The 72,089-nt window shown below is 43.3% G+C and overlaps 1 protein-coding gene across 1 annotated transcript; it reads left to right on the forward strand.

The window, feature by feature from the left end:
* Positions 1-32,026: 32,026 nt before the first annotated feature.
* On the forward strand, positions 32,027-49,389 carry Rnf103 (ring finger protein 103). Its single transcript, XM_028860225.2, has 4 exons — positions 32,027-32,354; positions 34,062-34,201; positions 42,861-42,976; positions 47,035-49,389. Exons 1-4 carry the CDS (start codon positions 32,129-32,131, stop codon positions 48,602-48,604), a joined length of 2,052 nt encoding a protein of 683 aa, XP_028716058.1. The 5' UTR covers positions 32,027-32,128; the 3' UTR covers positions 48,605-49,389.
* Positions 49,390-72,089: the final 22,700 nt, after the last annotated feature.

Consider the following 72,089-nt stretch of genomic DNA (forward strand, 5'->3'; position numbering starts at 1 on the left):
GACATCACCACCCCAGGACTCGCTGGATTCCCAGCAAGTGTACTTCTTTCCCCATTTAGTCTTGAGTTCTTCTTTTCTAAATAGATGCTTAGGACTCCTCCTAGATCTAAGGCTATCCTTTAAACAGCATGATTAGAATGGAATTCACTGCCCCCCATAGCTGCCCCTCTCTGACTCCCTTGGTTACCAACCCCCTCATCATTCCAGGTATATCCAGGGTCAAAACTCTGGAGTCATCCAGGTATGGTGGCACACACCTATAATCCTAGCATTCAAGAAGCAGAGGCAAAAGGAGTGCAAATTCAGGGGTAGCCTGGGCTACACAGTGAGCCCCTGTCTCAAAACCAAAAACTAACAAAATGATCTAGAGTCCATTTTATTTGTTCGTTCATTCATTTGTTTGTTTGTTCTCTCTGTCTTTTCCGACACCACCAAGCTGGTTTCCTCAGCCATCTGATTGCCTTCTAAAAATCTCTTCTATCCACTTTCCTTCTAACCCCCAAGAGGCCCCAACTCAGCCTTTTTGGATCATTTGTCTGATGATAGATACCCCCATTGCTCTAGTTTTTCTTCCTGCCTCATGCTGCCAACTGCATTCTTTGTCAGACAGATCTGAGAGGTTACCTGATGGGAAAACAGAGCTCCATTTCTCCTCTAGGTTGGAGACAGAGGGACCTCCCCCCCCCCATCTTCCTATCCTTGACAGCCAGGGGGTGTCCACTGCAAGGTTGGTAACATTTTGGAAGGCCCAGGAAGATGGGAGAAGCTGCAGCTGGGGGTCTGGTGCAATGCCTTGCTGTTCAGAGTGTGGTCTGCAGACCAGCACCACCCTGGAACTGGAGTCGGGCTCCACGTCTTAGCAATACCTTTGTGTGCCGGAAAATACTGGAAGGGATGACCTCTCATGCACTATGCTGCACACTTCTAGTCCCATGTGTCACCTAGCACTCTAGCAGGAGTGGCAGCTGTCAGCTACGGCCATGTCTCTCCCACAGTTATACACTGCAGTACCCCTTTCCCTCCGTGGCCTCCCTCGTTTCTCATGCCTTTGTCTCCCTGCCAGCGCCTCTTCTGGTGAAACCAAGTGTTGTGCCAGTTCTGATAAATGGTGGCCGGAGTGAATGTGGTTTATTTTGAAATACAAACAAATGAAACTTTTTTTTTTCTTGCACTTCAGTGTTGCAGAGAAAGTTCTTCTGCCTTCCCTGAAGATTTCTATCAGTGTGATGTTTACATTCCACAGTGGCTTTCTGCTACGGAGAAGCCAAGGGGCAAACCTCAGGGCACGGCACTCCCGTGGCACTCCAGTCCTGCTGACCACCGAATCCTCGAATTCCTGCCCCACAGAGATGGAGCTGTAAGCTGAGATTAACCCTTTCCTCCTCAGACTGCTCTTGGTCGTGCAAGGGAGAGCTAACCAGGACAGGCTCAACCATTCAAACGGTTAAGCACGGACATTGATTTAGTATAAGCATGCAGAGCTTTCTGAAATTTGTATATGTCTTATTTAACTTTCTATTGTTGTGATAAACACCGTAACCCAAAGCAACTTATGGAGGAAAGGGTGTGTTTCAGCTTATGGTTTATAGTTCATCATGGAGAGGAGTCAGGACAGGCACTAAAGCTGAGACCCTGGAGGCAGTAACCGAAGTAGAGGCCAGGGAGGGACGGTGCTGACTGGCTTGCTCAGCCTGCTTTCTTGAACAACCCATGCCGCCTGCCCAGGGATGGTACCAACCATAACAGGCTGGGCTCTTCCCCATCAATCATTAATCAAGACAATTGCCCTTACCATGGCCAATATGAAGGAGACATTTTCTCCGTTGAGAGTCCCTCCCCCAGATGTGTCTAGGCCTGGGTCAAGTTGACAATGACCAGCCAGAACAGCAGATGTATGGCATGCGGTGCATTCCCCTTCCTAATGGAAATGGTCTGTGTCCATTCTCTGTTGTTCTGTGGTTTCCATCCTCTGACTGGAGTATTTTTCTGTCTTTATCACTAATGCCTTCCATCAATAATTCCCAGGCGTCTACACTCATTGCAAATATCTCTCCCTGAAGCATTTCCCTAGTGTAGTTAAAGAATGCTCTTAGAATTAGCCACTGAAAGTGTCTCATTTTCCTTTGGCATAACCAAACACATAGTCTAGAGAGAAGGGAGAAGAAAGGAAAAAAATGTTGTTATTTCATAACAGCAATACAAGCAAGCAATATAACAAAGTAACATGTTTGGAGGCAGGAAGATAATGCAGTGGTTAAGAGCACTCCCTTAAGCAAGTATGAGGACCCAAGTTCAAATCCCCACTACCTACATAAAAAGCAAGGCATGGCTGAAGATGCCTGTAACCCTGCCATTGGGGGATGGAGACAAGCAGATTCTGAGAGCCCACTGGTCAGCCAGCCTAGCTCAAATGGCAAGCTTCCAGTTCAGGGAGAGACTCTGTCTTCGTTTTGGTTCGCAATTTCCAGCCTCTGGTAGGCTGGGCCCATGTTTCTGGCCTTTGTCACCAAGGTGCCAGGTTAAGACATTGTGGCAGGAAGGAGTGAGGGACTGGCAGCTCACATCGTGGCATCCAGGAAGCAGAGAGAGAGGATGCCTGAACGGACCGTTGAAGTGGATAGAGGCCTTCCCTTGACCTAAAGTCTCTGCTGAGCTGTTTCCTTTTCTTCCCAGAAGTATAAAGTTTAGTGAGCTGAAGTTTGTGTTTTCCATCATTTCCTGTCATTTGATACTAACCCAGGCTGAGCCCAAGTCTTCCTGGATTTCCACTTGTCTTCCGCTTGTGTGTTATAAGCGCTTCAAGAGCGACGGCTTTCCCAGCTTTGTCGCTAGAACGCCATGCACACATGCGTATCAACCTCACGACTCGGTGCTAACAAAGCATGAAGCCTCGGGACTGCTCCTCTTTCTCTGTTTCCTGCTCTGTTAGCTGGCCCAGGGTGTGCTTGTAACAAGGGCAATCTGTATATCACACAGATCGCATTCTCTAATTAATCAATAACCAGTTCGCATGATGAAAGCTTTTGCTAACAGCCTTCGGCAGTAGACACTCCCATCGAGCAGGGAGGATGCCTCCAAAACGTGTGGCCCCACGGTGCAAATACCAATGACCAATAGGGAAGAAAAGGTCCATCCAGTGAGGAAGTGTTCAGGTAAGAAGTCTGACAGTCTTGGCTGGTTTTATACACTCACCCCTGGTCTAGTCAATGTGGAGGACAGAGGAGGAGGATGGGTGTCCATCTCAGTCACTCCCCACCTGCTCCTTTGAGACAGGGTCTCTCCCTAGAGCTGTAGCTAGGTGGCCAGGGAGCCACAGTGATCCTCCTCTCTGGCCGCACAGCACATGCCTGGGTTTTTATGTGCACGATAGGAATTTGAAGTGTGGTCTTCATGCTTACTCAGAAAGTGCTCTTCCCCACACCTCATCTCTGTAGCTTGACTTCAAGTATCTGTGATCAGTGTTTGTGGCTGGTCTCCTTGTCCTCCCCTTCTTCAGCCCATGGAGCATGGCTGGTTTCTTCCAGGTAGCATGCCATATTCTCTGTCTCTCTCTCTCTGTCTCTCTCTCTCTGTCTCTCTCTCTCTGTCTCTCTCTCTCTCTCTCTCTCTGTCTCTCTCTCTCTGTCTCTCTCTCTCTGTCTCTCTCTCTCTGTCTCTCTCTCTCTGTCTCTCTCTCTCTGTCTCTCTCTCTCTGTCTCTCTCTCTCTCTCTGTCTCTCTCTCTCTGTCTCTCTCTCTCTGTCTCTCTCTCTCTGTCTCTCTCTCTGTCTCTCTCTCTGTCTCTCTCTCTCTCTCTCTCTCTCTCTCTCTGTCTCTCTCTCTGTCTCTCTCTCTTCTTCTCTCTGTCTCTCTGTCTCTCTCTCTCTGTCTCTCTCTCTCTCTCTCTCTCTCTCCCCTCCTCCTCTCTCTCTCTTCCCCTCCCCCCACCTCTCTCTCTGCTGGCTCTTCTTCCCTATCCCTATTAGCCCTATCCATACCTCCTCCTGGAATTTTTGCCTTGGCTCTTTTCTCTTCCCTGCTGTTTAGATTCTCCTTGGGCAGTTCCCACTGCCCACCACTTTATCACTCCATTTGTCAATATTTCTATGCTTTCTAACTCTAGGCTTTTCTTGAGAGGGCCAATCTGTTCTAGTTTCATAATATTCAACAATGCCCTTCTCTCGGGAATCTTAAACTCTTTCATACTTTGTATAAATTAGGTTCATACTTAACTGATTATAAAAGACAATTCATTACGCTAGTTAAAAACAGTGAGTGCAGCTGGGTGGTGGCGGTGCACGACTTTAACCCCAGCACTTGGGAGGCAGAGGCAGGCAGATCTCTGTGAGTTTGGGGCTAGCCTGGTCTACAGAGCAAGTTCCAGGACAGCCAGGGCTATACATAGAGAAACCATGTCTCCAAAAAACAAAAACTAGAAGCAAATCAACCAACCAAACAAGCAAAACACCTAACCAAACAACCTCCCCAAAACAACAACAAAAATGGTGAGTCCAAGGGGCAGGTGGATCTCTGTGGGTTCAAGGCCATCCTGATCTACAAAGCAAGCTGCGGGCCAGCTGGGGCTACAAAGTGAGATCCTGTCTCAACAAACAAACAAGAAACCAGAGAGTTGTTAGAGTCACAAGAAGTTCTGAGATGGTTGATGCAACGGTTAGTGTGGAAGACCCCATACCACCTTTCACCAGACTCCTTCCTAGTCTGTCCCTTCATGCCCTAAAACACATCAGGTGAATTGTAAAGGGCTTTATAAGCAGGAGCTGCAGTGATGTGCGCTGTACTGGTAATTTTCCTGTGTTGCTTTAATTTGTTGAGAGCAAACTCTGGGAGAAGGCGGCCCTCCCTTGTCTCCAAAGCTCCCTGCCCTAACTCTACAGCAAGAAGCAAGGAAAACAAGCAATCGCAGGTTCTGAAAACACCCAGTCATTGAGAAGAGCTAGAAAGCCAACAGTTTCTACCTGAGGTTACTATTTTTCTCCCATCGTATGCAAACGCCTACAGTGGGAACATAAGGCCAAGAGCTCAGCTTGGGGAGCTCATCCATGAAGAAGACAGAGAGGACCTTCTGCCCAAACCTCCCTCAACCAGGAACACCAGCTGACCACCTCCCCTTCCACAGTCAGTTTCCGCTGGTATTGTTGAGCCCTGATTTGGCGGTGTTAGCCTCCATCCTCATTCTCCGGTCGCCTCTGCTGATGCTGTGAGCACCTGAACTGATGATGTTTCACCGTCTGCCTGCTGCTTCCCTCAGCTGATGCTCACTATTTATTCTCTTACCTTCTGCTTGTCAACTTGCTCATTCAAAACCAAAACCAGCCATCACAGATCATTCTCTGGACCTCACAGAACAGTTGTTTCCATTTTAGACTTCTCCTCTGGAGCTCCCAGAGCCTTCTTTTCCACTGATTTTGACCCTTCAAGTCTCCTCCTGAGACTGTCATCCTCCATCTTTGGAATGACCCTTTGCTCCTTTAAAAAAAATGTATTGAGAAAAGCAATTTCACAAGACTAACAAAAATGGGTACACTATTGATTGCCTCCTATTTCCTTGAGAAGGCCTTTTGTTTCTTCTATTTTTATACAGAGGTGAATGCCTTCTGCTCCCCAGTTCCGTGAAAATCCATCTGCTTCACCCTGGTCACCATGAGCTGCACACCCTGACTCCAATTTAGATGTACAAAGCATCCCCATTTGCATTGCATGTGGCTACTCACAGAACGTGGGCACAGGACATCCATGTTCTTCATGCTCTCCCCTTATGGAGTATACTTTGAAGAAAAAGCATGCACACTGATGGTGAGGGTTGTATAACTTCTTTGACAGGTAATAGACTATACCAAAAATATTTAAAATGTCCCTGCCCTTTGGTTAAAAATATCTTTTAGAGAATTTCTAAGAAAATCATCAGTGCTGATGACTTGTAGGATCATGTAGTAGAATCAAGGATAGTTGGTAATGCCCATTGGAATTTCAAACACTGAAAATATCCATCTAAAAAATTAGAGGTCTGGTTGCATAGATCACACAGATGAATGGTATTACAGAAATGAAAAAGTAGAATACATTTCCAAGTGAAAAAATTTATAAAACTGTACGTATGTGTGCTATTGTCCCATATTTGTTTCTGTTTATTTTTCTTGTTTATGTACCCATCTGTTGAGTTATTGTGCATGCATGCATGTCTGTGTGCATTTTCACCTGTGTGACTGGGTACATGCATGACACAGAAGGTCCGTATAATGGCGCTCCTGGGGAGGCTAGACAACAGCCTTGGGTATCAACAGCCTTGGGTGTCGGTCCTCGCCTGCTCCATCCTTTGAGACAGGCTCTTCGTTGTTTGCTTCCGTGCCGGCCAGACTATCCGGCCCACAGGCTTCTGGGGATTCTCCTATTTCAGCCTCCCATCTTGTTTTAGGAGGACAGGGATTTCAGACACCTGCTGTTGTACTGAGCTTTATATGAGTTCTGGAGATTCAAACACAGGTCCTCACGCTTATCTGCCAAGTGATTTACCCACCGAGCCATCTCCCTAGCCCTTGTTTATCACATTAAATTATTATTTTTTTTATTATAAATCCGATGTTCTTAGAAACGTGCCTCTGTGTGTAATGTGCCTCTTTTCCTGACTGCTGTCAATCAAGCTTTTTCCCTTCAACAACTGTTTCTCAAACACTAAGACTGGATGAGCATCTTCCAAAGGGCCCTGGGTTGAAGACTGGTCCTAGGGTGATGCTATGGGGAGATGGTGGGTCCTTTAACAGACAGGCCAGCGGAAGGTCTTTAGGTCATTGGGGATGTGTCCTCAAAAGAGACTATGTCTCAAATAATAATGAAGTAAAGGAACAGAGGAAGACACCGACCTTGACCTCTAGTCTCTTGTCTTCCCAGGATGTTGTCTTCTGACCTCCACACACCTGCCACATGTGCGCCCACAAAATAAATATTAAAAAGGAGAGATGGATGGAAAGGGGAGGTGTGGGAGACATTTCCAGGAAGGTTCCATGGAACCGGGCTGCATTCAATATGGCCTTGGAGGAGAATGGAAAACTAGTGTTAATTTGATACTCAGAACTCCGTCTTTTCTAGGTAAGCGTTTGTAATAATCCCAGTGGTGTTTATTTTCCTGTGGTACAGGGTAATCAATTAAATTGTTTGGGAAAAGTGAAACTATTCCCAAACTAGCTGTCTGACTTCTTCCTTCCTCTACACTTTATCTCATCAGTGCCCTTAGCCTGGTGAGTGGTGCTGCCCACATTCAAGGTGGGTCCCCTGTGGGAGCCCACAAAGGTTTCCTAGTGAGATCTAGGCTTGCTTTACACAGCAGGGCTGCATTAGGGGATGACTTGACCACATGCATGGTCACCAGGTGCCTGGGATGGTCTGCACTTGGTTGTGCTGTGGGGAGGTCTTTTGCTCCACCTGTTGGCATTCCTTTAAAAGCCCTTTAGTAGAGACAGAAGGGGCTGGTGGGTTTTGACCCAGGCCCTCCCAAGGCTATCCTATGCTTCTAACTGTCTCTCTCTTCTATATTTCTATCTACATCTCCTCAAGAGTCCATGAGGTAAATAAATGTGGGAGCTGGCCCCCCAGAGTCCCACCACCACTTCCTATACCAATAGTCTCTAGAAATACCCCAGTGACACACCCACAAGTGAATTTGACTAATATAGGCAACTCTCAATCCAAACAATCTGATGACTAAGTTAATCACCACACTATTTGACGTCCAACCCAACCTTGGAAATAGACACAAATATTCCCTGTTTTACAGATAATGACCTGAGACCCAGATAAAACAACTTCTGCATTCCTGAAAGCAAAGCCTGAGACATATACTTCTGGGTAGGGCACTTATTTTTATTTTTTATTTTATTTTTTAGACGGAGTATCACTACATAGCCTGGCTAGCCTAGTTCATGGTGGCCTTGAACTCTCACACAGACTTCCCTCCCTCTGTCTCCCTGGTGTTAGCTTTAAAGACTTATATAACCATGCCTGGCTTGAGTAAGATTTTTAATTGAAAAACATAATACCAAGGGGACACAGGGCAGAAGAGACAGAGGGAGTAAGTGGGGAAGAAACACTACCACCAGGAGGCTGTGCACTGAGCTGAACCGCACTGTGGAGAACTGGTTACTTCATCTTATGCAACCTTCTGAACATAACTCATCTGTCTTGTTTCTATTGCTGTGAGAGACACCATGACCACAGCAACTCTTATAAAGGAAAGCATTTAATTGGGGTGGCTTTCAGTTTCAGAGGTTCAGTCCATTATCATCACAGAGGGAAGCATGGTGGCATGCAGGCAGACGTGATGCCAGGGAAGGAGCAGAGAGTTCTACATCTTGATCTGCAGGCAACAGGAAGTGAACTGAGACACTGGATGTAGTTTGAGCATAGGAGACCTCAAAACCCAGCTTCTCAGTGACACACTTCCTCCAACAAGGCCACACCTCCTAATAGTAGCACTCCCCATGAGCTTCTGGGGGAATTACATTCAAATGACCACACTGTCCAAGGATGGCAGAAGACATATTTATCCTTTAGCAACCTCAGCCCACACCCTGTACAGTGTGTTAAAGCATCGTACATTCATGCTGCAGGTGACAGCTGAATGGAATCCTATAGACTGCACAAAGCATGTCAAAAAAAAAAAAAAAGGCCCCAGCACAAAGCAAGGAGCTAGTTCAGATGCTGTCAGAATATCCCACACAGAAGTGTAGAACTTGTTTCCACCTCAGTCACAGGCAATGCTGAGAGCTTCTGAGGTGCTCAGGATGATATCACAAGCTGATATACGAACAGAGAGCTTGTGGGGGCCTGGGTCATGAATGCACATCCTTGTTAGGTTTTCATTTTTTGTTTTGTTTTGTTTTGTTTTAATGAAGTTGCATTTAATAGTTTGAGACATGCCCTGGAGAAGCACTAAACACAAGGGTATATTAGGGTACTCTAGAGAAACAGAACTGACCGAATGAATATATATATTAAAGGGGGGTTATTAGATCGCATACATGATACAGTCTAGGGAGTCCCACAATGGTTGCCTCACACGGGAGAATATGGGTACCCAGTAACTGCTCAGTCCATGAGGCCAGAAGCCTCAGTAGTCCCAGTCTGGCGCCAGAGGCCTGGAGGATTCCTGGGTAGCCATCAATCCTTAGTTCACACTGGAAGGCCAAAGTGACTGAGTTGTGATGTCTGTGAAGAGTAGCATCAGTTGCAGCTAGGTAGATGAATTTGCCAGCATGACAAGAAGGCAAGCAGGCAAAACCCAAAAGCTTTTCTTTCTCTGACTTTCTCTGTATCTGGGCTGGGTAGGGGAGAGGGACATCGCTGCCCATATTTCGGGTGGCTCTTCCCATATCATTGAAAACAACCAAGAACATCCCTTACTGGCACGCTGAAAGACGGTCTGTTAGTCGATTCTAGATCTGGTTAAGTTGACAACCAAGATAACCATCATGAAGGGATGAGCTCCTCAGCCCCAGAGGTGGTCCAGGGGGAGAGGGGCTGCCAGAGGGAAGAATCACAGGAGAGCAGACCTGGATCAAAGGGAATGCTGTGAGGATGGGCCCCGGGAACACTACCTGTGGAAACAGCAGGGCCAGCCCCAGGCACAGGGCAGGAAGGCTGACACCAAGCCACAGCCACCGTGGGTCCCTCCTTCTTGTCTACCTCTCTCAGCTTGTGCTGCCTGGTTTTGAACCCCTCTGTCTGTGGTAGCAGCAGAAAGCCCATCTCCATGCTTGACGTGGTGACTCTGCCTTTTCCTGTTCTCAGCAAAGCAAGCCCCGGCTGGTTCCTGGGGTCATGGTCGTGGCACCAGGTCTCATCTGTCCCTTTTGTGTCTAGGTGTCTATGACTCTTAAAGCTGCTAAGGAGAATAAGTAGGAGGGGCAAGTTGGGCAGCAGTAGTGGGGTAACTTGAACCATTTTGTCAACTGGGCTGCATTTTGCAGCTCCTGGGCGTTATCTCCTCCTCCTCCTCCTCCTCCTCCTCCTCCTCCTCCTCCTCCTCCTTCAGGATCTTGTACATAGGCAAGCACCTTACACTAAGCAACATTACACACACACACACACACACACCACAATAGTTCAGACTAGCCTTTAATTCACAGTCCTCCTGCCTGCCACATACCAAGTGCTGGGGTGACAGACGTGTGCCCCCAAACATTACATCTTAAGTCAGGGCAGTAGGACCCGCAAGACTCACAGAAATCTGCCACAGAGCCCACAGTCACACGGAAGAGGATCAGATGCCTGCATCTACGAAGATATTTGGGGCTGGGGGTTGGAAGACACATCGACATAGTTGGGGGGCTCCTTTGTTAACACTTTTCATCTTGGTAGTGTGGTACGTTTATGCTGTGTCTTATGTGTGTATCCACTCCCCATTCACTTTTCCTCCTTACCAGGTCCCGAAGAAACTCAGGACAAATCGCTAACTGCGGTGCCTATCAACATGCCCGAGTGGACACTGGCGGCCAGGTTCGCTCAGAGTCTGTGGCTCCTCCGGGCACTTCTCACCCCTGCACACTCCCCTAAACTTCTCCAGCCCAGGGGCTTCGGCTTCCCTTCCTCCAGCTTCTGATTCCTGTAAAACCTGTCATCTCTGCGTGTGTTCTTTGTCCTTTTGGGTCCCTTGGCTCTCTCTTTTGGTTCCTCTCCTTTGCTCCCCCTCTGTTCTCTTCTTTTGCTCTCCCCCTCTCTCTCCTCTCTTGACCAGTTCAGTCTGCTGGCCAAGGTCAGTCGACTACTTTTCCTTCCTGCTCTGGACTCTTCCAGATGCCTCTGGCCATACTCTCCTTCATATCTACAATACAAACCTTCTCCCCAACCTCACCTTGGAGCGGCCATGTCCTCGTGTATCCATCTCCCACTCCTGCGGATGCCCTTCTTTTTCCCAACCACCCCTTCCTTCCTAGTATATTACTATTATTATTATTATTATTATTATTATTACTATGTGTGGTGTGTGGGAGTGGAAGGAAGCATGCCACAGTTTGCAGGTGGAGACCAGAGGACAATTTTCGTAGTTATTTCTCTCCTTCAATCTTTATATTGATTCCAGGGATCAAACTCTGACCACTAGGCCTTCATGACAAACATGGAGCCATCTTGTCGTCCTTCACATTTGGGGGGTGGGGGGCTTTGTGAAGGCATTCCAACCACTGTGAGTTCATAATTACAACAGCTGTGCCTAGAAGACAGCATTTCGCCGGACTCCTCTCCATTTTATAATCTTTCCCGCTCTCTTCCTCAGTGTTTGCTGGCCCTTGGGGCGGGTGATAGAGATGTGGAGGACTGAACACCCACCACCGTGTATGCACAGCACTTCAGCCAGCCAGGAGTCTTTTTATCAATTACCTACTCAGAGAGAAGCTTCTCCAAGCAGATGCTTTCCCCACCCTCAGGGCTAGCCATGGGGTGAACACTATTTAGAAAGCAGTTCGCTTCCACGTCCATTTAGCAAAACATCAGTAGCACATCCTTCCCTATGGATCTCCCCTGCCACACCTACCCACTCTCAGCTGACGGATCCCACTTTGACCCTCTCTAAGCTGCCCAAGGCCCCATGGCACCTTCTTCAATTTTTCACCAATTAGCCCATCATTTTCCTCTTCCTTCCCCAGCATGTTGTTTTAATTTTTTTTATTGTTTCTGAAAACATGAGTTTTGAGTACAGACAGATCTTGTTTCAATCCTGCTTCTGTGACTTACAATTCTGGGACACTGGCAGGTCACTTGCCTGAGCCATGGTGTGTGAGCAGGCCTTGTTCTCAAGCTTACAAACAGCCCCAGGACATTTTGGCTGTCACAGTCCTATCAAAACACAGCTTATTCTTGGTTTGTGGAACTGGTTTCACTGAGCATCAGGATATTTCTGGGTGAATAATTCAGAACCATCGAGCCATTGAGCCAGGTGTTATTCCAGATGTAGATCAGTGAAGTTTCAGGTGACAGCCCTGCTTGTTAGGGGTTGACATTCTAGCTATGCTCTATCAGACAATTCACACACAGTAAGTGAATTAATTGAAGCTGATAAATTCTGTGGAAAAAAAATAATAAATTGGGACATTGTATTAGAAAGTGGCCTGGGAAAGAGGTAGCACAAGGAAAAAATTACCTTACGCCAGAGAGAGGGAAAGGTATCTAGAGGAGGTGACGACAGGGCGGAGTATGAAAGATGAAAGTGAGCTGCTGTGTGTATCAGCTACCTACTGTCATGTAACAAATCATCCCGCAGTGTGCAGTGTTAAAATAGCAAGCATTCACAATCCCCGTCTTCTGGTTCCATTCCTGTTGCTGAAACAAATACCCTGACCAAAAGAGAGTCTGAGGAGAAAGGGTTCATTTGGCTCACAATTCCAGATTATAGTCCATTATGTGGGGAAGTCAAGGCAGGAACTCAAGCGGCTAGTCAAATGACATCCCTAGTCAAGAGCAGAGAGAGAATTAACACTGTTTTTCTTGCTTCATCTAGCTTTCTCCTCTCTTCCATGGTTCAGGACACCCTGCCTAGGGAATGGTGCTACCCACAATGGATTGATTGAGTCCTCTTGTGTCAATCACCAACTAAGACAGTCCCTCAAGGTCATGCCCACAGGCTAACAAGATGTAGACGGTTCCTCCTAAAGGTATTTTCCTATGAGATTCTAGGTGGTATCAAGTTGACAAAAATCAATCTGCTCCCCTACTGTTTCTGGGGGGTGTAATCAGGCATGGCTGAATTGGGTGCTTCCACATTGAGTCTCTCAGGACACTGAATCCCAGGTTTTAGCCAAATGTGTGGTCAATGTAAGAAGGAAGAGTAGGTGAAGGAGGATGAGCTTTCATGCTCACCCTGGTGGCTGCTAGTCGGAGCTCAGCTCCTTGCCACATGGGCTTCTGCCCCTTCTCAAAGGAAGCTAGCAAGAGAGTGGGCACAGTGATACATGTCTATAAGCCCACCTCAGGAGGCTGAAAGCAGGAGGACCACAAGTTCAAGGCCAGACAGGCTATGCAGTGAGACCACGTTTCAAAATGAAAATGCTGGTGAGGAGGTGAGGAGGGACAGGAAGGAAGCCTTACACGTTGTTGGTGGGAATGTAGACTAGTACAACTGCTATGGGAAACACTATAGAAGTTCCTTTAAAACACACACACACACACACACACACACACACACACACACACCAAACAAAAATAAACAAACAAACAACAAAAGAACCCCAAACCTAAAACTAGATCCAGCTGTACTTTTCCTGGAATCTACTGAAAGAAATCGAAGCGCACACACAATAGAGGTAGCTACACATCTGCAGCGCTATTCACAGTAGCTAAGCTATGGAATCACCTATGTCTCCATTAAGGGGTGAATGGATAAAGAAACACATACATATATCATATTTTCATGTACAAAATGAAGAATTCTTCAGCCATAAAGAAAAACGAAGTCAGCTGGGCAGTGGTGGTGCACGTCTTTAATCCCAGCACTCAGCACTCAGGAGGCAGAGGCAGGCGGATCTCTTTGAGTTTGAGGCCAGCATGGTCTACAGAGTGAGTTCTGGGTCAGCCAGGGATACACAGAGAGTACCTGTCTCGAAAAACAAAACAAAACAAAACAAAACAACATATTATGGATAATGGCAACCAGGTTCCTCTCTGTCAGAGGAGTCACAAAAATGGAAATGGGAATATGCAATTAACAGTGTTGATCTGGCATTGAAGGTTTCAGAGTGGACCTTTGCTTTCTATTTTATTTCTGTTTATTTATTCATTTATTTGTTTTCTCAAAACAGGGTCTCTTTTTGTAGCCCTGGCTGTAGCGAGTCTCTGTCCTACCAGCCAGCTCCCAAATCATAACATGGAGACTTCTTATTAATTATGAAAGCTCAACTGATAGCTTAGGCTTGTTTCTTTTTTTTTCTTTTTTTTTTTTGGTTTTTTGAGACAGGGTTTCTCTGTGTAGCTTTGCACCTTTCCTGGAACTCACTTGGTAGTCCAGGCTGGCCTCGAACTCACAGAGATCTGCCTGCCTCTGCCTCCCGAGTGCTGGGATTAAAGGCGTGCGCCACCACCGCCCAGCTTCACCTCTTAATGGGTAACAAAATTGTTTCTATTTTTCAGCCATCAAGCCTTCATGTAGTTATGAATTAATGTGAGTAAATGTCTAGAAGTGGATCGGTGGCTCATATGGCTCACTGGTGGCTCGCTGCACGTTTAAACTGCCAAGTTATCTTCCAAGTTGGTTGGATCATCTATGTTGTCAAAGACGTTCACAGGTATCCTGCTTCCTCCCTATCCTCACCACATTTGGGTGTCCAGTCTTTCCAATTTCATTTTCATTATTCTAGTAGACATGCAGTGTCCTCTCATCCAGGGTTAAATGTGTGATTCATGGTGGTGAGTATTTTTGATATGTCTACTTGCCATCCATGTATTTAAAATAGTTTAAATCTTTTAAAATTTTTATTATTTGAAATTATGTGTGCATGTCTATGTGAAGGTATGTGCACATGAATGCAGATACCACAGAGGTCAGAGGAGCTGGATCCCCTGGAGCTAGGGTTATAGATAGTTGTGAGCTACTCGAAATGGGTGATGGGAATCCAACTCCAATCTTCTAGAAGAGCAGTTCATGTTTTTAACCACTGAGCCATATCTTAGCCTCTGTTTAAAACTTTTGATTAGCTTTTTATCATTTTGTTAGCTGAGTGTTGAGCTTTGAGGGCATATATTCTAGATTATCAGATATATGTTTTGCAAATATTTTCTCCTTTGATGTGTCTTGTCTCTCATGAACTAAAGACTGTCTTTTAGCGCCTGTGAGGTAATACTTGATGGGCAAGGCAGATGACCCAAGCTTGATCTCTAGACCTCGTGTAAGGGGGAGGAGGAGGACCAGCTCCATGCCCTCTGGCCTCTGTGTGTGCAGTGCCAGAGACACTGTGGGCACAACCATGCAGCCTGATAACAAAACTGCTTTAAAGAGTTAATGAATTTCAGATTCATTTTAATTTTTAATGAATATAAGTTTTTTGTTTTTTTTTTTTTGGTTTTTCGAGACAGGGTTTCTCTGTGTAGCTTTGCGCCTTTCCTGGAGCTCACTTGGTAGCCCAGGCTGGCCTCGAACTCACAGAGATCCGCCTGGCTCTGCCTCCCGAGTGCTGGGATTAAAGGCGTGCGCCACCACCGCCCGGCGAATATAAGTTTTTAATGTTGATAAAATTAAAATTAATCAATTTATTCTTTTAAAGATTGTGCTTTGGTGACATCTAAGAGATATTTGCCCAAGGAACACCAATTTTTGCCTGTGTTGTCTTCTAAAGGTTTTCTGGATACGTGTCTTCTAGGGTTCTGAGATTTTAAAATTTAAACTTAGTTCTAAGCTGCCTGAAGTTCCATTACTTGGGAAGCAGAGGCAGGAAGATAGCCTAGGCTACATAGTGAGTTCCAGGCCAGCCAAGGCTACACAGTAAGACTATCTTAAGAAAACCAAAAGTTCTTGTTTCTACAGCTTCTCTTTCAGGATTTATACGTAGATGATCGTGTCATCCACAAATGAAAACACTTCCCCCTTCTCTTTCTCTTTTTCATGTTATCCCACCCTTGATCTCTTTGACAGTTCCCTCCATGATTTTATTTTCTCTCTGAAATTGTATTCATCAGCCTTTCTGGGTCTTTCTCTTTTACCATGTGCTTGATTAAAATGAAGTGGTTTTTTTTATTTCTCCAGATTAACATTAACAGCCTTAGAGTGTGTGTGTGTGTGTGTGTGTGTGTGTGTGTGTGTGTGTGTGTGTGTGTTTAAAGACTTTCGTAGGTTCTCTTTCAATGATACAGTTGCATTTGTATTCAATTGCACCTAAAATATTGGTTCTCAACCTGTGGGTCATGACCCCTGGTGTCAAGACACAGACATTTACGTTATGATTCAGAATAATAGCAAAATCTCAGTTATGAAGTAGCAACAAAAATGGTCTTATGTTTTGGGGTCCCTATGACATGAGGAACTGTATTAAAGGGTGGTAGCATTAGGAAGGTTGAGAACCACTGACCTAAAACATGTTAGCCGGATTGACACTCAGAGGAAAGGGGAGCTGGCTCTAAGCCTCAGCCAGAGGAAGGCGTTGCCATCCTGTGGCTGTGCCAGCTCTGATGGAGTGAGGGTGCCAACTAGACAACCACCCTGAACTTCAGTGTGTTTATGGTGGACAGCAGAAAAAGCAGGAGTTGGCTTGTCTAGGTAGGAGGTCTCTGTAGCAGAGCAGTCTTGGGTTGTAATCATCCTAGAGGAGGAAGCTGCAGTTGTTAATTTTTGTCCAAACTGGTCAATCCATGGTAAACACGAGTACTTGAACACACTGCCAGCATTCACACTCAGACCAGAGGAAGACTTTGCCATCTTTCTGAACCTCACCCAAAGGAAGGCTTGCCACTTCCGTGGGTCTGAGAAATTGGTCCTTAACATGGTCCTGCCCATATCAACAGTACACAATCACTAAGGATTTCTGCTCTTTACCCATCCACTCAGGGCTTCCTCAGCTACTCACGCCTGTTCCTACAGAGACTGGCTTCAATGTTCTAGAAAAACAACTTGCTATCAGTACCATGACATTGGACAGTCAGTGAGGTCATTGCTACAGGGCAAGGACAGGAGAGACACTTCTCATGGTCACAGCAAATATGGACCTCAAGGAGGCATGCTGAGACAGCTGGATTGTTTCTCACAGTAACAATAAACAGTAATGGGTAGCTACTTGCCTAAGGGCTCAGTCTAAACTCTTCTTTTTCATTGAAATCAATTGTATGTATAATTATACACAGTCTAATGGTAAGCTTTCAAATATAAATCAGCTAGTTAGGGAGGCACATGCCTGAAATCTCAGCACATGGGAGGTAGAGGCAAAAGATTGTTAAGTCAGAGGCCAGTCTGGGCTAAAAGGTTTGTTTCGTTTAATTATTGGAGAGCTTCCCTCAGAAAGTGGGCTGATGGGAGAATCAGGTGTGTGGGTTATAGGGGTTGATGTGTATCTTTTGCCTGGTACCATTTCACGGAGAGGTTTTCTTGGCAAAGATCTCTCAGGGCAACCTGTTGAGAGGAAGTTTTTCTACACAAAGGGCTCCCATTCTCCTATTTTTAGTATTTGTTATTAATTAAATTAACATTTATGACTGTGGAATATTTCTTTTCACTGTGTGAATATATGTCACTGTGATTGGTTTAATAAACAAGCTGACTGGCCAATAGCTGGACAGTATGAGTTTAGGTGGGAGAGCCAGAGAATGCTTGGAGAAAGAAGGGCAGAGTCAGGAGTTGCAAGCAGACAGGGAGAAGCAAGATGGGCATGCTAGGCTGAGAAAAGATACCAAGCCACATGGCAAAGTGTTGATAAGAATATGGGTTAATTTAAATGTAAGAGTTAGCTAGTAACAAGCCTGAGCTATGGGCTGGTCATTTGTAATTAATATTAAGCCTCTAGGTCAGTTACTTGGGAACTGGTGGGTGGGACAGAAACTTCTGTCTGCATATTACTGCCCTAGTAGCTTCTCCTGTTGCTGTGGTAAACACTATGGCAAAAAGTAACTTGGGGAAGAAATGGTTTATTTGACTTAAAGGTTATAGTCCATCATTAAGGGAGGCCAAAGAAGACCCTGGAGGCAGGAGCTTACCTGCCTAGGTAAGGTAAGCAGATACCTTAGAGGAATGCTGCTTACTGGCTTGCTCAGTTTGCTCTCTTACATAACCTACGACTACTTGCTCAGGGTGGCAACACTCACAATGGGCTGGACCCCTCCACATCAATTATTAATCAAGAAAATTTTCCATAAACATATTCACAGACCAACCTGATGGAGGCAGTTCCTCAATGGAGGTTTCTTCTTCTCATGTGACTTGAGTTGTGCCAAATTGGCAAAAAAAATTACCAGCACAATTACTCAGAGGGGAATATAGCTTGGTGATAGAGCACTTGCTTAACACATGGTGACTCTATGGGTTTCATAACCAGCACCACACACACACACACACACACACACACACACACACACACACACCAGAAATGAAAAATACTAAATATGCTAGTACTATACTAAATATATTAAGAATACTAAATATCTAACTATATGCTAAATACAGACTTAAAATTGTTCCCTTGCCCATGTCAAATCTTTGCTGCCAGACATAAGATCATAACATCCAGATGTAGAATCTAAGTAGAACTCAGATCTCTGTCTGCCCCTTTTCTTATCCCCCCAGAACACAAAATCACATTGGTGTTATTTCATTTTATCTTATGTTTTGAGACATGGTCTCTCCATGTAGCCAAGCTGGCCTCAGATTCCCAGGAGCACTCCCACCCCTGCTTCTAGGGATGGAATTATGTCTACGCACTGACAGGAACAGTGGGGCTTCTTTGTTTTCTATTTGCCAGCTACCATTCTCAGGGTGCTCAAACCCCATCCTTCCACCACTGACTCTTTGGAACTGATTGTGTCTTAAACACAAAGTGAATTCTGATAATAGGAAATAAAACAATTCCTCCACAAAAACAAACAAAAACTGTATGGGCTGTCGAGTTGGGTCAGCAGGTAAAGGTGCTTTCCACCAAGGCTGATGACCTGAGTTTGATGCCCAGGACCCACATGGTAGAAGCACGGAAGTTCTTGCAAGTTGCTCTCTGGTCTCCACATGGGCATCATGGCACACATGTCTACACACAATAATTAAATAGAAATGTAATGATTTTTTTGTTTTGTTTTTTGTTTTTTGAGACAGAGTTTCTCTGTGAAGTAATTGGGAGTTATTGGAGAGCTTCCCTCAGAAAGTGGGCTGATAGGAGAATCAGGTGAGTGGGTTATAGGGGTTGATGTGTATCCTGGCTGTCCTGAACTCACTCTGTAGACCAGTCTGGCCTTGAACTCACAGAGATCGCCTGACTCTGCCTCCCAAGTGTTGGGATTAAAGGTGTGCGCCACCTCCACCAGGTAAAATGTAATGATTTTTAATGACTTAAAAAAAAAAAATAGCCGCAGAAGCTGAGAACAAACCTCAGAGTCCCGGAGCCTCATTCTTTAACCACAGGTCTGGTACAGTGCAGGAGTTTAGGGCTGATGTGAGCACACTCCCTTTCCTGGCCACCCAGTCTGAACGGCGTGCACATTCTTCTACTAGTCTCCCACTGGCCGCCATTCAGTTACGTACTCAACCTAACAGCAAGAAAGGGCACAAACTATGGTCTGTCTAGGCTTCTAGGAAGAGAAAATGACTCAGTTCACTACTTAGTTGATGCCACAAAACTCAAGTAAAGTTCAGAATTTGGGAGCACAACACTCTGAAAGCCCAATGTGGAGTGTAAGGATGCAAACTAGAGGTTTGCTCAAAGTCCTGTGAACTGATTCTATGAATGCCGGCCTTAGCTTGGCTTGTTTCTCGCCAGCTTTTCTAACTTAAATTATCCCATTTCTCTTTAACTATGTTTTGCCTCTGGGCTTTTACCTCTCTTGCTTTCCTTTTTACTCCATGGCTGGCTGTGTGGCTGTGTGGCTGTGTGGCTGTGTGGCTGTGTGGCTGTGGGGCTGTGGGGCTGTGGGGCTGGCCCCTGGCATCCTTCTCTCCTCCTCCTTTTCTCACTCCTTTCTTGCTTTTTCTCAAGCCTAGATTTCTCCTCCTATTTATCCTCTCTGCCTGGAAGCCCTGCCTATCCCTCTCCTGCCTAGCTATTGGCCATTCAGCTCTTTATTAGACCAATCAGGTGTTTTAGGCAGCCAAAGTATCATTTCACAGAGTTAAGCAAATGCAACATAAAAGAATGCAACACATTTTTTGCATCATTAAACAAATATTCCACAGCATAAACAAATGTAACACATCTTAAAATAATATTCCACAACATTTCTTCTTTTTGTCTAAATAAAAATGAAAGGTTTTAACTTTAACATAGTAAAACTATATACAACAAAAACATTTATCAAATAAGAATTACATTTACAATGTTCAGTCTATGTATATTTAACAAATTCTGAGAAAATAATCCATTATCTATCTTATCTTAATGATTCCAAAGTTTTGTGCCTAATTTACTTTCTATCATAACTAAGGAAAACTATAACTCTAACTATTTAGTTTTTAACTCCATCAAAGACCCCAGAAGGATATACTATTACCTAACAGCGGAGACATCTGGCTGCCTGGACAGTCACCCAAAGTTCTTTTGCAATGTTGGAACATCCATTTTTGGCCTACAGGCCTAGAATATCTGGCAGACATTTCAAGGAAGCTGGAAATTTGAAAGACTGTCCTGCCTTGTCTTGGCAAAGTTCAGCAGTCTTTTTCCTGTGTTCTGCTGGTCCAGAGTCTCTTAGGTGACTTAGAACTTGTCAAATTGACAATGTTAACTGCTTGGGGCTTTGTGCAGTCAGGCACTTGCCTTCTTCAACCCAAAAGGAAGATGTGATGGTTGTCTTCTGAAGTGAACAGGCTGGCTGTGGAAGCACCAGGTCTATCTCATAGCTCACAGCTGATAACTCATAGCAAAAAGGGGGGAAAGGAGACACCCTGTGCTGGATAGTTTTATGTCAACTTGACACAAGCTAATGCTGTCTCAGAGGAAGGAGCCTCAATTAAGAAAATGCCTCCATGTAGATTCATGGGCATTTCCCTTGCACTGGGTTTCTACCTGACCCCAAAATGCACCCCCACCAAGACATCTCTTTCATTATTCCCACCCTCTATCCCACCCACAACCCACTCCCTGATCCCTCATGTTCCCATCCCCACCCACTCCCAGGTTACCCAGGAGACCTCTTCTATTTCTCCTTCCCAGGGAAATCCTCTCATGCCTCTTTGGGTCCTCCTTGTTACCTAGACTCTCAAGGGCTATGGATTGTAGCGTGGTTATCCTTTACTTTACAGCTAATGTCCACTTATGAGTGAGTACATATCATGTTTGTCTTTCTGGGTTTGGGTTACCTCACTCAGGATGATCTTTCCTAGTTCCATCCATTTGCCTTCAAATTTCATGATGTCATTGTTTTTAACAGCTGAGTAATACTCCATTGTGTAAATGTACCACATTTTCTTTATCCATTCTTTGGCTGAGGGGCATCTAGGTTGTTTCCAAATTCTGGCTCTTATGAATAATGCTGCGATGAACATAGTTGAGCAAGTGTCCTTATGGTATGATTGAGCATTTGGGTATATGCCCAAGATTAGTATAGCTGGGTCTTGAGGTAAATTGATTCCCAATTTTCTGAGAAACCTCTATGGTGATTTCCAAAGTGGCTGTACAAGTTTTCACTCCCACCAGCAATGGACTCCTAACAATAATGTATAGGTAGCCTGAACTGGTCATCTCCTGTAATCAGATTGGTGACCACCCCAATTGTCATCAGAAAGCCTTCATCCAGTAACTGATGGAAGCAGATGCAGAGAGAGACCCACAGCCAAGCACTGGGCCAAGCTCCGGGAATTCTGCTGAAGAGAGGAAGGAAGGATTGTATGAGCCAGGGGTCAAGGTTATCACAAGGGAACCCACAGAGACAACTAACCTGGGCTCATAGGAGCTCACAGACACTGGACTGACAGCTAAGGAGCCCACATATGTGTAAGACCGACCTAGGCCTTCTACATATGTGTAACAGTTGTATAGCTTGATCTACTTGTGGGGCTCCTAGCAGTGGGAGCAGGGTCTGTCCCTGGTGCTTTGATAGGCGTTTGGGAACCTTTTCCTCACACTGGTTGCTTCACCCAGCCTTATTACAAAGGGAGGAGCTTAGTCCTACCCCAACGTGATACGCCATGCTTTGTTGACACCCATGGGAGGCCTGCCCCTTTCTGAACAGAAACAGAGCAGGAGTGGATTGGGGGTGGGGCAGAGGGGAGATGGGAGAGGGAATGGGAGGAGAAGAGAGAGGGGAATCTGTAATTGGGATGTAAAATAAATGAATAAATTTAATTAATTTTAAAAAAGGAAAATGCTTCCATAAGATCAGGCTGTAGGAAAGCCTGTAGGTTTCCGCTTGGCTCTGCCTCCCAAGTGCTGGGATTAAAGGCGTGCTCCACTACCACCAGGCAGGTATTCAGGTATTTTCTTAGTTAGTGATTGGTGGGTGAGGGCCCAGCCCATTGTGGGTGGTGCTATCCCTGGGTTGGTGGTCCTGGGTTCTATAAGTAGGCTGGGCAAGCCATTTGGAGCAAGTCAATTAGCAGCATTCTTCCATGGTCTCTGTATCAGTGGCTACCTCCAGGTTCCTGCCCTGCTTAACTTCCTGTCCTGACTTGCATTGGTCGCAAACTGTGATGTGGAAGTGTAAGCCTAATAAACCCTTTCCTCCCCAGCTTGCTTTTGGGTCATGGTGTTTCACCTCAGCAAATAGAAATCCTAAGACACACCTATAGGAATCCATAGTTCTGAGTACAAGCCAAATAGCTGAGTCTTGCTGTGTCTTGCTTTCCTCTCAGTCTAGTGCCTAGAATGCTAGGGCTGAGGGCTGGAGACAGGAGCTCCGGACATATGACAAGCTAGTCTATCCAATTAGTGAGCTCCAGGTTCAGTGAGAGACCCTGTCTCAAAAAATAGAGCCAGACATGGTGTGGCATACACTCTAATTCCAGAACTTGGGAGGCAGAGGCAGGTGAATCTCTGTAAGTTTACAGCCAGCCTGGTCTACATAGCAAATTTTAGACTACCCAGGACTATATAGTTCGATCCTATGTAAAAAATAACAATAATAAATAATAAGATAGAGATAGAGGGGAACACCCTAAGTTGGCCTCTGGCCTCCACTTGCACACAGATGCATACATACACACACACACACACACACACACACACACCACACACACACACACACACACACACACACACACACACACGGCATTCCCTAAAATGTCAATTGTATTTATTGTTTTTTAAAAATTACTTAAAAGTTTTATTTTTCATTTTACATACCAACACAGTTCCCCCTCCCTCCCCTCCTCTCACTCTCTGCCTTTCCCCCACTCTGCCCGACCCCCACCCCCATCCACTCCTTAGACTCCACGGGAGTCAACAAAGTCTGGCACATCAAGTTGAGGCAGGACCAAGCCCCTCCCCCCTGATCTAGGCTGAGCAAGGTGTCCCTCCGTAGGGAATGGGCTCCAAAAAGCCAGTTCATGCACTAGGGATAAATCCTGGCGGCACTACCAGTGGTCCCACAAACTGCTCAAGCCACACAACTGTCACCCACACTCAGAGGGCCTAGTTTGGCCCATGCAGGTTCCCCAGCTGTCAGTGAGCTCCCACTAGCTTGGGTCAGCTGTCTCTGTGGGTTTCCCCATCATGATCCTGACCCCTCTTGCTCATATAATCCCTCCTCCCTCTCTTCAACTGGACTCCTGGAGCTCCACCCAGTACTTAGCTGTGGATCTCTGCATTTGCTTCCATCAGTTACTGGATGAACTCTCTATGATGACAGGGTAGTCACCAATCTGACTACCAGAGTTCAGGCACCTCTCCACTGTTGCTAGGAGTCTTAGCTGGGGTCATCTTGTGGATTCCGGGGAATTTCCCTAGCACCAGTTTCTCCCTAACTCCATAATGGCTCCCTCTGTCAAGATATCTCTTTTCTTGCTCTCCCTCTCTGTCCCTCCCCCATCTATTTATTGTTTATGTGACAATGGGATTCAGATTTTTTCCCCTTTTGTCCTTTATCTTTTTTTTTCTTAATTTATTAAAACTTCCTTATAAAGGACTTGCAAATAAAAAATGCAGCAAAAATTTACTGGATCCAAAGTCTACACACCCCAGTGGCTTTCTGTACAGTTAGAAAAGCCATTCTGAAGCTGGAGCTCTGACTTTATTTTTTTCTTAAGTAAATTATGTATCACTTTTCTTTTTTAAATTTTATTATTTATTTTTTTCTTTGGTTGGTTAGTTTCTTGGGGTTGCCCTGGCTGTCCTGGAACTCACTCTGTAGACCAGGCTGACCTGGAACTCAAAGAGATCCTCCTGCCTCTGCCTCCAGAGTGCTGGGATCAAAGGCGTGTGCCACCCCCACCCCACTTTTCTAGTCTTACAGTGTGATTTTGGAGAACAGCTACCAGAGTGTCTCTATTTGAAGATTTAGCAGGAACAATGTATTCTCTGGACTCCAAGGGGTAGTGGGTGAGACAGGGCTGTCCTCACCCAAGGGGGGATTTTAGTTTCCCCCTAAACCTAGCTGGGCACGTGCTCAGTCAGTTCCTGTGATGCTAGGACAGCAGAGTGCCACAGACTACGTAATTTATGATGAACAGAAGTTTATCTGGATCACAGTACTGAAGGCTGGGAAATCCAGAACTTAGAGAGAGCCTTCCTGCTGTGGTACCCCTTGATGAAGATGGGGGCGGGGTAGAGGAACTCCTTACATAACAAACACTATTAAAAGTTTTCAGTTCATAGCCTTGTGTGCTTAGGATCCCTGCACTAGGCCAGTCTGGGCTACATAGTGACTCCCAGGCCAGCCTGGGTTACATAATCAGACTCTATCACTAAAACAAAAGAACAATGAAAAGTTCACCTTTCAGCACAGTGGAGTTTGGGTTTAACTTTTCAACACATCCAGTCCATAGCAACAAACTGATGAGCACCTCCTTCAAAATGTTTGAGTGAATCACCGTTTTGCATAATCTCTTTTTCTATTACCTAGGCTGTTAATCTGGGTTCTTGGTTTTACATCTTAAATTCTGCTCATTTATAGGATCGCTTAAATGCCTCATGATTTAATACTGTCACAGAGCATGGGAACCATAATTAGAATCCTGTCCAGTGAGGATTAATGCCTACTATTCATATCACCTTGTCAATCAGAAGACCTCTCTTGACCTCATTCTCATCAGCCATAAAAGGAGATAGACTTCCCACCCTCTAAGTAACTGAAAAGATTAAATGAGGGTGCTGGGCAGTGGTGGCACACACCTTTAATCTCAGCACTCAGGGGCAGAGGCAGGTGGACCTGGTCTACAGAATGAGTTCTAGTACAGCCAGGGCTACACAGAGGAACACTGTCTGGAAAAACATAACAAAAAGATTAAGTGAGATAGTAAAAGAAACAATGTTCAGAGGCAGACATCACTCATATTCTGACACATTACTTATGTTAATTGAAGGAAGTTTAAGGAGAAAATGTCAAAGGGAGCCACGTGTGCTGACCCACATCTGTGGCCCCAGCACTGGAGAAGCTAAGGTCGGAGGACTTTGAGTTGGGGCGGGGGGTGTAGGGAAAAAGAGAGGAAGAGAAAAAAATAAAAATATTTGGCTGAGCTCAATAAAACAGGGTGATTCTATTTAGAGTCCAAGGATTCTGTTTTTACCTTACTTTCATAGAGGCACCACACACACACACAGTTTACAAAGGCAGCGAGCAAGTCAACATTTCATTCAAACTGGGACAATTTTGAGAGCGAAGGGGACGCTAATAAAATTGCACCAAGCTGATAAATCTAAAGCAGAATTTTCCAAGACAAATCCTGTGAGCAAAAATGCATCCCTGCTTATCCCAACTGACCCCATCCCATTTCTCAGAGATGATTCGCTTCGATCTAGCCAGTCAGCCAGCCTGCCTGTCTTCTTCCCTCACTTCCTTGATTACTTGCTTCTTCGTGTGTGTGTGTGTGTGTGTGTGTGTGTGTGTGTGTGTGTGTGTATGTGTGTGTGAATGTGTGTGTATGTGTGTGTATGTGTGTATGTGTGTGTATGGGTGTGTGTATGGATGTGTGTGTATGTGTGTATGTATATGTGTGTATGTGTGTGTGTATATGTTTGTGTGTGTGTGCAGCAAGCACTTTATTCACTGAGCCGTCTTCCCCTATTTTTAGCATTTCTTTTTTATGTCTACCTCTATATTTTCAAATCATAATTTTCTGTTGCTTTTTCTTGATTTTTCTATTTTATAAATTACATATTAATTTTTTTGCTGTAGAAGGAACTCTTTCAGAGCGTCTGTTCTTGCACCATTTCTCTTCCTTTATTCCCAATATTACATTATATATTCATTTTTATAATCATATAAATCTTATTCATGGTTGAACCACAAAATGTGTATTTCCTTTCTAGTGTAATTATTCATTTCCCCTGGAGTTAATAATTAACTCACAGACTGGGCCTGGTGGCACACATCTTTAATCCTAGCACTTGGGTGCTGTGGGATGTCTTTCTGTACGCTGTGAATATATGTTGCTATGACTGGTTAATAAAGAAGCTGCTCTGGCCTATGGCAAGGCAGCTTTGAGGCAGGCAGGAAATCCAGGAGAGAGACAGGAAAGAGAAGAAAGGCAGAGGGGAGAGAGATGCCAGCCGCCAACAAGAGAAGCAAGATGTGAAAGTACCGGTAAGCCACATCCACCACGTGGCAATTTATAGATTAATAAAAATGGGTTAAGTTATAAGAGCTAGCTAGCAAGAAGCCTGCCATAGGCCATGCAATTGGTAGTTAATGTTAAACCTTTGAATGATTATTTTATAAGTGGCTGGGGGACCACTTGGCTGGGCTTCTCTGTGTAACAATCCTAGCTGTCCTGGAACTCCATTTGAAGACCAGGCTGGCCTTGAACTCACTGAGATCCTCCTGCCTCTGCCTCCTAAGTGCCAGGATTAAGGTGTGTGCCACCACCGCCCCATGCCTTACTTTTTTTCAAAAGAAACTAGTTATATTTTGCCCTAATTTCCCTCCCACATCTTTTGTTTATACTTCACCCCAGCCAACAAGCAGATAGGAAACACATCTTTTCTCTAGATTATATACACATACATTTTTTCTTGAACCATTTGAGAGTTAGCTGAGATTCTTCTCATGTTTAAACAATATTAAAGTTATTACTAAGTATAGAATCCTAAATTGGCAATCAAAAAATTTTAAAGCATTGATCTGCTATTACTTCTATTAGAAGGCTGACACCATTTTGATTGCTGCCATTTAAAAGTGACATGGATCTTATGTAGCCCAGGCTGGCTTCCCACTTACAAGATGACCTTGAACTTCTTCTCCTTGCTTCCATCCCCCATGTGCTAATACACCTGGGACGAGCCCTGCCCCCCCCCCTTTAGCGTGATCTCTCTGAAAAGGTTAACTATAGAGTTTCCCCCAATGTTTCTTTGACCTTTCGCACTGTCTCTTTGACCTCCTTTCATTCCCACGTGGGCTTGTTTGTTTGCTTCATCTTGTTTTTGTGAGAACGGGTCTCACTCTGTACCCTGGCTGACCTGGAGCCTGCTCTGTGACCTTGAATTTGCTCTGTGATCTTGGATTTGTGGGGATCTTCCTGCCAAAGAGCCCTGACTCCCAAGTGTTGGGACCACGAGTTTGTGCCGCTCGTAATCATTTTCTCTTTGTTTATTTCGGGTTTGGTCTCTTCCATTAGAGAGTAGTTGTAATGACTTAGAGAGTCTTGGCTCCCTGTTCACAAATGTGAGATGCCAAACCACTCAGAGCAGGTTAGTTGCCAGAGAGGGGGTGGGGCCCCTGAAGGGTGAGAAGCAGAGTTCAGACACTTTACTTGGTTCCTCAGGTTCTCATGCCTGTTCAGCCAGCACATTAGCCACTGGGTCACTTCCCTGAAAGACCCTAGCCCTTCAGGCTTACACCCCCAAGCCTCAGGAAAGAGAAACTTCAAGCACCAGGAAATGAGAAACTAAAAATCTAGTTCCAAGGGCAACCTGACTTAGCCATTGTTCAATCTCCCCTGCAACCATATAACAATGTAAAGAGATTTCTGTTAAGAGATGTGCTCAACTGTGACTGGGATAGTTGCAGGTGTTCCAGGAAGAACCACTGTGACCTTTGTGTAAACTCCACTCCTGCCCTGATACCCCCCTTGAGGTTTCAGGAAAAATGTACCTGTTGATGTAACTGTACCCCCTCTGTGATCACTCTGTACCCAGACCACGATCTTGTGAAATGAAATTGTATGGGAATTGTAATCTTATGGCTTTTGTGGGTTTTTCCTTTAAAAACCCCCATGGGGCTGCAGTAAGATGTGGCTCTTACTCTTAGGAGCAGAGTTTGCCCTTCTATATAGAAGCTTTAATAATAAAATCCTCATTCTGTTGCATCAACTGGACTGGAGTCTGGGTTCTTGGGGCACCCACTCGAGACCCCCAGATTTGGGGTCCAACATTCCCAAGCCCCTTTCTAATTCAAATCTAAAATTAGGAGTGTCATGTACTCCTCTGAGTTACCCGGTTTGTTTGTTTGTTTTTAGTAAACACTATTTTGGACAGGAGTCCATGTCTATAACCACTTGACTACCTTTTGTTTCTTGTAGTTGTATAAAAGTAATTTGTAGGGCTGGAGAGATGGCTCAGAGGTTAAGAGCACTGGCTGCTCTTCCAGAGGTCCTGAGTTCAGTTCCCAGCAACCACATGGTGGCTCACAACCATCTATAATGAGATCTGATGCCCTCTTCTGGCCTGCACACATACATGCAGGCAGAATACTATATACATAATTTTAAATGTTTTTTTTAAGTGATTTGTACTATTGTATTTGACCCATGCTCATTTTTTGTTATTTTTTCATTGCTGTGAGAAAATCAACTCAAGGCAGAGGGGGTTTCTTTTGGCTCACAGTTTGAGAAGGTACAGTTTATCGTGGTGGGAAAAACATGGAGGTGGGAGCTTGAGGTGTCTGCTTACCTTACATCCACAGCCAAGAAACAGAGTAATGAATGCGGACGCTCAACTGGCTTCTTTCTTTTTTCCCCCGTTTATTCCATTCAGGACCACAGCGGTTGGAATGGTGCCACCTTCAGGGTGGGTTTCTTCCCTCAGTTAAACCTCTGTGGAAGCTCCCTCACACCCATACCCAGAGCTGTTTCGTAGGTGATTCCAAATTCAGCCGTGAAATCAATCATCACATGTGAGTTTTTCTTTCTATTAACTCTGCCCTTAAAGTAAAATGTTAGACACATCTGTAGTTGTGTTGCTAGGTTTTGTTGTTGTTGTTGTTGTTGTTTTGTTTTGATTCTTTGCTCTTTTCTTAACTGTCTACCTTTTGCCTCTGGGCTTTTATTTTTCTCTATTCTGTATACCTTTCTTTCTTTCTTACTCCATAACTGGCTATGTGGCTAGGTGGCTGGCCCCTGACATCCTCTCTCCTTTTCTCAATCCTCAATCTCCTCTTCCCAGATTTCTCCTCTTATTTATTCTCTCTGCCTGCCAGCCCCACCTATCCCTACCTGCCTAGCTATTGACCGTTCAGCTCTTTATTGACCAATCAGGTGTTTTAGACAGGCAAAGTAGCACAGCCTTTACAGAGTTAAATAAATGCAACATAAAAGAATGCAACACATCTTTGTATCATTAAACAAATATTCCACAGCATAAATGAATGTAACACATCTTCAACTATATTCCACAACATACATCTTTCCATCTGTGTCCAATACAATAATTTCCTCAAGATAATTTCCCTGAAGGAAGCTTCCTGTACCAAACAGCACACTTTTGTGGGATCTTATAACACATATTATAGATTATCTAGGAGGTTGTCCACCTCTACCAATAGAGGACGTGCATTCATTCATATGCCCTTATCCAACCACATATGTCTACTTTCATCGGTGCCTGTCTCTCCTAAGGGTTAAACCACTGAGGGAACAAGGCAAAGGGCTGGGAATTGAGGCAAGCAAACAAATGAGGGTCAAAGTTGTTCTTTAATCTCTTTTTTTCTAGCCCCTCCCACATGATTTATTTTTTCACTTTCAATCTCTGTCCTCAGCTCATCCTCTCAACTTTCCCTGTCTCTTTTCTATTATTGGCTCTGTGTCAATCTGTTGTTACTAAAATGCATTCCTCTGAGGCAAGGGATATCATTTATGTGTTTAAATTTGGCTAGCAATGCCACCAGGTAACAGTGCTACCATGAAATCAAGGAGGCAGAAATTACAGACTCAAGCCCATCAGAGTGAACTGTTTAATACAATCTCCTACACGGTCTGCTGCCCTGGAAACAAAACCACACTGAAGCTAGTCAAGACAGATGAGTGAAACTGTGCATTCCTACACCCCCTGGTCCTCTTCCCTCCTAAGCCTCCATTAGCTGGACACTGAAATGCCCTTGTTAACTGCATTGTAAAGGTACCATTCTTGGGCTACATTCTCATGGTCCATTCTTTGCTTTCCTTGGCTCGTCTGCTCTGGAATTGAGGGTCACACTCTCTCCCTAAAATTTCCACCCCTAGTTTAGGGTGTTTATGGTTTTGCATGCTGGCTAGCATCTCCCCTGGAATTCCTACTTGTGCAAGGGGTTCATGGAAAGCTTCTTGTTGAGTTCGTAAATCCAACTATGGTTTTGAATGCTGGCTAACGTTTCCCCTAGAATTCCAGCTTGTTTTCCTGATCAAGGCATTCATGGAAGCCTTGTTGAGTTCATGAATCCAACTATGCTTTCCCTCAACTGACACAGAATTTTAAATAAAGAGTGTGGCTCTGCTAGAGTTAAATAAACACGGAACCAGGTACCTTGTGCTTGTCTGTCAAACTCGCTTTATATAAGCTCCTCTGGCTGGCTAAAACACACAGACCTTTGCACCCAGACCTATCCTTACCTAACAACTTTTGTCCTGAGAACTCAGGGCCTCCGTGTCTACTTTTTAGTACCCTGAGGAGGACACTGTAACAGCTAGTCACAACTGGGTCTTATGCTAACATTCTTTTTCGGCTAAGCCTCGTCCAACACGCGTGTGAAAACCACATTCTAACGCAGAGGTAGACAAAGAACTGTTCTTGGAGTTTCACCTCAAGCACCTCTAACCAGTTGTGCCAAAAAAAAAAAAGAAAGAAAAAAAAAGTCCCCAGTAAATTCAGGGGGACTCGACTTAAAACACGGGCTCCAATTTTTACAGATCATGATGATTTGGGGTGGGCGTGGTGGTGCACGTCTTCAATCCCAGCACTCCAGCCAAGGCAGGAGATCTCTGTTGAGTTCCGAGGCCAGCTTGGTCTACAGAGTGGTTCCAGGCCAGTCACAGGACTACAAAACGACACTGTCTCAAAACACAACAAAAACGAAGATCCTTGGCTGCCTTTATTTTCTCACACACATCACAAACTTGCACAGTGCCGCAGGGTCCAATGTCCAATCCCGGGGCTGACGTCGATGACTAAACATCTGCAGATAAGAGGGGTGGGACCGGCCGCGCACACTAACTAACCTAGGAGACACATGCGCCAGCCTTTCCAGCGGTGGCGGCAGCCCCTGTCCCTCTCCCACGGCGGCATCCTGCAGCGTCTAGCCCCGCCCCTCCAGAGGCCCCGCCCCGAGGCCGACGTCACTTGTTATGTCTTGACTAGGGCCCGGGCTGCAGCCGGTCCAGTGCTCCGGGGGCGGCGGCTGCGGCCTGTGGAGGCGGCGGGACGGCGGCCGCGGTCGGCGCGGCGGATCCGCACGGGGCTGGGCGCCGCGCAGCGACGCAGCTGACAGGAAGCCGTCCGGGAGAGCCGCGTCCGGGCCTAGCGTTATTATTTTTTTTTCCCCCCTTCACGACGGTCGCCTCGCGCTCTGGATCCTCCTCTGCAGGAGCCGCCGCGACGCCCCCTCGCGGGCCACGGGCCTAAGCGGCGCCGCCTGGGAACCTGGAGCCCCTGCCGGGCCTGGGCGGCCGCCGGGGCCTGAAGCCTGGGCGCTCGGCGCGGCACTGCGGCGTCCGTTCCTCCCCGCGCCGGGCGCGCCGGCCCCGGGCCTGGCCCAGCCGAGCGCCGCGCCCTCCCGACCGCGGCCACGCAACCCGGCCCAACCAACCGCCCTCCGCCCGCCCGCAGTCTCTCGGAGCCGCCGCGGGCTCGGGCCTCGCCTCCGGGGTCACCCCGGGTTGGCTCCCGCCCGCTCCCCGCCGTCCGCTGCTCGATGGGTGGGGTGCTTTTGAGCGTCCCCCCTTGACCCTTCCTCGGCTCTTGACCGCAAGGACAGCAGCAGCGCCCGTGCCCCGCCGGTCCCCTCGGCCGGCCGCACGCACGCACGCACGCACGCCCGCCGCGATCCACCTGCCTCCCCGCGGGCATGGCCCGCCGGTGACCGCCACCGCCGCGCGCCCGAGCTGCCCTCGTCCAGGCTGCGCTGCGTCGGCCCGCACTCGACCCCCTCCCCTGTCCGCGGCGTCCCGGGCTCCCGGCGACGCCAAGAGGCCGAAGATGTGGCTGAAGCTGTTTTTCTTGCTCCTGTATTTCCTGGTCCTGTTCGTCCTGGCCAGGTTTTTCGAGGCCATTGTGTGGTATGAGACTGGCATCTTTGCTACCCAGCTGGTGGATCCGGTGGCATTGAGCTTTAAGAAGCTGAAGACCATTCTGGAGTGTCGAGGTTTGGGCTACTCCGGGTTGCCCGAGAAGAAAGATGTCCGGGAGCTGGTGGAGAAGTCAGGCAAGTGCCGGGCTCCCCGAGGTCGCCCTCGCTGTCCTGGCTCTCTTCCCCCCACCCCACTCCCTGGAATGAGGAGGTCCCGGAATGGTCAAGGAGACTGCTCCGGAGAGCTTGTCAGGTCTTCATGGACCACATTTTCTACGAATATGTAAATCCGGGTTTTGAAAAGGGGGCCAGTGGGTGTATTGGTGTGTTTCAAAGGTTCTTTGGAAATGACAGTTTGAAAATGCAGTTAAAAAAAAAATGGTTAAATTGAATGATTTATCCCAGAATTCAGCAACGTCATTTGAAATTGATTAAAATGTAGGGAGAGGAAAAACTCCAAAATGTATCTGTAAATAGCAGCATCTGCTTCCATAGTAAAAACAAGCTACAGGGAGGGTAAAACATCATTAAAATAGTAACAAAGAGGCACGTGGACCTACGATTTACATGTAAATTAGGTGTTTAAGTATGGGTAAGGTGTACAAGTTGCACATTTTCTCTTTAAAATTTATATGCAGTGAGCATTTGATATGACTATTGGCCTTATTTGGAATTCATATTTTCTTGCGGGTTACAGTTTTTATTAGGGAATTTTGAATGTATACCTTTCTTGTCATGTGTCCCAGGCATACCTGCGTCACTTAATAGGTTGAGGAAGAGAATTGAAATAGTGCTGAAAGAATATTTAATGACAAATAATATATTTCCAGTAGCCATTAATTTGGGGTTTTAGAATTGGGTCGGGAAATACAGTTAATTTGTTTCACTGCTGTACAAAGAAAAATGTCTCTGTTTAGATAGTATTCGTATATCTGTTAGCTGGGCCTTTTACAAGGTAATTCTTTTCGTATGTAATACTATCTTGACCTATAGTGTAATAGGCAAGAATACAAACTATAGTAGTCCAACACTTGTGGATTTATAGCATAAGGGTTATAGAACTCATCTCACCAATGGGGTAGAAGGAAGGGATCCTTTGCATAAGGGCTACGTTTTTCAACTTGTATATTGTTATTACCTCTGTTTGCTGCCTGGCTTATGCTGCCATTGGTTGTTGAGGGAGGGAAGTGGGTTGACCAAAGTAAAATTATTATCTCATACAGTTATTTGATCATGCCTTTTCCCCTTTGAGCTTTAGGTTAGGTATTTTGCTGCCTTTTGAGCCTATAATTGTTGTCATATGAAATGTACAAGGAATCCACATTTTACAGCACAACAACAACAGAAGTCTTGGTACGGCAATCTAACTGTAAAACATTGTAAAGTTGTGTATGAAGGTGGGCTTTGTTCTGACAGATAAACATTCTATCTTCCACTCACATGAAAATCTTGTCACTATTTTAAGCAGGCTGATGGCAAGTTCTGTGAACCCACTTCTAAATCTTTTGAGTCAGAACACATAAACTAGGCTGTTGAAAAATGTGAAACCTGCACAGACTTATGTAAAATTAAATGATTACTAGTTTGATTTTTTTTTTTTGACTGGTGTAATTTGGTAATGTACTACTAACAAGCTATATGATGACCCCATTAGAACTATAAGAGATGGATTTTTGTCTCTTCACTCTTTGCTGATGTATGAACCTTATGTTCAGGTGCTGTTCTTTTTTCCATAGAATGAACATATAATAGTGTGGTTTTTCATGATAGAAAATGGAATTAATCATTGAAGTTGGGAACATGGGATTTTTGAAATCTTACAGAGTTTTTTGTTTCCTTCAGGTGACTTGATGGAGGGTGAACTCTATTCTGCTCTCAAGGAAGAAGAGGCATCTGAGTCTGTTTCTAGTACCAATTTCAGTGGTGAAATGCACTTCTATGAACTTGTGGAAGACACAAAAGATGGCATCTGGCTTGTTCAGGTAGAAAGAGCGATAATACTTGAGAACTGTATTTACACCAAAACAGTGTTCACCACTCAAGTAACACTGCTGTTGTCATGCTTCCTAGGCAAAACTCAGTTCTCACAGGGTTTGTCAAAGCAGTGATAATGAGAATTAGGGCAGGAGATGCGGCTCCATTGGTAATGTACGACTGTGCATGATGCCCTGCCTTCATTCCCTAGCACCACTTAGACAAGGCATGGTGCTCTAAACCCCAGCACCTGGAGGTAGAGGCAGGAGACTCAGAAGTTCAAGGTCTTCTTTAGCTGTTTAGTGAGTTCAAAGTCATCCTAGGATACATGAGACCCTATCTTTGGAAAAAAAAAAAAAAGTGAAAATTCAAGAGTAGAATAGGAAAGACTGGAGAAAGGGAGTTGTTTTGAGAATCAGAAAAAAGAAATGTATAGAAACATGTGTGTGTATCCCCTTTGTTTTATGCACTGGTGTTTTGCTTTCATGTCTGTGTGAGGGTGTCGGATCCCCTGAACTGGAACTACAGACAGTTGTGTGAGCTGCCTTGTAGGTGCCGGGAGTTGAAGAACTGCCACTATTTTTGCTTTTTTGAGACAGGGTTTCTCTGTAGCTTTGGAGCCTGTCCTGGAACTTGCTCTGTAGACCAGACTGGCCTCGAATTCACAGAGATCACCAGCTTCCCGAGTGCTGGGACTAAAGGCATGCACTACCATCGCCTGGCTGCCACCACTGATCTTAGCCATGAGCCATCTCTCCAGCCTATGTGTATTCCTTTTGTTTAGCAGTGTGCACTATTTTTATGTTTCTTTTAACTCTAGTTTTGAGTTCATTAGTCCACATAACTTTAGTATGTGAGGGAAGAACACTAAAGTAAGGTAAAGAAATCCCTGCATTAGCAAAGTAGGCCACTTTGAATGGCAGCTCTGCAAACCAGCCCAGAATCAGCAGCTCAGCTAAGTAGACAACTCAGCTGTCCTGGGGAGCTGGGGAGCATGCATTGTTTTGTTTATGGTGATGAGATAGTTTTTATGATATCAAAACTTGAGATTTAATTAGTATATTAGAAATTTCAAGTTGTAAAGGGCCTTAAAAATTATCTTTCATGCTTTCCATGGCATGGTTTAGGGTAAGTGGATGCACATTAACATTAATAACCATGTAAATTAGAATAATTATGTGATATTGAGCATGTAATGTCATCCTAAATATTGCTCAGTTTAATTTTAAAATCTGTCTTCACTTACAGTAACACAGCAAGTAGACTAGAAGCGTGAATGTGGCCAACATTAGGAATGGAGTGTGAATAGCTGAGCCTCAGAAGTCCTGTCAGACTAACCTTGCTGAAGCCCTGAGATGGGACCTGAACTGGGATCAGATCTCAGATCCTCTGATGGTTTTTCTTTCTTCAGACTAGTTTTTATTTACCCATTGGCAGTTCATACAGATACCCTCCTGTTTCCTCTGTGCTTTTGACCTTTTACTTTGCTGGTGACAAATTTTGATTTAGGGTATGAAAATTCAAATAGCTTCTTCATGTATGTTACTTTCTGAGAACAAAGACTGCAAGATTTGGTTTTAAAATAAGTTTTGAATTCAGAAACCTTAATTGGAGACCCAGTGTTGCCATGGCTTGCAGTGGGACTGGAAACAAGTAGGCTTTCTCTGTGTCTGGCCTCGAGTCCATATGCATTTAAAGAGGATGGAATGACGCTGCCATGCACTGTGCTGAAAGGGTGAGCTTTGGTAATTGTGTGGAGATTTCACTGGATAACCCTGGCCTTCCCTTTATAGTACATTTCTACTGCACTGACTTTTTACCTTCTGATAATCAGCAGAGGTAGAACCTGAGAGGGTCTGGATTTAGTCTGTACACGATCCAGTCAATTCAAGTTATTTCTGTCTTAGTTCATTGATGTAAGAAATCCGGTGAAAGGATCGAGGATATAGCTCAGTGGTAGAACATTTGCTTAGCATGCATGAAGCACTGGATGTGATGTCCAATATTGAAAGAAAAAAAAATCAGCTATCTCTTTTAAAGCTTTAAGAAATTGTTATTCTATTTCTTTCCCCCAGTACTTATTTCTAATAGTCTGGCCAAGGAAGGTTTATTGGTTTTGATAATTTTAGATCTCCTAACAAGATAGACTTGAATAGCCAGATCCATCACTGTGTATTCATGGCCTAAATGTTTATCACTCCCATGAATTAATTCTCTGCAAATGAATGGTGAAGAAGGCACTGTGCACCTGTGCAACACAGAAGAACCAGGACAAGGGCCTGGGGATTGCTTTGAAATCCAGGATCCTGCCTGTAAATGATAGATAGATATGATTGACTGGTTAGCAGGATAGTCTTCACTTTTAAGTTATCTTTTTTTTAAAAAAAAAAAAAGACTTTTATTTTTATTATATAAAAGATTATTTTATGTGTATGGGTGTTTTGCCCATTTATGTCTAGGCACTGTGTTCAGTGCCTGGTGCCCACAGAGACCAGAGAGGGTGTCAGAACCCCTGGAACTAGAGTTACAGATGGTTATTAACTGCCATGTGGTGCTGGGAATCAAAACTAGGTCCTCAGGTAGAGCAGCCAGTACTCTTATCCACTGACCCATCTTTCCAGCCCCAGTTACCTATTTTTTGATGTCTTAATTAAAGATATGTATGGATTAAATCCCTTAATATATGGCAGAATTAACCCATTCATAAATGGCTGTGCCAGGCCCTGTTCTAGGACCTGGAGATATAACAGAAGATACCCAGGGCTATGTTCAGAAAACTCACATTCCAGCTGTGAGAATCAGACACCAAATAAATTAGTATTTAATACGACCAGTAAGTTGAAAGTTCTAAGAGGAAAAAGAAGCAGACCAAAGAGATAGAATAATGAAGAATTTTTTACAAGGTGGCCATTGAACAAAGTGAGTAATAAGTGATGATGTAAATATATTATGCCATTATAGCTTCTAGTCTCTACATTACCTTCTACCAGAGTATTTTAAAAGCATGTATTCACAGTTGAAAAGTACCTCCCAAGAAAGGTGGAATGTGTTTATGTGGGTTTCTTCATAAGGAAAAAGTGCAGTAGGACACAGTCAGTGATACTCAAAATTTGCACTGATATCCAGTGTCTGACTTTGTTCTTTGTGGCCAGTGACTGACATCTGTCAAATAGCTAGTCTATCTGGTCAGCATTGACAGCTGAGAAAAGTAAGCCTGAGACCTTGCCTTTGGCATGGGGAGCTGACCAGCCTGAGACGCGCATGGGAGCCACCAGCCTGAGACCCTGCCCTTGGCATGGGGCGCTGACCAGCCTGAGACCCTGCCCTTGGCATGGGGAGCTGACCAGCCTGAGACCCTGCCCTTGGCACGGGGAGCTGACCAGCTAAGCCTATTGGCCAGGCACCTCCTTTAAGCTTCAAAGTTATTTTGGGGTTTTGATTTGTTTAGTTAGTGTTTTAAACTATACTTAAAAAAAAAATTAAAGTATCTGCTAGAAACAGAAGGTAGTGCTCTCTTGGTTGGTTGTATTCTTCTTCCAGATCAAATTAATCCAGTCTTCTGTGACAGATAGCTTTCAGGAATACATTTTCTACAGTTTGAATTATGGTTCTTTTCTGCTTCTTTTTTTTTTTTTTTTTTTTTTCTGTTGTTGTCTGTTTTGAGGCAGGTTCTCAACTTTGTAGTCCAAGCATTAGCAGTCTTCTGCCTCACCTTTCTGAGTGCTGAATTATAGGTGTCAGCTATCATGCTAGTCTTCCATTTTATGTATTTGGAAAGAAGCTGGCTAGGCTGTTTGCTCTTTTCCATATTTTTTTTTTATGAGGAATATTTTCATTGACTGCACTGCATTGATTCTGGCCACTTCTGTCTTCAGCCTGTCGGGCTGGATTCCCTGTGTTTCCTCTCTACTTGAGCATATTGGAGAACAGAGCTGTATTACTTTTCCTGGTGCTGGGACCGAATACCTGATGACAGCAGTTTAGGAAGGGAGGGTTTGTTTTGCCCCAGTGTGAGGAGGATATAGCCACCATGAAGGGGAAGGCATGGCGGCAGCAGTGTGGGTGGCGAGTTACATTTCATCCACAGTCAGGGAGCAGAGAGAGAGATGCTGGTGCTCCACTCACCTTCTCTTTTAAAACCTACGCTGCCATCATCATCATCATCACTGCCATCATCGTCTGTGGGCATGTATGATGTGTGGGAGGGTGTGACAGCCAGAGGACAACTCTGGAGTTGGTTCTCTCCTTCTGCCTTCATGTGGGTTCTGGGAATCAAACTCAGGGCACCAGGCTTGCCAGACAAATGCTTTTACCCACTGAGCCATCTCGTCCCCTGCCTTTCCCCACTTTTTAAAATTACATCTGTCTTTTGTGTGTGTGGAGGTCAGAGGACAACTTGTAGGAGCTGGTTCTCTCCTTCCACCAACCATCACAAGAAGTCATTTTCATTTTTAAAGGTAGCAGAATCCGTGTGACATCTTTACCAATGTAATGCACACAGAATCAAGTTCTTTCTTTGTGGCTGTGGCACAGTTGGTACACAAAGTTACAATTTCCTGCTTTGTCCCTAATCTAAGCTCCTGTCTCTCATTAGCCATTTATTTCCCAGTTTTGTGGATTCTTTGATTCCACCACTGGCCAGTCTCCTTGGCACCAAAAATAGAAGGTGATTATTTTGTTTCCAAGTATTGCTGGTTAGAGAGACAAATGGCAAGGTAGACAGGCTTTTGAAATGGAAAAGGTGCATAGGGATGGCCTTTAGGGACTTGCCCTCTGACATTTCTGTGTCTCTGTTTTGACTTTTGTCATGATTCCAAAAGGGATATAGCTGTTTGTTACCTACTGGATGCCCCACTTCATGAGTTTAAAGTCACTGGAGCTGCACAGCAGTGAAAAAATACTTCATGACTAAAAGTACAGGGAAGCTTTGGACACTATTTACTGAAGTGTTATGTTAATGCATTTCCTATTTGGCTGGAAGCTGATTTTAAACTTGTTTGTCTTTGCTCTTAGATAAGAGTTTTGTTTAGGGCCATTCTAATTTTTTTATCCCTTTAATGGGCTACTACAGAGCAAACTAAACAGAATACCAGCAAGCCACGTGTGTTTTATGTTGCTGAAAAAGGTTTTGGGTTTACCCATAAAGTAAGCCAGTGAGATTAGTACACTTGATTTTAGCCAGAAGTTAGAGAATGATAACGGGGGGGGGGGGGGGGTGCTTAAAATTGGTTAATTAAAGTGCTATTCAGTTTCGGCTTTTGTCCATCACTGACTCTGATTTTTTATTTTATATAGGTGACATATTTTACAATTTTGAAACTAGACCCCTACTAAAAGACTGAGAAATGTAGAAAATGTAAACCCACCACTCTCATTCCAAGGAATTGTTATTATTTAATTATGACTCTATTTGTGGGGATTAACAAGGATGTACCAAATGTTCTGATCAGAAGTAAACAGCTTTAAAAAAGGCTGAAAGTATATTTGTAAAGTAGGCATCTTTCTATCTAAGTGATTGAGAGGATTGGTGTGCAATTACATAGCAAGATGCCATTTATTCTGTTTACTCAGAAAACATTCAGGATGACAGGTTGCTGGGGAAGGAACTTTTGGCTATAAAATAAATTCCTTTAGAGACTCTTTATAATAAGAAGTAGAACCATCTGCAGAAAGCTGAAATAGTTTAGTTCAGCTCAGATGTTTAATTAGTAGCACCCAGATCATCTAGGAATGGAAAGATTGTATCACATTTAGCCTGTGGTGCTAGGTCTCTTTGAGACTTGGAATTCAAGCTGTACTTGGTCCATATTTTTTCTTGTATCTGGAAATATTCTCCATAGAGAATGCAGCCTCTTTTTTGAGTTTCTGAGAACTCTCTCTTCCCCATGTAATGAGACCAGCAGTGTGGATGCCACTCCAGATCATGCATACTGACAGGACATATGCTGTAAGTCAGAGGGGCTCCTACTAATGTGACGCAGTAGTGACAGGCTTAGAAGATTTTGCTTTTGCCATTAACTGAGCTGGATGAGTTATTTTGTGAAAACACTACCATTTTTGTAGTACTCATTCAACCTCCTTCAAAGTTAATGTATGCAAAACTTTGAGTTGACTAACATAACTCTACAGGATTTTAACAAAGTAATTTCTAATTGTGTAGCTACAGTGACAGAATCATTTAGAAGGGTTTCATGAAGAGCTTAGATGACTTCACATTTTTGTACAGCTCTCTCTCCGTCGGGGATCCTTAAACTCTTCCATAGCAGATGCTAGAACAGATTGCTGAGTAAATAAGGCCCCAGGGTTGAGCACCGTCATGGAGCTCATCAACTGTGTGCCCAGCTCTCCTCACTCGCTTCTGCTTTCCCTGCCAGCCCTGGAGGTGCCTGGGAACACAGGAATGCTTGTCATGAGTTTGCAAGGTTCTTCCACGGTGAACAGTTGGGTCTTCACTCAAAGATGCCCTGAGACTTGGAGCTGTGTGTACACTGACAGAGGCCTCTTAGCTTAGCTCCTTGAAGTAATGTTACTGCCAACACAGGCTTAAAGTGCCTGGGTTGTTTTAGAGCTTTAGTCAAGAAGTGGAAAAATGTTGGGAAAGAGTTATTTTAAAAGAGAGAAAAGGAGGAACGGAAGGAGAGTGCAGAGAACAGAGAGTAAGCGAGAGTACAAAGAACAAGAGAGTGTACTGTGTACTTACACAGAGACTTCTCTCCTGAGATCTGAGAAGTGCATTCAGGTTCCTTGGCTCCATGCGCAAGAGAACTACTAGTGACTCTTGAGAAGTAACAGGAAGGAAAACACCGCTTGCTTTGTGGCTGGGTATGTGACTGAGGGGTGGAGCATTTACCTACTATGCCCTAGTGTCCTATGTTCCACCTCCTGAACCACCACCACAAGAAAAAAAGGAGCAGGAAGCATACCATGCTTGACTGCCCTGTTCTCCAGGTAAATCTTTGCAATATACTTTGGGATCAGAGAAAAGGGTAAATAGCATCCTGGGTAATGTGATTAACGTGAACCTCCTTAAAACGCCTATATCTAAAACCCTGTCCTCAGTCATCTGAGAATGTGTGAACTCATGTCTCCCTCAGTAAGACCATTATTTTCATTAAAAGCACTATCAAAACTATTTACTTAATTCTCTAATCTGCATGCACATGTTGAGTATCAAATGTATGTTACATGATGTTACACATACATGAACATCTCCATAAGTGTTAGAACAGCAGTATCAGCAACATTGTAGGAGTTACTGGGGTGACCTGGTAGCGCAAAGAGGAAATTCATTTTCAGTTCCACGTGCCCCCGACCTGTGATGCCCCTGACATTTTAGACTTCCCAAGAGAAAGGCCACAGAGGAGGTAGCTGTACCACCCCTTGCCTCTCCCAGGGAGTTGACTGCTCGTACTCATCCACACACATGTCTGGAGTTTTACTTCCTGGAGGATTTTTGAATATGAAAATGATTCTTTTGCCAGAAAGATTAGAGGTCCCAGAGTATTGTGTTGTAATTTTAAATTGAATTGTGTTGGTAAAGATGGCAGTTATGAAAATAGCTTAGGCCTATAAATGCTGGACTTAAATTTAGATGGTTTCATGTAAACTTTAGACATTTTTGGCTTTCCAGTGAATTGTATTATATTACTTTTATATTTTTAAAAATTTTACTGGTATCTTCAGTGAAAATCTGCCTCCATTAAGTCAGGAGGATTTGGGGATAAAGAGAAGAGATGTTTAACTAATAAACTGACATTAATAGAGAAGCTATTAATATTTTAAAAGTCAATTTAGAATTTTTTTCCTTTCTTTAAAAAAGTAATGTTTTATAATTTTAAGAAAAGGTGGGAGGGTAATAAAAACAAAAGAATCCATTTCTCTCAGACCTGATTGTGTTTGAGAACTGTATGCACAGTTGATGTGGAAGTTTAAGATTGTCAAGTTCATTGTGGCTGTTCCTTTTCCTGGAGCCTTTCATGGTTGCTGAGGGGAAAGTCCTGTGAGTAGCATTGATTTAGTTAAAGCATAACTTAATAGAAAACATGTGTTTGATTCTTGGCTAAACTGGACATTGAAAAATGTGAAATTTGAACTTGTTAAGTCCACATGTGATAATTTTTATAAGCTTTATTTGGATTTCTAAAAAATTATTTTCAAGGAGAAATTGACTTCAGGGCCATTTTCTGTCTGTATAGCATAATTCTAGAGAATAGATCACGTGGTAGAGAATATGGCTAGTTTTTTCACAGGCTTTTGACTCCTATTACTGCTAGAGCATGGGACGTAACACACTGCACTTATGTTTCTTTTCTGGTTGGACAGTTCTAACTTCTGTGAGAGTCAGTAAGGTGGCTGAGCAGGTAAAGCTGCTTGCCGCACAGGCCTGGCGGCGTGAGTTCAATCCCAGAATGCACGCAGTAGAAGGAGAGAACTGACTGCCATGGGTTGTCCTCTGGTCTCCACAAGGGTGCTGTAGCCCTCCTGCACATATACACTGAATAATAATCAATTAAAAAAGAGTTGCAGTAATAATGAGATGATTCAGTTAAACCAGAACTAGAAAGAGAAAGTCTGTCAAAAGAGGACTTATGCTATAGATGTGAATGGTTGGGTTTAACTAATTTAAGTTTCACTTTTTTCCCTCTTTCTCTCTCCTTTGGGAAATAGGTCATAGCAAATGACAGAAGTCCTTTGGTGGGTAAAATTCACTGGGAGAAAATGGTTAAAAAGGTGTCAAGATTTGGCATACGGACAGGCACTTTCAACTGTTCCAGTGATCCCAGGTGAGTGAGTAAGAAATTCAGAGTTTGAACCCTGACCAGAGTCTTTCTTGCTTAATAAAGACAGTACTACCAGAAACCTGCCCAAACTGAAAACTAATTATATGGTTAGTGTACTGCTCATCACCAAGATGTTTGTAGTTTTGCATAACTGGTGTTTGCTGACTTTCTGAGAGATCCCTTAGAATTGTCTGTAGTCCTTTTGTTTCAGTGTTCTCTTCCAGATAGCTGTGGATGACATTGTAGTGATCTGTTGTCTACCCTAGTAAAATTTGCCTGAAGATCAGAGGACAGAACAAGCCACTAGATTAAACATAGAGGCCAAGCAGTGGTGGCACATACCTTTAATCCTAGCACTCTGGAGGCAGAGATCCATCTGGATCTCTGTGAGTTCAAAGCCACCCTGGACTACATGAGATTGACTCAGTCTAGGAGAGAAACAGAGCCAGGCAGTGGTGGCACACACCTTTAATCCCAGCACTTGAGATCTCATGCCTTTGCTTGGGAAGCACACACACACACACCTTTAATCCCAGCACTAAGAAGGAAGTGATATGGCAGGGCGGAGAAAATTATATAAGGCATGAGGAGACAAGAACTCGTGTCTTTTCAGGTTGAGGAGTCCTAGAGGTAAGATGCGGCAGTGGCTTGTTCATTTGTCTCTCTGATCTTTCAGCATTTACCTCAAAATCTGGCTCCAGGTTTTTTATTAAAAAGACCAAATTAGGCCAGGCGGTGGTGACTCACACCTTTAATCCCAGCACTCGGGAGGCAGAGCCAGGAGGATCTCTGTGAGTCCAAGGCTAGCCTGGGCTACCAAGTGAGTTCCAGGAAAGGTGCAAAGCTACACAGAGAAACCCTGTCTCAAAAAAACAAAAAAATAAAATAAAAAAAATAAAAACACCAAATGAGATTTCGTGTTACATGACATCACTGTTCTCATCTGTAGCTCAGTCTGGCTTTGAACTCACTGTCGTCCTCCCTCCGTCATGGGCGAGGGTGACAGGATACACTCCCACTCTCAGTCTTCAGACCTTCAGTTTGCATTTCCTTAGTCACTTCCCACCTGCTCTACTGTCCCTAGGCGTGCCCTTCTCCCTAATGTCAAAGTCAGATTTGTCTTTTTATTTAATCAAATATGTCCTTTCTAACTTTTCTACCCGTCACTGTTTCATTTTCTTCACATCTTCTTACATGGGGTGATTTAGTTTGTCATCGTCTTCAGTATTAGTCTGTTTTTACATTAATTCTTGTCTTGTTATTCCTTTTTTTTAATTTAAAGAATGTAGATTATGTGTACATTGTGTAGAGGAGTATCTATGCATGTATGAGTGCAGGTGGAGTTGGAGTTCAGAAGATGGTGTTCTCCTCGATCTGGAGTAAGAGGCAGCTGTGAGCCTCCCAGTGTGGTCGCTGGTAAAAAACTAAACAAAACAAAACATTTTTATATAGCCAAAAGAACTGACTAATAAGCTGGGCAAAGTGGTATGTGCCTGTATTCCCAGTGGGAGGTAGAAACAGGAGGATTTCAAGTTCTAAGCCAACCCATGTAGTGAAATGCTGTTGCAAAACAAAAAACCCTGAAGAATGTTTTCCTGATACTATCATTGAATTTATTCTGACCTTTAAAAAGTTCTTTTTGAATTGGATGTATAAAGGGTTTTATGCTGATACATGGTAATATAAAATTCTTAAAAACAATGTATGCATGTAGTATGGTCTTCATTTGGATACCTTTAGATTAGTATTTAGAGAAATGTACATTAAGAACCCAGTGTTTATAAGTGTTAGAGATTATTATCCAAACTTGGAAAACATGATTTAATTTGAAAGCTATAACATAGGGAATTTTTTTTTGTTAGAATATTCTTCTTCTTTTTTTTTTGTTTGGTTTTTCGAGACAGGGTTTCTCTGAGTACCTTTGCACCTTTCCTGGAGCTCACTTCGTAGCCCAGGCTGGCCTCGAACTCACAGAGATCCGCCTGGCTCTGCCTCCCGAGTGCTGGGATTAAAGGTGTGAGCCACCACCGCCCGGCTTAGAATATTATTCTAACAAAAAGAAGCTTAAAAATATCAATTCTGAACTAAAAACATAAAAGGAAGAAATGAATAAACTAAAACCTTGCCTGTTTTTACAAAGAAAGACTTTCTGTCATAAAGATTGTCATTTGGTTTATGATACAAATCAGAAATGAATGTAGTTACAGGAGAGAAGATTAAAAAAAAAATGACCAAGGGTAGAGATGTGGGGCTGGGGAGATGGTTCAGCAATTAAGAATGTTTTTCTGCTCTTGCAGGGGACCTAGGTTCGGGTCTCAAGCACCTAGATGGCTTACAACTGTCTGATTATATTCTGCTCCGAGAGCACCCGCACACATGTGATGCACATAAACCCACACATGCATGTGTCATCACAAGTATGTTGCAATTAGCCACTAAAGCTCCTTAGATAAGATCTGAAGGAGGCTGTCATCTACATGCATTTTACCTGCTGTGTTTTTGGTGAGGGTAAAAACGAGATTCTTATTGAATTATTTTGCATTGGATAAATATATTGCTAAGGGATAGAAATAATTTTTGAGACATGTCTTTTTTCAAGCCATTTCATGCTAATGGAATCTGCATTGTTCAGGGAGTGAATCAACGCAGTAAGAAGCAGAGAATCAGGATCTGTGATTCAGAGTTACTGAGATAGCTTCCCAGAGTCCTCATCAACCTGCTCTCAGAAAGACAACATACCATCTTCATTTACCTTAAATTATACCACAGTATTCCTGAGATCAATTAGTCAGTTACCATTATAAAGTGTAGGCCACATAACTAGACTTTCCTCTCTGATTCTATGAATGTCTAACATATTCATTAACTCTAATAAAATATGAATGTGTGCTTAGTAAATAAAATGTAGCATCTTTGACTTTATCAGTATTCTGAGTAGCAACATAAGAACTCAAGTGGAACCTATTTTCAAGTCTGTAACAAAACAGCCACATGGTAGATTTTTTTTTAACCCTTTATCAAGATAAATTTTGTGTATCATAAAATTCCACATGGCAGGTTTGGGGCAAAGAGTAATTTAAAAAAAAAATAAAATAAAGGAAAATGTCTCCAGTTATCATCTATCCCTAGTATTGCAACAGCTATTTTCCCTTTTAGTATTTCTCCTCACCTAGTTTTTCAGAAGGGACAGATGTCACAAGAACTTACTGGATACCAAAAAGAGTAGAGTCTCCTGTGTCTTCAGAAAATGTAAACAAGAGGTGATTGTACCTACGCTCTTCTGCATTCACTCCTCTGGGAAACAGGCTCATTCTTGGGCCAAATCTCTTTGTCTGTATACTTCCTGTCTTTGTTTCTTAAGTCTTAAACCTTTTTTCACAGTCTTCGTTAAAGAGAGAAGTTACCTGTGGAACTTGGAGAAGCTCTCTTTTGGATTGGCTTATGGAAAGTTGACTTTGTAATAGCTACTGCACTGTGGGTATCAGACTTGTGGTAGTGCTTAATTGAGAAATGGTAAGGCGGCCTTCTTTCCAAGACTGCACTACCTTAGGCACTCAGTAGGGAGGAGCATTTATCCTTCTCTGTCTCTACCTAATTCCTAACCATCTTTCAAGATCTAGTTCATTTCCCAAACCTTTCTTGAGATCTTCCTTTGCTCAAACCCCTGGTGATATCCCCTTTCTTTGATCTTTCATAGTGGTTTTGCGTCCTTTATAGGATTTTTTAATTCTATATGAACAGAAATTACTTCCCATTATCTTTGGTTCTTAGCATGTAATGCAGTGGCACATGAGAGATGCTAAAGTATTTGCTGATTCCTTGGCCCAGAAATGCTTTTAGGTATACTTTGTACAACCTTTTCTTTTCCTAGAAACAGAAATTGAGAGCAGACTACAGTAAGCTGGCTTGTTCTGGCACAGCTGCCAAGTGTTGGCCTCTCTCTGGTTATTTAAAGGTTCTATGAGAAGAGGGTACAAGGGGCCCTTTCAGGCCTAAAGAAGACTGTTAGGATGTAAGCTGTGCAGTAGCCTCACTGTTGACTACAGTTTACTCTCTTACAGGTACTGCAGGAGAAGAGGCTGGGTCCGTTCCACACTCATTATGTCTGTCCCACAGACAAGTACATCTAAAGGGAAAGTCATGCTAAAAGAGTACAGTGGACGCAAGATTGAAGTAGAACACATTTTTAAATGGATAACTGCCCATGCAGCTTCTCGGATCAAAACTATATATAATGTTGAGCATTTGAAAGAAGAATGGAATAAAAGTGATCAGTACTGGATAAAAATATACCTATTTGCAAAGCTTGACCAACCACCAGCTTTCTTCTCTGCATTAAGTATAAAATTTACTGGAAGAGTTGAGTTTATTTTTGTTAATGTGGAAAATTGGGACAACAGGAGTTATATGACAGATATTGGTGTTTATAACATGCCATCATACATACTTAGAACTCCTGAAGGAATTTACAGATATGGAAACCACACAGGTGAATTTATATCCCTTCAGGCCATGGATTCATTTTTGCGCTCATTACAGCCTGAAGTAAATGATCTGTTTGTTTTGAGTTTGGTTCTAGTTAATCTTATGGCTTGGATGGACTTATTTATTACACAAGGAGCAACCATCAAGCGATTTGTGGTTCTCATAAGCACTTTAGGGACATACAATTCCCTATTAATTATTTCCTGGCTACCTGTGTTGGGCTTTCTACAGCTCCCTTACTTAGATAGCTTTTATGAATATAGCTTAAGATTGTTGCGATATTCTAATACAACCACACTGGCTTCTTGGGTAAGGGCAGACTGGATGTTTTATTCTTCACACCCAGCCCTGTTTCTCAGTACATACCTTGGACATGGTTTGCTAATTGATTACTTTGAGAAGAAGAGACGGCGCAGCAGCAATGATGAAGTAAATGCGAATAATTTGGAATGGTTATCAAGTCTGTGGGACTGGTACACCAGCTACCTCTTCCACCCGATTGCTTCTCTTCAGAACTTTCCTGTAGAATCTGACTGGGACGAAGATCCTGACTTATTCTTGGAACGGTTAGCTTTCCCTGACCTTTGGCTCCACCCTCTGATACCAACTGATTATATTAAAAACTTACCAATGTGGCGGTTTAAATGTCTTGGGGTGCAGTCTGAAGAAGAATTGTCAGAGAGTTCTCAAGACACTGAAAATGACTCAGATAGTGACAACATGGACACTTTTAATAATAAGGATGTATTTGAAGATAAACAAAGCATAGTTCACAGTTCTCCAGGAAGAGCGAGCCACTGTGATGCTGGGGCTTGTTCATGTGCCAATAAATATTGTCAGACCAGCCCATGTGAAAGGAAGGGGAGGTCATATGGCTCACATAACACTAATGAAGATATGGAACCGGACTGGTTAACTTGGCCTGCTGGTACACTGCACTGTACTGAATGTGTTGTTTGCCTTGAGAATTTTGAAAATGGATGTTTGCTAATGGGGTTACCTTGTGGTCATGTGTTTCACCAGAATTGCATTGTTATGTGGTTGGCTGGGGGCCGACACTGTTGCCCTGTTTGCCGTTGGCCTTCGTATAAGAAAAAGCAGCCATACGCACAACAACAGCTGTTGTCAGATGATGTCCCATCTTAACCATGTGCAATTTGTCCTTAACAAGCTTTGAGTATCCTGCAGCTTGCCTTTTGAATGTTAGTCACAATGTTTCTGTGGTTTGAAGTTTAGTTTAATGTTAGTGCAGTGGCAGGAAATACACATTATGTGATGTTGATGACAGAATTTATTTGGTTGCCTTGTGTGTCAATTGAATGCATACTACTAAACTGTAAAAAAATTTTATTTACAGCATTGGAAATTCAGAAGTTAATGTTTTTTGTAAGCACAAAAGAAGTATAGTAGAAATTTATCCTAGCAAGACTTTACAAGGCAGGGTCAAATCTAGTGGAACTGAGCTGTTTTCTTATCCTAAATGTTTTCTCCCTTTTTACAATCTCTGTCCAGCACCTTTTGGTTAAATAATGTATGCTCTGAGACATGAAATTAAAACAGATCTATGAAATAAATTATTTTAAAACCAGAAGGTTAAAGGTCTTCCAGTGATAGGTGACTGCTTTTTGTAAGTGTTTTACTGGTTTGTTAATTTCTCGGGTAATTGCAACAATTTTGATGGGAAGGGTAGGAGTCCCATTGTGGACACTGGCCATGAGTAGTGGAGGTCCACCTCACAGCTTGTTAGCTGTGATAGGAAAGACTTTCATGGGGGGGGGGTTTAAAAATAAGTGTTACAGTTTATTATTTAGCATATTGGTCAGACAAGAATTACCTTGTATGTTAAACTGAATGTATTTTGAAATTTTTCAGTGCCCGAGGAAAGCTGAGAAAATAGATAGTAGAATAAATATCCATTTCTCTTTACTGCATCATATTTGTATTTTATTACATCTACTTTATCACCTTTTTTTACAGTTTTTATATTTTTCCTTTTTTCCCCTGAGCCTGTTGAAAATAAACTTGAATCATCATGATGCTTTGGCCCTAAGCAGTCACCATATGTTTCCTGTGGATAAGGGCTTTCTCTTACATAGTCACCACATCATTATCACACCCTTGAAATTTAATGCTGATTCAGTAACATCTAATACATAATCGTTGTTCCCTATGTATCCTTATATCTTTGTTTCATTTTTATTGTGACTATAGAGAAAACTCATCCGTTGGATTTAGTCTCCTTTCATCCTGTCCTCCAGAGAAATTGCTGTTCTTTTGTCTGGTCCTAAGGCTTGAACTCAGGGCCTCAGCATAATAGGCAACTCTGGACTACACCCCAGCCCTCTCTTTATTTTTTAATTTTGAGATAACGTCTCACTAAGTTGCCTGGGCTGGTCTTGAACTTAATGTAGCTCAGGCAAGCCTTGAGCTCAATCTTCCTGCCTCAGCCTCTGGAGTAGCTAAGAATACAGGCCTGTACCACAGGACTGGCATCCTTTCTGGTACTACTATTTTGTAATGGTACAAGTAAATGGGCTTGTACAGTGTTTCTCATTCTCTTTCATGATTAGACATGAGTGTTGCTCATTCACACATTATCAGGATGCATGTGGTGTAGTTTTATTGTTGGTAATGCTCTAAATTTCTTTAAAGTGGTATCTGTCAAGTCTTTCCTTTGTGGGATACTTTCTCACTTTATAATTTAAGAAGCAACCTGTGAGTCTATATGATCCTTTTCCTCATCTCAGTTGCTTAAACAGCCAGTGAGGATTCTTTGAATCAGTTATCAAACAGTTGTAATGTGGGTGTTTTTTAATTCCAGCTTAATTCTGCCTTTATTTGCTAGAGGGGTGTGTGTGTGTGTGTGTGTGTGTGTGTGTGTGTGTGTGTGTGTGAGAGAGAGAGAGAGAGAGAGAGAGAGAGAGAGAGAGAGAGAGAGAGAGAGAGAGAAGTGGGGAGTAGGGGAGAGAGAGAGAACAATACTTTCCATTTTTCTTCCATGTTTTGAATATCACTGAACTCAAAGTTTTTGTTGTTGTTTTTGTTTTCAATGTATTAAAGCCTCAGGTGCTAGAAAGAATGCTCAATGGTTAAGAGCACTGGCTGCTCTTACCGGGGACCTGGGTTCAATTCCTAGCATCCATGTGGCAGCTAACCACCATCTATCTTAACTACAGTTTCAGGGGATTCAATGCTCTCTGCTTGCAATGTACATGGTACACAAGCAAATCACTCACATACATACAACAAAAAATATTAAATATTTTAAAAAACATTTCTGGTGCTCAATGCCATATTTGGCTAGTAGAAGCCTCTCTACACTAGCTTTTATGTCTCATTAATAATGTCTCTTAACATGGAAGCACCTCATTGCTTTTTGACTCAGCCTTTTTATCATCCATTTCTTCAAATTATCCAAGTTCCATGATGGGCACCTGCAGCAAGCTTTCTTGTCGGACAACCTTTGGGCCGCCATCCCACAAATAATGACCCAGAGATTTAATATGGATTATGAAAGCTTGGCCTTTTTTCCCACTAGCTCTTATAACTTAAAATAATCTGTCTCTTTTAACCTGTGTTCTGCCACATGGCCCAGTTACTTCTGTTCCATACTGTGTCCAGCTTCTTCAGAGTCTCTGATAAAATCCTATGCATAGATTCCTCCTTCCAGTTTCTCTATCTGCCCAGAAGTCCCACCTATACCTCCTGCCTAGCTATTGGCCATTCAGATTTTTTTTTGTTTTGTTTTGTTTTTTTGAGACAAGGTTCCTCAGTGTAGTTTTGGTGCTTGTCCTGGATCTTGCTCTGTAGACCAGGCTGGCCTCAAACTCACAGAGATCCACCTGGTTCTGCCTCCTGAGTGCTGGGATTAAAGGCATGTGTCACCACTACCTGGCAGCCATTCAGATTTTTATTACACCAATCACAGCAATACATCACACAATGTACAAATATCCTACAATAGGCACCTCTAAAATCCATAGTTAACTGTACTCCAAAATGGTAAGAAAAAAAAAAAAGTTCATACTAAATTGTACTAACATGTTTTTTCATGATAAATTGTGCCTTACTTTCAAATACTAGTAGAAAAATATATGCTTTCCCACTTTTAGTGGGATTATGTCATGATAAATCCACCATAAATTGAAAATATCTCAAGTAAAAATTGTACCAACATGATACACTGTAGAAGAATGTCAGTTGTTTGCCCATCAAGATCCTATGACTGGATGTTCCAGCTCAATGCCCCTATCCAGAATACCTTACTTTTCTAGACTAGGAAGTGCTCAAAATTTCAACCAACTTCCTGTAAAGAAATAGACTTCTTTTTCATCATCATAAAAATCAAGAGATCATCAAACATCATAAGTAGGGATCTGGGGACATGGCTCCGTCAGGACAGTGCTTGTCTAGATAGAACTCAAGAGCCCTGAGTTGATCCCAGCATCATATAAATTGGGCATAGTGGTACACACCTATAATCTCAGCATTCAGGTGGAGTCAGGAGTCCAGTGGCATCCTAAGCTACATAGTGAGTTCAAGGCTAGCTTGAGTGACATGAGACTGTAGTTGGAAGTTTTCCTGTGTCCCACATGGTCCTCAGCTGCTCAGACCCAAATAAACACACAGAGGCTTATATTAATTACAAACTGTATGGCCATTAGCTTAGGCTTATGACTGACTAGCTCTTACACTTAAATTAACCCATAATTCTTATCTATGTTTAACCACATGGCTTGGTACCTTTTCTCAGTTCTGCCTTGTGATCTTGCTTTCTCTGGCTGGCTGGTGACTCCTGACTCAGCCTTCCTTTTCCCAGAATTCTCCTTGTCTGCTTATCCTGCCTACACCTCCTGCCTGGCTACTGGCCAATCAGCATTTTATTTATCAACCAATCAGAACAACACACATTCACAGCATACAGAACAACATTCCACAGCACTTCCCCTTTTCTGTCTAATCAAAAAAGAAGGTTTTAACTTTAACATATAAAATTACATATACTGGAACAGTTATCAAGCAAGAATTACAATATCTAGTCTATTTGTATTTGGCAAAAATTAAAGAAAATATTCTGTCTATTCTATATTTGTGAGTCTAAAGTTTATATCTAATTTATCTTTTAACTATTTAGTCTTCAACTACATCAAAGACCTCAGAATGATATAATATTACCTAAGTAAACAGGAAGAGCATTGTAAGCAACTTCCAAAAATCTAGAATGACAGAGACTGGACAATCATCCAAAGTTCGTCTGTAATGTTGGGACATCCATCTTCATCCTGTAGGCCTAGAGTCTCTCAGTCACTTTTCTCTGTGTCCTATAGAATGTCTGGCAGTTTCCTCTGCAAAGCAGGAACCTGAAGGACCATCTCACCTTGCAAAATTCAGTGATCACATTCCTATTGGTCCTGCATGTCCGGTCAATACAACAGTTTGTCAAGCAGTCCGGGTAAGAGCAGTTTCTTGCCCAAATGGCTATTTTTGCCAAGAATAAGATAAATTCCGTATGGAGTGTCTTTGATGCCCATATTCCTCTTTGAAGTAAATCAGTGCTGCCAGGAGCAGACATGTCTCATTGTCCAGGAAAGTCTATGTTTTTAAAACACTTTAAATGCCATATTCTGTAGGTCTTTGAAGTGTTTGAAGATTACCTATCTAATTGAAATATATCTATGTATACCTAGAAAACTTAACTAACATGACTATAAATTTGACTATTATAGAAGACTAATTATTAATCTGTATTTCTTAATTATCCATTACAATTTCAAATGAGCTGCACAAACACAACACCCCAAACAAGAGCAGAAACACATATACAGCACAACAAAATCAACTTTAAATATGTAACAAACTAAAATACATAGCAATGTAAAACATTTTAAGCAAGTTGTTGCTTTTTAAAAGTAGATTCAATAATCTATCCTTTTATCCTATCATATATCTATATCCTACATTTCTATATCATGAGACTTTGTTTTTAAAAAAAAAAATAGAGTAGGCAACTACCTAGTAGTAAGGCCTAGTAGCTATGGAATTTGTATTTCATAAATTTGAGAACTTAAAATAGCAGCAGCCAGCACTGCCTATGCTTCTGAACAAAGGTGAAATCTTTTCTTACAGATGGGTTACACCATTGCTCACCTCTCTCTTTGCTCATGCTTTCAGCAGATGGCTACCAATCTACCTGTTCTTCAGAGGCCGTCCCACATCACCAGGTTTATATATAGCTATCTGCTAGACAGCTCCTCCTGGTATTGTTTATTCAACCCAGGTCCTTCTGGGCATGCCAGGCAAGCACTCTGCCACTAAACTCCATCCTCAGCCCTTGATTTTGGTGGGGGACAGGGTTTTATGGAGCTTGGGTTGGCCTTGAATTATAATCATCCTGTGTTCACCTCTGCCATGCCCCTGTTCTGGATTGTTTTTATTAACTATAGTGTTGTCTCTCTTCATCCCCAGTCATCCCTTTAAAGTCCCAATTTCAGTTAAGGAGATGGTAGGAATGTGTGTGCATAACCAGTTACAAAATATACATGAACATGAAGAAATATTTAGACAAAAATTTTCAGCTTTCCAGAGCACACCATATGTTGGATACCATGGGCCTAGAACAGGCCTTTTAAATCTTTTTCATTCATGATCCCTTTCACCCAAGAAAGTGACCTTGGACATATAGGTATATAAAATAGCTATATGAATCAGACATTTACTGGCAATAAAATCACAAGCTTATTTAAAAACAAACCTCTATTATTCATACAGTTTTACTGTTCACTAAAGAGGAAGGCAATTTTTCACACTAGTAAGATAGGTGTGCTTATTTTTACATAAAAAATTAAATCTTGGCTGAATATTGTATGTTGATCCAGCTTACCACATCTTCATTATTTAGAACTGACCAACATTTCTGTTTTTATGATTTTCAGTGCAGAGGATGCCACTTTGCATAAATATGTAATATAAAATGAAAAGAGCAAAAATATATTTAGAGCCATTTCAGAAATTACTGAAAATTTTGTCTAATCCCATGTCAAAATTCATTCAACCATTTTTAATGAAACAGAGTCAGCAACTAGAAATTCTTAAACCATCTGTTACAATCCAACCCCAAGATATTTACTAATTTCACTAGTATACTTATAATGGTGGTTACATGCTGAGAAATAAGGAAAATATTAAGTCTTTGTTTTCTATGATTAAGCCATTATGTCTCTGCAAGAGCAGAAAACTGTATATGTACTAGAATCACTGCAATCCGTCACAAACGACGGCCTTGAGTCTGAGCCGAGATGTTTGAGGCAGTATGTTGGCACTGCGTAGTATCACTGGACCTACAGTGCAGCATGTGTGTTGCATGTTCAGAAACAAGGCTGCAGTGAAGCCACGCTCTGCAACACAGGCGAATGTCAGAGACACCTGAGATTCGTCATTGTCTGATTTTGTATTACCCTTTGACCTTTTGCAAGTTCAGGAACCTTTGACTGTTAGCAAATTTACCCAGACCCCCAAATTCATTTACTGGACCCCATATGGGGTCACAACCCACAGTTTAAGAAGCTGAGGTCTAGACAACAAAGAAATCTCAGTATTGGCCACCAGAACCCCTTATTTACTTTCATTAGCATTCAACATTCCTATCACTCATGCTATAATTTTTCTTCAGTGGGTGTTTTGCTATCATCCCCTTTACCTGGTGACATCATTCCTTTCACTATTCTTTGGCTGGCTTGTCTGCATTTTCTCCCTAAATTCTGCACCTTCCCATCTTCTGCTTCCTCACTAGACTTAAAAATGGCAAAGATATCTACAGATAGTGGCAGTCAGGTGAAGGACGTGTTACTTGAGTGATCCAGCTTAGTGTCACCAACAGGTGAGTGGACAGATGTGTGCTCTCCTATGTCCCAGCTACCTTGAACATTTCCTGGTGTTGATGCACTGAACTAAACTCTGCAAGTGTCTTTTTAGGAGATCTTTGATGGTAGGCCTGTGTGTTACTCATCTAACTACCCACAGTGCATGGCATGAAATGGACAAAATGCTTTTTCCAATGTTATGCACGCAATAAAACAAACAAACAAACATACTACAATGAGGTTAGGGGGACTTGCCGGGGCTTCAAGTCTTAGTAAGCTCATCCCTCAACTGTTAGACAGAGTGAATAACACTGCTCTTAGCAGATTTTCCCTGAGGGAGGGAACTGAAGGAAATATTGAAGGTTGATAGACTTTATTTCAACTTGTTTTAAAGGAAAGTTCTGTCTCTTCCAACAGTCTCTTGTATTTAAGGAATTCCAAGCATGTGGTCTTTGCAGTCGCAGGGTTCCCTGGCTGGCTGTGGCAGTAAGACACCCAATTTCTTCTGCTTACGATACTTTTTTAATCTAAATTATTTGTGTGTAAATCTTTTTCTTCTGTAAAGTTGATAAGGTCTCCAAGGGATGAATGTTATGATCTGCTCATCTCCTGAAGATGTAAGATCCAAAATACAGATACTCAGTAAATAATTGCAGGCTTGAATTTTGAGAATGTATTTTTATTTTACCTCTTACCCATCTAGTGGAGGTAGGAAAGGTAAAAGATTATGTTTACTTTTTAGGTTACTTGGGAGCCTGGCAAGTCATTCTTGTAATCTTTCTCTTTGCTTGCCCATGTTTTTCAATTTTATTATTCCTTAACACTCCGCCAAAGGTGGAGGCTGGGGAGATGGCTCAGAGGTTGAGTGCACTGGCTGCTCTTACAGAGGACCTGGGTTCAACTCCTGGCACCACATGGTAGCTCACCAACATCTGTAACTCAAGTTTCAGAGGATCTCATTCTGGTTTCTGGCCTTCTTGGGGACCAGGCATGCATGTGGTACACAGACATACATGCAGGCAAAACACTCATACACATTCAAAAACAAAACAAAAAAGCAACTCTACCAAAAGGTCATTAAAGCTGGTAACATGTCGGGCCCTGTTTGCTATTGGTCTGATTTAAAATTATGATGAATACTGAAAATTAATTGTTAAAATGGTACTTTAAAAATCATTTGTGGGTTTTTTTTATTGTAAAAACTACATTTCTGTATTTCCTAGAGAGGGGCAGGACACTTGCCGTGGCGCTCACGTGGAGGTCAGAGGACAACTTGCAGCTGTCAGTTCTCTCCTCCCACCCCGTGGGTCCCTGAGTCCAGCGTGGGTTCTTAGGCGTCATGGCAGGGCCTTTTCCTGCTGAGCCACCTCTCCAGCACGTCACGCGTGTTTTCATTATTCTGTTTCTGTTCTTTGTTGTCAATGATTGTATAATGGCACAGGCAATCTTTTTAAGTGTTTTACTCTCTTCTCATCGAAGGTTTCTATTTCATATGTGCCAGATCATTTCAGGCTAGGAATGTAATTCAGTGATAGAGTGCTTGCCTAGCATGGCCCAAGCCCTGGATGCCATCTGGAGTGGGGACATTTGACTTCATAATGTCCCTCTGCAGCATTGGAATAGACAAAATTCTGACTCAATAATCAAGAATTCAGGGCAGTTGAGATAATAAGGTCTGACTAGGACAGAACTTTCAAGTCTCCGTGTCCTAGGGGCTCCAGGAGAGTACTGCAGCTGTAGTATGTATGTAGAGTCTCCCTGTAACTATGTTCAACAGAGCGTGCCGGCTGATCAACCGCAGTCACAGGCGCTTTGTAGCCTTTGCCTAGACTCTTACCTTTCCAGCTTGTTCATGGACTCTTCGGCATGGTCACTGTATACATCACCGGCCTTTGAGTGCTCTTATTGTCTTAAAACATACTCAGAGGCTGAAGAGATGGTTCAGTAGTTAAGAGCACATACTGTTCTTGCAGAAGACCAAGTTCAATTCCCAGTATCCATGTTGGGCAGCTCACAGTTAACTCCAACTCTAGGGGGATCTGACATATTCACATGCACAGATCCTCCACCTTATATACATAATCTAAAATAAAAATAAACCTTCAAAACTTCCTCAGTATTGATACAGAGAACATTTAACTGTGTAGCCTACTTATCTAATAATGAACAACAAAGGTAATCTTCAAGTTAGCATCTAAAGATATGTCAAAATTAGGCATTTGTGTCTTTTCATGGGGGGATGTGTAGAGACAGGGTTTCTCTGTGTAGCCCTAGCTGACCTGGAACTCGCTTTGTAGACCAGGCTGGCCTCGAACTCATGTATATCCGTCTGCCTCGGCTCCCAGAGTGCTGAGACTAAAGGTAGGTGTCACCACACCCGACCAGCATTTGTGTCTTATTTGTGAGTATCTGCTGAACCAATGAAGACACCACCACCACCACCCCACCACCCCCCGCCACCATCAAGACATTCTCTTGGAACTTACTTTTACTCTATATAGGTTTTGAATGAGTTTGGTAACCTAGATTCCTAGTCCCTAGAGCAGGAAGTACACACACAGTCTGTGGGTGAGGGTTGGAGGCAGGTGCGCCAATGGAAGATGGTATCTTTTCTCTCCTTAGACGAACAAGACAGGAGAGGAGGGTGAGCAGAACCAGCACCAAAAACCTAGAACTAACGTTGTGAAGATGTCACCAATTCTGACAAAAGGAAATGTTTCTGTTTTCTGGAAAAGATATTTGGGAACATGATGCTATTAGAAGACAGAATTCTTGTCCCTGGAGCCCTTTATGAAATGCTACTGTGGGCTTAGAGATGCTCAGAGGTGAAGGGTACTTGCTGCTCTTCCAGAGGATCAGAGTTTGATCCCCAGCACCCATGTCAGGTGGCTCAACAATCCCCTATAACTCTAGTTCTAGGGGATCTGATCCCTCTGGCCTCTTCAGGCACCTGCATACAGGCGGCATACACTCAACACACACACACTCAACACACACATACTCAACACACACACACTCAACACACACATACTCAACACACACACTCAACACACACACACTCAACACACACACACTCAACACACACACTCAACACACACATACTCAACACGCATACACTCAACACGAACACACACAATTGAGGGGTAATTCATGGCTAGCTCAGTCAGTAAAGTGTGTGTTTTGCAAGCACAAGGACCTTAGTTTTTATCCAGAAACGTGTAAAACATGCTGGCCAAGGAAGTTTGCATTTGTTACTCTAGAGACAGACAAGAGACGTGGACCCCTGAAGTCAGAAGTGGATCTCTGGAACTGACTGGCCAGCCAATCTAGCACTTGTGGCGTTCTAGGCCAGTGAGGGACACTGGCTCAGAAGGAAAAAAAAAGATGAAAGGTACCTGAGGAACTACATCCAAGCTTGTCCAATGGCCTCTGCATCTCTCTCTCTCTCTCTCTCTCTCTCTCTCTCTCTCTCTCTCTCTCTCTCTCTCTCACTCACTCACTCTCTCTCTCTCTCACGCGCGCGCGCGCGCACACACACACACACATACACACGCACCTGCACTCACCAGTTTTGCTATAAGCCAGATGACATTAAAAGACAGTGTCTGTAGAGTGTTTTGCAGCAAAGAGCAGTCAGCACACTGGTGTTTTCAGGAGGCTCGGATTTGTCTTCCACGTGCTGCGGTTTGTTTTCAGTTAATTCCTGAGCCAAGTGACCAAGCAGTCGGTTTTGGAAACAAACCCCAGCAAGCTGATGCCTGCCTTTGTTGCCAGAGACTTGGGTAGGAGGAACACCTTAAATGCCAAACAGCAATATCCTGGGCTTTTTAAACTGTGTTGTTCAAATCATTTCTTAGTACTGAACGTGGTGCCCTGGGACCCATCTCAGTGAATGCAGTGGTGCCCTGGGACCTATCTTAATGGACATTGCTTTATTTTGAATCCACCTAGTATTGTTTGATGATGGTGTTTTCCTACTTAACACCATAGAAGCTGAATGTCAGATTCATGTGTGACAGTCACTCAGTCCAATCTTCTGCCTTAATTTAGGGTATTGATGGACTTATACCTGGCATACTTGTCGTCTACAAAAGAAATGATATCCTACAACATCTGTAAACATTCCACCTGCCAGGATTCGCGGAGAAGCATGCGCTGCGGCCTTGGTGTTGAAGGTGAACACCTCACTGGACGCTTCCCACACCTCCAGTGTTGAAGGTGAACTCTTCCCACACCACCATCTTTGGGAAGAAAAATGAGTCAGAATTTGTCTTTCGAAAAATCAAGTCCTAATATAATCTACTTTCTTGGGAATGGGTTTCTGTCACTTACCAAAACGGCACCTGTTTCAGCAGAATCTCTATTCAGGAGAACCCCATGAGCTCATTCCTGTGCATCTCCAAAAGAGGGAACTGGAGCCTCAGGAGCCACAGGAGACACGGGAGCCACGGGAGCCACAGGAGCCACAGGAGCAGCTTCTCACTCCAGGCCAGCAGGCGCCTGCTGTTTACTGCCTGAGTACAGGTTTGTGTCTGCTGTGTTTTTGTGGCAGTGTGAAGGATGGAGCATAATATGTCAAAACAAAAGGTAATTTGTAGCACAGTATGCGCCAGATGGAGTTGCACAGAAATTAGAGAAAGAACACTCTGGTTCTCTAAAGACTAGAAAAGCCCACGGGAACCCACTGACTTGCATCCCTTTCCTAAGTGGAGGTGGAGCACATAAACACATTCAGACACTTAGTGTCTGTTCAGATAGCATGTAGTTTTTAGCAGAGGAGGTTGTATTAAGTATAAATTACATTGTTTATCTGAGAATGATTTCACAGTCTAAGTGCAACACTGGTGTTTTCTGAAATAATATTCCTAGAGAAAGAACTAGAGTTGGGAAATGGGAACGGTTTCTGATGCTGTGTACTATATATTCATCAACTAACAAGGGGAGGGGGGGGGGGACAAGGAAAGGATGGAACAAATACACAGTAGTCTCCCCGTCTTTTTATCTAACCACTTCCAGACACCAAAGGGAAGTACGGGGCCAGGGGCTGACTTGGTGGGTAAAAGCGGGATGAGCAAGACAACCCGCTTTGGATTCAGAGAACCCACATAAAAGCCAGATGTAGTGCACACATTTGTGATCCCAACATTCCCATAGTCCTGAAGCTCATGGGCCAGCAGACTGGAGTACACAGGACAGCAGCAGAAACAACAGACCCTGCCTCAGAGAGGGCAGAGTGAAAACTGACTTCTGACTGTGTCCCGGTCCCCAACATGCACTATGGTATGTGCCTTAGGTACTGCTCCATTGCCGGGAAGAGACACCGTGACCAAGGCAAGATATAAAAGAAGGCATTTAATTGAGGGCTTGCTTGCAGTGTTAGCTGGCTAGTCCCTGACCATCATGGCAGGGAGCATGGCGGCAGGCAGGCAGACAGAGTGCTGGACAGTAGCTGAGAGCTTACATCTTACCCACAAGCAGCAGGCAGAAAGATAGCAAGACAGGCCTGATGTGGGCTTTTCAAACCCCAAAGTCCACCTCCAGTGACACACTTCCTCCAGCAAGGCCACACTTCCTAATCCTTCTTAAACAGTCTACCAACTGGGAACCAAACATAAAAACTTATGGGTCAAGCCGGGCAGTGGTGGTGCACGCCTTTAATCCCAGCACTCAGGAGGCAGAGGCAGGCGGATCTCTGTGAGTTCCAGGAAAGGTGCAAAGCTGCACAGAGAAATCCTGTCTTGGAAAAAAAAAAAAAAAAAAAAAAAAAAAAAAAAAAAAAAAAAAAAAAAAAAAAACCCTTATGGGTCAATGGGGATCTTTCTCATTCCAATCACCACAGTATGTTTGCCTGTACAGACACACACACACACACACACACACACACACACACACACACACACACGCACACACACATACACACACACACACACATACCAGAACCAAAACCCATACCACTACCACTCTAAGGATCCCACCTGTATCAAGAACAGAGGGAGAACAAGGAATAGGAGACCATGGTAAATGAAGACCACATGAGAAAAGGAAGAAACAAAGAGCTAAAGAGGCCCACCGAAATCCACAAAGATACCCCCACAAAAGACTGCTGGCAATGGCCAAGAGACAGCCGGGACTGACCTACTCTAGTGATGGGATGGAAAAAAAAAAAAAAAGAAGAAGAAGGAAAATATGTTCATGCATGTTCTCTCTCCAGTTATTTCTTTGAAAGACGATGTGTTTCCATAGAAACAGAGAAATGGGGAGCTGGAGAAATGGTACATATTACACTGCTCTTGCAGAATGCCCCAGTTCCATGCCCAGCACTCATGTCTGATGGCTCACAACTGCCTGGAACTTCAGCTCCAGGAACCTACACCCTCTTCTGGCTTCTGTAGGCACCTGCACTCCCTTGTGCAAACCCATACATAGACACACGTACATACACACAATTAAAGAGAAATCTTAAAAACAATTATCAACTATACAAGTTTTTAATACATCATAAAATCCATCCTTCATGTAACTGGATCGGAAAGAACAGGTTTTCACACTCAGAAGCCTCTTTCTGGTTCCTTCCTCATCAGTACCAAGGTGGGATGCAAAGACAGGAAATGTTAGGGGATATGAGAAAGGATAAGAGCCTCTCTTTGCCTAAGCTTGACATGTCTCTTGTTGACCAAATAAAGTTTCACCAGAAATAACTGGAGACTGCCCTACATAGCAATTAGACACAGACATTACACTCCCTTCCTAAAGCAAGACCACAAACAAGAGTATTAAAAATAACTAGTAACTGGTAACTAGTGAACCATGCTCAGAATAAAAATACATGTACTGGGGCTGGAGAGATGGCACAGTGGTTAAGAGCACTGGCTGCTCTTCTAAGAGGACCTGGGTTCGATTCTCGGTACCCACATGGTGGCTCCCAACTGTCTGTAACTCTAGTCCCAGGAGAGCTGACCCCTTGTTCTGGCCTCTGTGAGTACTAGGCATGCAGGTGCTTCTCAGACCTATCTGCAAGCAGAATACTTAGGAGGCAGAGGCAGGTGGATGTCTGTGAGTTTAAGGCCAGAATGGTCTACAGAATGTGCTCTAGGCCAGCCAAGACTACATAATAAAATTGTCTTAAACTTTTTAGGTGGAGGGGAAATAGATTTTGGTAAACAGTATTATGTAATTTCACAGTCTTTGTACAAACTAATATGGCTATAATATTATTAGGCAGTATAATTTTATGGGAACATCAATGTATATGCGATTCATCATTGGCTGATGTGTCCTTCCTTGCCACATGACTGTACTTTGAATGAATGTATCACAATTTAGCTGTGCATTCCACCATGATGGACATACAGCTTATTTCTAGTGTTTGGCAATGACACATAGTGAAATTATGAATATTCATGTATATGAATTTGGTTTCCACATTTATATTTCCTTAGATTTCTGGATTATTGAGTTTCCCTATGCCCAGTTTTGGCAGACACTGATTCTTTTCTTTTTTAAAAAAATTATTACCTTTTTTAAAGATTTATTTATTATGTATACTGTATTCTGCCTGCATGCCAGAAGAGGGCACCAGATCTCATTACAGATGGTTGTGAGCCACCATGTGGTTGCTGGGAATTTTGAACTCAGGACCTCTGGAAGAGCAGCCAGTGCTCTTAACCTCTGAGCCATCTCTCCAGCCCTGATTATTTTCTTAATTACAAGACCCAGCAGATACCTGAAACCCGAAACCTCAGCTAATACCAAACCCAGTGATCACTGATTTTTTCTCTCCATACATATTTATGATAAAATTTAATTTACAAATTAGGCACAGCAGCAAGTGACTAACAATAAATAATAAAAAGAGTGATTATAAATTATGTTAATATTCCCTCTCAACATCTTGATTTTTCATTTGTAGGAAACATTTTATGACTTTTCCTTGGCATTTCCAAATTACTAGCATCACTATTTTTTTTAAAAAACAGAATATCTTTTATTTGTTCTTTGGCAATTCCATACATGTAAGCAAGACACCTTGATCATATACACCCCAAACTTCTCCCTTCCACCCCCCCAAGGCACTTCCAACACATCCCCTTCCCCATTTTTCATCCCCCATTTTTTAATAACCCATTGGGTCTAATAAGTGCTCCTAGAATGATGGCTGGTCTTTGTGACTTAAGTTGTTCAGGTAATCGGCTACAGTGAGTTCATGCTCACAATGGCCATGTCATGTCCAGAGGACAGCATTCCACAGCGTCCTGCTCCATCCTCTTACATACTTTCTGCCCTACCTCCAGTATGTTCTTGAACCTTGCTAGAGGGGTTGTTACACATGTCCCATGTAGGGCATCGCCCGTGTGCCTCCACACAGTCACTTAATAGACACTTCTCACTACCTGTACCCCTTACGAGTCTGTTGATGGTTGACTGCTGCAGAGAGAATCTTACCCTGAGGGCCATTACTCCATAAACAAGTGTTACTTAAAACTGATAAGACAAGCTGATAATCAAGACAGCCTGTGACATTTGCAATGTGGACACACTGGACAAAAGGACAATTACTGTTCTAGGCAGAATGGTACAAGATTTCATCTCTGTACTCTGGTGTGAAACTTAAAACAATGAACTGTTTATTTCTAGAATATTCCATTTTATATTTTCAGATTGCCATTGGCAGGTGAAACCACAGGTAAAGGACGATGCGTGCATAGGTTATAAAACAGTGTGTTCAGTGCTCGCTCCATTCAGTTTCAGTTCCTGCATCACCATAATAGGTTTCTCTGCCCACGCAGTAAGCCAGATGAAGCCAAACTGAAAAAGTAAAAAAAACACTTTTATTTGAACGAAGCAACTCCCGGTTGAGTTCTCCAGTCCCAGAGATTGAGACTGGAGAGGCCATGTGCCCAAACTGAAGCAGGGAGCTTATATAGCCTGTATGCGAGGGGTGATAATGTGTCTGCCACAGCTGGGTTTGTGCCCTAGTATGGTCAAGAGCTGAGCACTTTAGGCGGGACTCGGGCAGCTGGCAACTCCAGGGGAGGAGCTGCCTTAGTGCCAGGAACGCAGAACCGGGCTTTTTGGCCCCTTTTCCTTCTTGAAGATTCTCTGAGAGGTGGGGTTTGGAGAGAGAGAAGAATGGGACTTTCTGGATCATGCAGGGGCGAGCTAGAGGTTCCAACCAAACAGCTCCTATCAGGGTTTTGGCGCTCGCCCCGTGGGTGAGCGGTAGGTCTGCTGTGGCTTGGAAACAGGTTTTTCGTTCCCATTGTTTTCTCTTTTTAATCACAGATTTCCTTGGGTGGGGGAGCGGTGTTTGTTTAGTCTGGTTTTATTTAAACAGTCTCTCTATGTAGCTAAACTGACCTCAATTCAGGATCCTCCTGCCTCAGCCTCCTAAGGGCTAGGATTGCAGGATTGAGCCACCATGCCTGGCTCTTCATTGATTTTTCTTTTTTTTGACTTTTATTTTCTTTTCTCTTTGGAGACAAGCCGGACTCTAAGTCTTCTGATCTTCAGGTTAGGCGCATACCAATGTTCTAGGTTTCTGATTTCCAGCCCTATTGAAACGTGGTCATATAACGTGACGAATACATGGCTAACTTACGTTTCATGTGTGATAATTCCCTATCTGCCGTGTGCAAGATATGACAGATCAGTAGATATTGCATACTTTATCAAATCTGTGTCTTCTTGATCCATCAAGTATCAGAAGAAAACTCTTAGCTATTCCATCTGAGATAGTGGTGATTATAGACTGAGTTTTAGTCCCTAAAACTCGGATGCTGAAGCCCTGGCCCTAACATAACTATATCTGGAGAGCAGGTTTCTAGGGGGTAATGAAGGCTAAACAAGGACATAAACCCAGAGCCCTCTTTTTGAGATCATTGTTACCATTTTTTCAACATATTATTTTTATTGATTATTTTACATAATGCACCCATCAGACTCACTTCCCACTCCTCCCAGGTCTACCCCCAACCTTGTGAACCCCCCTCCAAAAAAATAAAGAAAACAAAATAACAACAACAAATCAATCAAACAAATAAAAAACACAAGTCCTGTGGTGGTATTGTGTTCCCCAAAATATTGTGCACCCTAATAATTGTATCTGGGGTCAGAGAACAGAACAGCCACTAGACAGACATAAAGACCAGAAAATGGTTGCACTCACTTCTTTAATCCTAGCATTCCAGAGGCAGAAATCCGTCTGGATCTCTGTGAGTTCAAGGCCACACTGGAAACAGCCAGGCATAGTGACTCACACCTTTAATCCCAGGAAGTGAGGGCAGAAAGCAGAAAGGTATATAAGGCGTGAGAACCAGGAACTAGCCTGGTTAAGCTTTTAGGCTTTTGAGAAGCAGTTCAGCTGAGATCCATTTGGATGAGGACTCAAAGGCTTCCAGCCTGAGGAAACAGGATCAGCTGAGGAACTGGTGAGGCGAGGGTAGCTGTGGCTTGTTCTGTTTCTCTGATCATCCAGTGTTCACCCCAATACCTGGTTCCAGGTTTGTTTTTATTAATAAGAACTTTTAAGATTCATGCTACAAAGTTCAATTTGTGTTGCCTGTATACTCACTGGAGTACGGTCAAACTCCCAGTGGCCAGTCCCTTAAAGAAAACTGAGCCCTCCTGCACCCCTGCTAGAACCCACCAAGTGTGGAGAGCTACATTTCAGCATCCTTATCACAATTTCTAAGAGTTCTCTTCAATGACTTCCTGTCTAGGCTGTTTCCTTGGAGGGGTGGTTGTCATAGAAGCCTTCTATGGCTCTCATTCTCACTATACCACTGCAAAAGTAGCTTCCTTACCCTTTACAGTCAGTGACAGAATGGATCATGGACTTCTACGTGGTTTCTGGAGACAGCACAGACCACAGAGACACAGATGGCCTACAGCATCAGCACATGCCACAGACATCAGCCTGGGCTCTAGGGGCAGTGCAGACCACAGACATCAACATGGCCCTCTGCCGAAGCAAAGGCCATGCACACTATCATGGCCCTTGGTGGCAGCTCAGCCAACGGACATCTCCCTGGCCTTGGGTGTGTGTGTGTGTGTGTGTGTGTGTGTGTGTGTGTGTGTGTGTGTGTGTGTGACATGGGCCACAGACAACAACATGGCCTCAGGCTGCAGTAGGACCATAGACCCCAACATAGCCTCAGGTGGCAGCATGGGCCACTCACATCAACATGGCTTCTGGTGGCTGCACAGCCCATGCACATCCACATGACTTCAAGCCGTGACACAGATCGTGGACATTTGCATGGCCTTTGGTGGTAACATGGGCCACGGACATCAATATGGCTCCAGGCTGCAGTAGGAACACAGACCCCAACATGGCCATCATCACCATGGCCTCAGGTGGCTGTACCTTTGCTACTATTTTTAAAGAACATTCTTTGGGATTTTATTTAGTATTGATCTGTGGTTTATGGGATTCTTTTGGGATCTTGTTAGGTTTTCTCTCTTGAGAATATATCTTAAATTTTATCATCATTCATTTGGAGAGAGTTTTCCAGAATGACTCAATTCCAGTGTGTTAGAACCAGCCCAGGGTGTTAAGAAACTGAAGAAGAGCAGACATGCCTGGGATTTCACAGAGAGCGGTTTACTGGTCTCTTACTAACAGGGCCATAGTCCTGGTGGTGACAGGAGCAGAGGCATCCTGGAGATTTGGTTAAAGAAGAGAGTTTAGTGTGGCCTAGACAAAAGTAGCTTCCTCCGAGCTGGAACATACCTGATCCTTCTCAAATTACTACCAGATCGCAGATGCACTCCAGCCCCAGGGACCCTGGCTACATCTCCACAGATTACTCTGCTGGTTTTATGTGCTTATAACACACTTGGAAATAACAAGGGGAGAAACTGGCCAGGGCTGCTCAGAGCGGCAGGCACAGCAGCTGTTCCTGCAGTCGCACAGATGGCCGTTTGGCAGGGTGTGTGGCCAGGAATTAGCCATCCTGTGGGTTTCCACAGCACGTTGAAGGCACCCTTTCCTTTCTGTCAGGTTCCAGGTTGCTGTCCTTCTGATTGCTGTCCTGTGTAAGGAACCACCTTTTCTCTCTGGTGATCTTTAAGATTGCCACCGTGTGCTCTCAGAGAAAGGAATTAGGAACCATGTCCTGTTCAGAATAACTCCAAAAGTGTTGAGTATTTAGGAATATATCTAACCAAATAGAGAAGATCCCCCACAACGTAAACATCAAGATGGTGAAGAAGGAACCCATAGAAGATACTAGTTGGCAGAAAGAGCCTTTTCAGGACCCTGGATTGGCAGAATACCGTGAAAATGAGCACTAAAATTAATTTACAGATTTAATGCAATAGCTACCAGAATTCTGGTGGTGCATTTCCAGGCTTAGGAAAAAATATGCCATATGATGGAGGTGCACGCTTTAATCCCAGCCCTCAGGAGGCAGAGGCAGGTGGATCTCTGTGAGTTTGAAGCCAGCCTGGTCTACAGAGTGAGTTCCAAGACAGGCTCCAAAGCTACACAGACAAAATCTGTCTTGGAAAAAAAAAAATCAAAAAAAAAAAAGAAAGAAAGAGAGAGAGAGAGAGAGAGAGGAGGAGGAGGAGGGAGGGAGGGAGGGAGGGAGGGAGGGAGGGAGGGAGGAAGGAAGGAAGGAAGGAAGGAAGGAAGGAAGGAAGGAAGGAAGGAAGGAAGGAAGGAAGACCACAGATAGCCAAGTATTGTTACCAAAGAAAGAAATTAAAAAAGATACCAGAGGGTGGACTTGCTATAAATTGGCAGAATTAGAGCCGGCCGGTGATGGCACACCCCTTTAATCCCAGCACTCGGGAGGCAGAGCCAGGCTGATCTCTGTGAGTTCGAGGCCAGCCTGGGCTACCAAGTGAGATCCAGGAAAGGTGCAAAGCTACATAGAGAAACCCTGTCTCAAAAAAAACAAAAAAACAAAAACAAAAACAAAATTGGCAGAATTAATATTTTGAAAATGAGCATATTACCAAAAGTCATCTACAAAGTTAATGAAACTCTCATCAAAATTCCAATGACATTCTTCAGAAAACTAGAAAAAAAATCCAAAATTTCATCTGGCAACACAAAAAACCATACACAGTCAAGGAAATCCTAAGCAGAAAGAACACGATTGGAGGCATTACAGTGTTTGGCCTTAAATTACACAAAAGAGCTAAAGTGACAAGGACATGGCACCTGACCCAAGCTTGTCATCTCAGAGGAGGGAGCCTCAACTGAGAAAACACCTCCATGAGATCGGCTGTAGGCAAGTCAGAACGGCATCTTCTTAATTCCTGATGGATAGGGAGGGTCCAGCCCATTGTGGGTGGTGCCATCCCTGGGCAGGTGGTCCTGGGTGCTCTAAGAAAGCAGGCTGAGCAAGCCATGGGGAGTAAGCCAGTAGGCAGCACCCTTCCATGGCCTCTGCATCAGCTCCTGCCTCCAGGTTCCTGCCCTGTTTGAGTTCCTGTCCTGACTTCCTTCAACAATGAACAGTGATGTGGAAGTATAAGCCAAATAAATCCACTTCTCCCCCAGCTTCTTTTGGTCATGGTGTTTCATCACAGCAATAGTAACCCTAACTAAGACAGCACTTGCACAAAAAGCAGACATGTAAACAAATCGAACAGAATTGGGGACCCAGAAATAAATCCACATAGCTAAGGTCACCTAAACCTTGAAAAGGGCATCAAAACCATATACTGGACAGAAACACAGACTATTCAACAGAGAGTGGCAAAACCAGATGTCTACCCGCAAAAGAATGAAGTCAGATCCACATTTCTCACCCTGCACAAAAAAAAAATCAATTCAAAATTGATCAAGGACTTTAATTTAAAACATGAGACTCAGGGTTGGGGATTTAGCTCAGTGGTAGAGCGCTTGCCTAGCAAGCGCAAGGCCCTGGGTTCGGTCCTCAGATCCGAAAAAGTAAATGAATGAATGAATGAATGAATAAATAAATAAATAAATAAATAAATAAATTTAAAAAGCAAAACATGAAACTCTGAATGAAACCTGCTAGAGGAAAACAGAGGAAATATCTTTCAAGTTATAGAGACTGGCCTGAAAACATGGGAAGTAGTCCCAAGAGCCGACAATGGGACTTCATGGAGTCCAAAAGTTTCTGCATGGCAAAGTAACTCATCCGCAGAGCAAACAGCCTACAGGATGGGAAAAGGTCTTTTCCAGCTATTCCTCAGATAAGGGGCTGATACCTAGAATACATAAAGAATTGTATAAATTAACACCAAGGACGACACAAACAATAAAAAAAACAAGCTAATGGAATGAATAGACAGTTCTCAAAAGAAGAACCACAATGCCATTACAAATATTTTTTTTAATTGTCAGCATACTTAGCCATCAGGGAAATGGTAATTAAAACTACATTGAGAGTCCATCTCACCTCAGTTAGAGTAGCTAAGATCAAGAAAGCAAATGATGGGGCTGAAGAGATGGCTAGTGGCTATATGAGCACTGGCTGTTCTTCCAGAGGACTGAGGTTCAGTTCCCAGCACCCATGTAGTGGCTCACAACCATCTGAAACTCCAGTCCTAGGGGTCCAGTGTCCTCTTTGGCCCCCGCAGGGACAAGGCATGCATGTAGTACACAGACATACATGCAGGCAAAAACATCCATATACATTATATATATATATATATATATATATATATATATATATATATATATATATATACAGTGTGTGTGTGTGTCATGGAGGTACAAACCTTTATAGTCCCAGCACTTGGGAGACAGAGACAGGTGGACCTCTGTAAGTTTGAGGCCAGCCTGGGCTGCAAAGTGAGTTCTAGGATAGCCAGGGCTACAGAGTGAGAGCCTGTCTCTGTTGTTGGTTTTTTGGTTTTTCGTTTTTATCTTTTGAAGGGCCCACCACCCAGCTCTCAAATAATTCACACATGGAGGCTTGTTTTTAATTATGAATTCCTGGCCTTAGCTTAGCTGGTTTCTTGCCAGCTTTCCTTGACTTAAATTATCCCATCTACCTTTTGCCTCTGGGCTTTTTCCATTCTCTTACTTCTGTAAATCTTATTCTTACTCTGTGGCTTGCTGTGTAGCTGGGTGGCTGGTCCTGGAGTCCTCCTCTTTCTCTGGCTACTAGATCTCTCCTCACTATTGGTCATTCAGCTCTTTATTAGATCACCAGGTGTTTGAGACAGGCACAGTAACACAGCTTCACCGGGTTAAACAAATGTAACATAAACAAAAGTAACACACCTTAAAATAATACTCTACAACATGCTTCAAAAAAGAAAAAAAAGAAAGTGACAACAAATGCTGGTGAGGATTTGGGGGAAAAGAAGCTTTTCTTACTCATTGCTGGTGGGAGCTCAAACTAGTACAGTCATTATGGAAATCAATAGGAGTTTTTCTCAAAACATTAGGAAGAAGTACCATATAACCTAGCTAAACCCTCCTGGGCACATGGCCCAAAGACTCCATGTCTTACCACAGATACTGCTCTATTCACAATAGCAAGAAAATGGAGTCAGTCCATTATGTCCATCAATAGAATAGATAATGAAAGTGTGATATATACATATATATTGTATCATATATCATATATATTACTGTATCTATATATGGGATTATATTCAACTGTAAAATAATAAAATTATGAAACTTGCAGGAAAATAGATGGCTCTGGAAGGCATCACATTAAATGAGGTGACACCGGTTCAAAAAGATAAAAATCCTGTTCTATCTCACATGCAGATTCTAACTTAATATTGTGTGTGTGTAAATAAAAGTGTGTAAGCAATGGGATAGGCTAAGAAACTAAATAGGAGATCCTGGGGGGGGACAGCAGAGGGGCAAAGGTGAATGAGGAAAGAAGGCTGCTGGGGGGAGAGGGTGCGAGGGATGAAGGGAAATGGAGAAGAGAAACAACAAAAACAAGTTTAGTTGGAAATATTCTAATGAAGTCTATTTCTTTTGTGTGCTAATAAGAAGAGCATTTTTTTTGTTGTTTTTGTTTTTGTTTTTTGAGACAGGGTTTCTCTGTGTAGTTTTGGTGCCTGTCCTGGAACTCTCTCTGTAGCCCAGGCTGGTCTTGAACTCACAGAGATCTGCCTGCCTCTGCCTCCCGAGTGTTGGGATTAAAGGTGTGCGCCACCGCCGGCTGGCAAGAAGAGCATTTTTAAATAATCATTTTTTGAAAGGTCACTATAAGATTGGTGTTGGACCATTAAGAACTGCTGGTAGCAAAAGGCCATGGGAGCATACAGCAGGTGACAACTAGTGTTCAAAAGGTCAACCTATCAGAACCAAAGGTTCTGATAGAGGACTAAGCCATCACTCAAGGTGTGTTGGAGTTACTGCCTTTTGAATAATTTGGCTGTTTGTGGTTGCAAACTACTTATGCAATTACAGCTATGATATCTCCCCATTACCATGCATTTTCATAAAATGTATCTATGTAATCTCATGATTACATCTCAGTCTTATGGGCACATATATCTGTGGGTGATCAAGATGATGACTTTCCATTAGCTGTATAATTTTGATAAATAGAAATATACTAGGATAAGCTCCATAGCCAGATCCATTTTCCCATAGACAGTAGACACTTAAAGGCTGCTTTGTTCCTTTTGCTCAGACTAACACAGAAAATAATAATCTCTCCTCAGTCTAACACAAACTGCATGCATTTAGCTCATTTTTACCTCAGAGCAAGTTCAAACTAGACTAAAGGCCTTTGTAAATGGATCATAAGTTTAAAACTTTACAGTTATGCATGAGGTCAGAGTTGCAGGTGTCTTACCAAGGCTAACAC

The sequence above is a fragment of the Peromyscus leucopus genome, chromosome 3 (genome assembly GCF_004664715.2).
Source record: "Peromyscus leucopus breed LL Stock chromosome 3, UCI_PerLeu_2.1, whole genome shotgun sequence".
Taxonomy (NCBI): domain Eukaryota; kingdom Metazoa; phylum Chordata; class Mammalia; order Rodentia; family Cricetidae; genus Peromyscus; species Peromyscus leucopus.

What these genes read in the sequence shown, in the direction of transcription:
- Rnf103 (XM_028860225.2), top strand. Translation starts at nt 32,129, where the DNA reads ATGTGGCTGAAGCTGTTTTTCTTGCTCCTGTATTTCCTGGTCCTGTTC. An exon ending in GGAGCTGGTGGAGAAGTCAG is followed by an intron (nt 32,355 to 34,061) that starts GCAAGTGCCGGG and finishes TGTTTCCTTCAG; the next exon opens with GTGACTTGATGGAGGGTGAA. An exon ending in ATGGCATCTGGCTTGTTCAG is followed by an intron (nt 34,202 to 42,860) that starts GTAGAAAGAGCG and finishes TTTGGGAAATAG; the next exon opens with GTCATAGCAAATGACAGAAG.